Source organism: Elaeis guineensis, chromosome 4, assembly GCF_000442705.2.
Source record: "Elaeis guineensis isolate ETL-2024a chromosome 4, EG11, whole genome shotgun sequence".
Taxonomy (NCBI): domain Eukaryota; kingdom Viridiplantae; phylum Streptophyta; class Magnoliopsida; order Arecales; family Arecaceae; genus Elaeis; species Elaeis guineensis.
The window spans coordinates 39354007-39409418 of record NC_025996.2 but is presented as its reverse complement, the minus strand read 5'-3'; the positions used below and the strand labels follow the sequence as shown (position 1 = coordinate 39409418).

Here is a 55412-nt window from a genome sequence, read left to right as displayed (position 1 = left end):
CACTCTGATGACTGCAGAATATCCAATCCCTCCTTTAATTTGAAGGCAGTTACCATCCTTTCCAAGGTAGTAGCACCATGAACAATGGCCCCCACAACAAGTGCAGATACGGAAGCTGCAGCTTTTGCAGCCCTTCCAACAAATAGTTTTGCAGAGTTCTTCATTATCTCATTTGAATGACTTGCATATATGTCATGAGTTTCAGGAGATGTTTGAAACTGACTTCGATGAGTCTTTCCAGGAGCAAAAGCTCCAGAAATGACTGAAGAAGCTTCAGTAGCCAAAGATATATCAAATATACAGCTCAGACGTTCTCCAAGAGCTTCCTTAAGCAAGCAGAGGGAGGTTATGTGAATGCGCAAGATGTGTCGTACACAATTCAACGAATTTGTTGCAGATGAAAAACTGTGGTAACTACCACTTGTAAAATCTGGCAGTTTTGATATAGAAGGCCCACATTACCAACAATTGCAGAAACAGCAGAAGCCACTATAGAGGGATCTCCTTCTAGAGTTGCCCCACCATTTTGCCTAATACAGTCTAATAAGCCCAAAACAATATCTTGCGCTATTTGGTTACTGTCTTCCCAATTTTCTAACACTGGACCTTTAGGATTACTGACTGGAAAAGGTTTTCTTTCTTTTCCATAAAAACAGCGTACAACTTCCTCAACATGTCGTTGCACCATCTCTCTCAGGCTGGGGCTACCCCTGGGTAATCTCCCAGTCATCTTTTGGCGGAGGTACTCATCCATGTCTCCAACACCTGCAGGGACTCCAGAAGAAAACACTAGATCACCATCAAGTGATCGGCCAGCATCGAGTTCTGCAAGAAGCCTCTGATCACATGTAGCTCTAAAAGTTTTTTCCCATTTTGTCACACTAGCCACATCTCTGTATTTCTTCAGTAAATTTCGAGCATAGGCAAAAGATGCTGCTCTAAAAGACCTTCCATTGGATGTCACCATGGTAACAGTTCGTTGCATTAAAGTAGTTAGCACTTCAGGTAAAAGATCTGTCACTAGAAGTATATTTTCATACCTGTACCAAGCTAAATATTAGATCCAGAAAAAACTAGACAGCAATATATATTGTCATGATAAGCGAAGTTCAAGATCAACATATTTGACATTGGAATTTATATCCAAAATAATGATAGAATACTCTCAACATGCAAACCCATTGTCAAGTAATAGTCTTGAAAATCACATTATCATGAGAAAAAACAATATCCATGCTAAAGATCCCCCTCCGCCCACCCAACTGAGGGAGAGAGAATGGGAGGGAGAGAGAGGGAGGAGGGTGAGAGAGAGAGAGAGAGAGAGAGAGAGAGAGATCCAAGTCAGAACAAGAAATCTAATAGCAATCAGAACATGATGAAAATGCAGACTGATGACTCAAGAAATTATGGACATCTCATGGATTTGATGATAACTGGTGCATGCAGATATGAAGAAGAGAAAGGACATGCTAATAAATAGTGCTGTCAACACAATATTGCATAAGAACATGGCATGCATGCATGGAAGCAACAGTGTCTTGCATAAACACACCAACGAAAAGATAGAACCTAGGAGAAGACAGTCACAGATTTAGAAATCCAAGGTGTTGAAAATATCATGACAAAATTCTTGCAGTGATCATTCCCACAAGACATCTTAACTCATATATAGCCATCTTTTCTTCTCCACAATTATCACGGTATTCTTCTTACCCCGGTCTATTTTTTTCTAAGATTAGAATAAGCTGATCCCCACCTTCTGCCCCTATACCCACCCAACCACTACAGGGATGACTCCAACCAGAAATGAACACAACCCCTTGCCCAAGTGGCAAGGGTGATACCATCTCAAAACCCCCATCAACATCACTTAGCATCACAGCAAACCATGTCATCATCCCCTAGCTTCTCTCCATAAACCAATTCCTATTATTCCAGAGTGACAACATGGATTATGATATAGATTACTACTATAAATGTCCCAAGCTGCAAAAACATAATTTCCACAAAATGTTTTTGAGAAAAATGAATCTCCATGGTCATCCAAAATAATATTTTAAAGATGTGGTGTAAATACAGTTTCAAGGGTTGGGCTGTTCAATTACTCGCCCGAGGAATGTATGACCCAACTCACCTTTTTCTCCTATGATGAAAGAAGTCAAAAGTTTTGCCCCAATTTTTATTTCAGGGAATTCTTGAAGTCTTTTTGCATTTGTATTTCAACGTTTTTATCCTTTCTTCATGGACCCATTGTGACTCAGCTTCTAGTCTGATTTTATCCCGAAGAATTTATCTTATTTGCATCGAGTCCCCTATTTCGTGAATTCACACTTATTCCTCATGCCATCATGCAAACATGCTCTCGTTCTTGAACATCTGTGTTTTCATGGACATCATGTTACTAAAGTCACCCCTTTCCAACCCAGACTGATGTGTTTGCCGGAAATAATCAATTCATGTTTCTAACTTGCTCTTTGACAAAAAGAATGACCTTGTAATGGTGTTCAAGTAACTATACATCTTCCAATCTAGTCTGACCTTTCTCAAGTCTGAGCTATAAGAGACTATCAATTTAAATGGATAGTAAAAGGCATCCATAGGTTGTTAAAGTTTTCTTGGTTCTTCAGTAAGAACTCTTTTATCAAGATTTTCTCATATTATTGCTATGTAGCACATCCAAGCAGATGCTGGAACCAATCTAGAAATATGTGTAATCTAATTGTGATATGCTGATCTTAAATTCTTGCAGGGTTAGGTACCCAGAACTTATATCACTTCTGTTCTTGGTACATCATAAATTTGTTCTTATGTATCAGATACTAGTTTACTGTTGCATATTTGTATATAAACTAATTCTGATTTGTTCATCACAACTGGTACAGTTTTTTGTTGAACTGTGATTATCTTAGGATCTTTTTTTGTTTCTTTGCTGTAATATAACTTAAGAGTGATATAAAGTGTTGGCAGCACGTTTGACTGCAAAGGAACTTAGCACTCAGTCCTTTGTTTGACTGGCATTTTACCTTTCTTCCCTGTAAAGAGTCGGGCTTGTGTTTTGCATAGAGTTAGGGCTTGTTTTTGTACAGACTACAGAGTTGTCCTTGTTTTCTACAAAATTATGAACAGACCAGGAATTAAACAGAAGATGGCATCAAAATCAAGGACTGGATAAAATAATTCAATCAACAGGATTTCAACATAAAATGGTAATTAGTCAGAGGCCAGCCTCAAATTCAATTGCCCCATTGCTGAGTTGTCCTTTCACATGTCTCGATTTATTCTTGCATCATATGCTAACATAACAACAATGGAACGGCATGTCTACTTGTTCTACTTTCCTAATGATTGCTGAGATGATGGTCTCTTTTTATTTTTTCATACTACATACTAGAGACTTAATAGTATGTTTGTCTTCTTGTCAAGAAAAAAATGTTGCACTGACCCTTATCTGTGATCAGGACATGGAGTCTAAGTTCAATATATAAGTTCCAAGGGAACTTCCAAACAACTGCAGAAATGATTGCACACATTTGCACTTCTTCAGCAAGCAGAATAAGAAGCAACCAATCTTCTCTCGATCAGATAATGATATCAAAAGCAAGTTCTCATAGTTCTGTACAACAACTCCCCTTTCTTCATTTCACACATAGCATGAAAAAAAAACAGAAACGAAGGGCCTGTTTCACATCGCTTTCATTTATTATTTCCTATTTTAAAAATAAAATCCTAGAAACCAGTGCAAAAAACATATTACGCGCTACTGCTTTTATTTTCTATTTTCAAAAGCCATTTTTATTATGTCTAGAGAAAAATGAAAGTCATCTTCATTATGTTTAGAAAAAAATGAAAGAAAGAAATTGTTACTTTCACTATTTTCAAACATCTTTTACCACCACCAACACACCTCCACGGCTCCACCTTTGCCACAATTGTTGCCACCGCCATCATATCCACCATCACCGCCACCGCCCCTATTGTCTCCACCACCACCACCGCCGCCGCCACTGCCATCATTTCTACCATCAGCCCTGCCATCATTTCCACCACCGCCACAACCCCACCACCTCCACATTGTCGTCACCACCACGGCCTCTTCCATATCACCACCATCACCATCACCACATATGGTCAGTGCCCCCACCATCACTATCGTCACCACCACTACCACTACAGCCTCGTCTCCACCACCACTACCACTGCCTGGGTCACTAGTAACATGTTTGTGATTTTACAAAAATAATTGATTATACCAAACATGTTTATACTTTTAAAAATTACGAAATAAAATATTTATTTTCTGTTTTTCAAAATAAGGAAAATGGAAGTGATACCAAATGCCACCTAATGTAAAATATGAAAAGTGAGAGCAAAATATAAGACATCACTACAATTGTAATCCAAAAAAAAAAGCAACTAATGTAATGCTGATAATGAAGTGAAATGGAAATGCAGGAATTTTGTAATGACAGTTGTTGCCAACAGAATAAAAATCAATGGGTATAGAGCACATCAGCCAGGTATGGATGTCTAGAACTAAAGGCAAAAACTAAGCAGACTTTGATCACACAATCATTATGAACAAGAGCTGGAAAAAGATCAAACATATTCTCCATAAATTAAGACAAGTATCATTCACAAGATTTTTAGGCAATTGGAAAAAAAAAAAAGAATCCAATACCTTTGCAGGGATGATAAAAGAAATGCCTCCCCAACTTGGCTGACTTGGTTTTCTGTATTTTGGGGTAAAATAATACTTCTCCCAGCATGAACAGCAATGCTGGGTCCACCAAGAGTCTTTGGTAACAACCATAGCAGGAATTTTACTGCTGAAACTAGGTCAGAAGCTACATCCAATATACACAGAATGGACAATAGCTCATCTTCACCAATCCTCCATTGAACAGCATTTCTATCATCAGTCAGTACAGAAAAGATCCCAGTACAATTACTGACCTTGGAAGTAGGTTTTTCATTTTGTTCAACAAGCTGCCTGATTGTTTTTAACAACCAAATTGATATGGATCTCCTCTCAAGCCATCTAAGCTGCTTTATGGCCTTCACAATATTGCTGAGATGTGTTGTTTCATCCGGTCAACATCTTTAGGAACATCACCTTCACTGACAGATTTGTGGTGAGGACAGCTCTCTTTGTTATCACATACATGACTAGTAGATGTCCCCTGGCTGCTTTCAATCCTAGCAGCTGCCAGCTGTGCTAGACTTTGTGTTCTACGTGCAGTTTTTTGCCTACCCCTTGAGGGAAGTTTAGTTGATTTAAGAGGCAGCTCCACCTTGAACGACTCCTGGGATTTAAGTCCCTTCCTCACCCACCAAGTATCTTCATCATCTGATTGGTTCAAAGAAAATCCTTGACGAAGAGAGCTCCTTTCATCACCTAACTTTTGCCTCTTTGCATGCCTACATTCCTGACAGCCAGGTGTCGCTTCTGTCAAATCAACTTTTATGTCAAATGAACTCAAAGGTCTCTTGAAACTCCTCTGAGATTCACCAGGGTGCATTTCAACTCGCATCGAATAAGGAAAGTGCAAAAGAGTTGAAATCAAAATCTTCAGCTCAGCAGCTTCATCTTTTGTTTTGACACACTTACGATCTCTTACAGCAGCAGAATGATCCTTATGTTTTTGTAGAGCAAAACTCTGATACCTGTAACCTTTGGTGCCTCTGTCCTTGAACTTACCACTCACCCGTCCACAAAGCACAAGCTGACGCTCATTTGAGTAAACACAAACAATCTCATATAACAGTGGGGCTTCCACAATTTTTGCTTCTTCTAGAACATCAACCAAACAGGACCCTGGCAGCTGCTTCAGAATTTTTAGATGTTTCTTTGTCTTTCCAAATCCACAGCAGTCACATTCCTATCCATGATTCCACTAACAATGAGCTGCCTTACATAAGCCTGAGGATAGAAGATGCCATTACGAATGAGTTCCATCATGAAAACTTCAACACGCTTAAAACCCCCAGCATTCCCAACTTCATGCTGATCTAGCCAACACACAATAATGTCATGCAACGGACCAGGACTTTGAAAAATATCAATTTATGCTTTCTGCTGCCAGAGAACATCACATTATTCACATCTGGAAAGTTTTCCACCAATGTTCCACCTAATGAAGTGTCATGAACAGAAGTTGCTTTTCCGCTGCTACTGAATAACAATGTACAGCCACTCTTAGACTGGGATGAGCTATGCATGTCTTCAAGTTTAAGCTTCAAAAGCAAGAGTGCAATATACACTTGTGAAAAATCTTTTCTGCCCGTAAGTTTTTGACTCTGTGGGAGGACAGTACGGCAATCTCTATAATCACATGTCGCCCATTCACATAGAAAAAATACAGAGCAAATAAAAGGCAAGCCAACAGTTGCAATCCACTTCAAAGAAGACCGCAAACATGGACTGACTTCAGCAACCCATTGCTCTTCAATAGCCATATCAGACAAACCTTCAAAGAGAGAGTTATAGGCAAACTTCAGATCGCCAGTTATCAAAGCTCTATCCAAAGCTTGCACAACTTTAGCTCCACCGTGACCTTGAAAACTAGGGTTTACGAGTTTGGCAAGATTAGATGCACGTTTCTGAATAGAGGAAACAGTATAGCCACAGGACAAGTACTGAAGATAAGTATCTTGCATGTCAAAGCATACACTATCTACACCCTCAGGTACTTTTGGTGCAGTATTTCCACAATTTAAATCAGGTACCACACAGGATGGTAGAGGAAAGCAATCCAAAGCAACAAAAGTATCCGGCACAGAAATAATCATGTACCGCAGGATACAAACCAGTGAAGAAGTAAGCGATTGCTTTTTCAAATTATCTTCTGAACTAGAGTCACTGGAAGAAAGGCCATTGATGGACCGGACAGCTATTTCCACAAGCATGCGTACAAAGGTCTGTGACATCACAATGCTCTCTATTAAATCAAACACGACAGGCAAAAGCAACTCTAACGCTTCAGCTGAATCCTTCTCCTGAATGCATAGATTGAACAAGCATTAATGCCTGACAAAGATCTCGGGAGGTGTGGATCCAATAATTTGACATATAACAAGGTCTCTCTCTTTTTTCCTAGGAAAGACTATCATTTACCTGAAGTTGACTAAGGACCACTCGATGATAAGAGAAGGAAGCAGCAATCCTTCTGAATAATGCCATCGTAGAAGCTGCACCATATACAACCATTTAAAGTGCAGGGAAGGTTCCTCATCATCAGAAGTAGATGGGACAGTGTCACCTTTGTGTTGTGCTGATCCAGGTCCAGCAATAAGACCCTGTGATGATTGATCCCTACCGGACGAAGGTGGAAGAGAACCATCCTTACAGAAAAATTCATTCAAGAGCTGTTGCAAGTATCCAATAACATCCTTGGTCCATAAATCCGCACAAGATAATTGTGTCTTATCTGGAGCCCCAGAAGAAACACTGGTGAAGGCAGGCTGAACCTGCAAATATGCATACACAATTACCATGAACTGGATAAGCAACAATCAAGTAGAACAGAAATTCAGATAACAAACTAATGTTTTTAGATAGCTGCAAGTAGCTTCACACCTGATTAAGATAAGTCACTTTGATAAACCATGTTGCTCTTAAAAAAGGCACACTATGGCGAATAAGGACTTCAAAGAGAAATTTGCGTCTGTAACCATGAGGAACAAGTTCGGCCAAGGAATGCAATCGTTTATGATGTTGTGATAGAGCCTGCACAGAACGGTGAAAAGTCCGCGTGTTCAAAATACATGAAGAAAAATCCAAGAAAGAATTAACTTTATTATTAAAGGCTAGTGCAAAGCAGATAAAAAATTAAAAAGAAAGGAAACACAAAATAAAACGGCTCATAAGTCACAGCTAAGCATGATTAACTGTTAACATGCTGACTCAAAATACATCATGAACAAAAATCCAAGAACGAATTGAATTTATTGCTGAACACTGGTGCAAAAGCAGATAGAAACTAAAAAGAAAGGAAACAACATAATAAAATGGCTGATAAGTTTCAGCCAAACATGATTAACTGCTAACAAGATGGTGGCTCCCAAATAGTGAACCCAATTTGAATTCAAAATATTGATGATGAAGAACATCAGAAAGACAATAAGTTAGGATGAAAGAAAGGAAGAAGAAAAACCAGTAGAGTGCCATTTTCTATATAAAAAGAAATTTCGTTAAAATTTAATGGAATATGTTTGTGGCAAATAAGCACATAGAATATAATCTTTATGATCAAAATAGAACAGGTGAAAACATATTCCGTTTGGCTTGGATTAAAATCTAGAAATCCATAATGATTGATGAAGTTGACAGACAATGAAAGAGAGGCAAGCTCAAAAAAAAAATCAGCAAACTGTCATAGCTAAAAGAAAAAAATACAGCATCATATTCAAACTCATAAACCTCGATCCATTTCCTGCGTAAGTCTTCACTACAATGCCTTTGCTCTGGGAAAACACCAGGTTTTATCAGTAGAGATCCAGAAAGAGGCACTCCATAAACCTGGCCAGCCTGTCAAACATCAGAGACTCAAGGATTAGTTCACAAAATTATGCAGAATATTTATAAATAAGCAAGTAGCCAATAAATATTAGACTTTATATCAATCTGGTGCAAAACATGTAAACAATTACCTTTCTCTTTCGTGCGCGAGATTCATTGATAGCTCTGAGCTTTTTTCGTATTGCCTTAAGATACAACCAGCATGATAAATATTAGTTGAGCACTAACTTTTAACCTAGCAATGGTTGCTTCTGCCAAATGAAACTATCTTAAAAAATTAACTTGACCAAGAAAATGACCTGTCTAAACAGATTCTTTTTATTAAGATAGAGGAGCAAGTTAATTGATAATGGATTATACATGGTAAAACAGAGAATGACAAGTCTTGTAAGATATAGATAAGAATTAATCTTTGCACATAACTTTTAATGTAGCAATGGTTGCATCTGTCAAATGCAACTATTTTGAAAAATTAACTTAACCGAAAAAAATGACCTGTCTCAACAGATTCTTTTTATTAAGTCTTCTAAGCTATGGATAAGAATTAATCTGCCTATAAAATGACCTGTTTCAACAGGTTTTTTTTATTAAGACAACGAAGTAACTTTTTCCTTTTGCGTGCAAGCCCAAAATTCATGGAATTCCCCTCCATCATCATGGTAGCACTTTGTCTTATATATTATTGTATGTATTGTAGCTGCAGGTTAAGCATGCCAACAAGCCTTATGCTTTTCCTTGTTTTTAAGCAACAGCTAGAAGAGTGGGTCATCAACTTTTCTGAAGGAGTACCATCTCATTAATAGAACAAGTGGGTACGTCCACACCTGATATGGACCTATTTTGACAAACCATTTGGGCTTTGGTCCATAAACTAGATCTATTTCTCTAGTTGGGATGTATCAATATCTAAAAAAGAAGGACCCCGCCCCCACCCCCCTCCCCGTCCCCCCCCAACCTGAAAAAAAAAAAACTGAATGAATAAGGACAAAACTAAGGCCCTGTTTGGCATCATTTCCAGTTTTCAATTTTTATTTCAAACATAAAGAAATCTAGGCAAAAAAGGCTTGGTAATCCAGTTTCTATTTTCAGTTTTTTTTGAAAATTCTTTCCCAGTTTCTAGGAAACATGGAAAATAAAAAAATTTGTTTCAAAGATTTTGAAAACCAAAACCACCCATGCCCACCACCGCTGCCTCCATCAGGTCTTACTACCACTACATTGGTCCCCGCTGCTACCATCGCCAGTCATCGGCCATCAGCCACCACCATCAACTCCACCAAGGTCCTGTTTTGGTACTGAGTACCATACCAATACCAAACTGGTATGATATCATACCAAACCATACATACTGACATTCAACATGCAAATGTGCACTAGTTCAGTACCAATACAACATTTTTTGGTTTTCTTTTTGGTTTTTAAATTTTTTTTGTTTTCGAGGGTTAATTGAGGTTTATGGATGTTTAAAAGGAAAGATGAAGAAAAAAGGAAAGAAAGCAAGGAAGAAAAGAAAAGAAAGAAAGGGAAGAAGAAGAAGGAAAGGAAGGAAGAAAAGAAGAAGAAAAAGAAAAGAGAGACAGGAAAGAGAAGGAAAGACATATGCACATAAAGACACCATCACACATACATGGATCTCTAATCATAGACAACAGACATTTCAATGATAACTTTTCTAATTCTTTCTTTTGATTGAATCAATGAACTGTGTCATGACAAAAATGGGGTAGCTTACTGACCAATTAATGTCATTTGGTCAATGGATTTCCATGGAAAAGTAGCCTGAGAAATGATTGACCAAGAAGAATGATTAAAGACAATGATTTAGGGAAACAATGAATGCACTAATTAAATCCATCTTTAAAATTTTGTCATCTTCTTCATTACTATATAATGAATCATGCATAAGATTACCTAAATCAAATGAAACAACATTACTTAAAACTTGTTGTCCTTATCCATCATTATCTGTTATTTACAGTCTGCAAACTATTAACTGCATTTGGTTTTTAAGAAAACAAAAGCTGAAAACTATAAGTGATGCCAAATGCTACCTAAATTATCCAAGTAGAGGAGTCTAGCCCTAATGATTCAGACATGAAGAAAACCAAGAGTGGCTTAGACTAAACCCAACCCAAAACTCTTTAGCAACAAGAAGGAACTAAGAACACATCATGAGCCAGAAATCAATTTGCACCATGAAGCTCAAGCCACTAACGAAACCAAGCAAATCCACTGGACCCCTAAACATAGACCATGATTCCTTTTATAGGTCTATGGTAACAATATTTGCCAGTCTTCTTGGTAGTCTTGTTAGTATTTTGGGCTTTGAAGAATCTCAGAAGCCTTATAGGAGGATACTGTCTCTCATTTACTCATTATTCCACCAAACATAGTCTTCACCCCATATGCACCAAAAAATAGCCTATAGTACAATCTTTCAACCAAACAACCAACCACAGTGTTCTTGCAATACCAAAACATTAAAATAAATAATTATGATACAAATAAATGAAAGATTTTTTTTTTCCTCTTAATTTTTCTTAAGGGCAGGGGGTTCACAGCATCACTGAGACTACTTCTCCCAGCGCCTTGATTTTGATTGTACATATGCATTTATTCCATCTTTTTACTCTCAACAAAATAAAATCAAACAGAAAAAGAAAGATAGTTATTCTATTATTTTACAATTCAGAATAGATAAATACTACGTAATTTGAGCTTGAGGAACTAAATTCACTAAAATAATTGTTTATGCAGTGAAAGAATGAGCAACTTCAGAAAAATATGCATTCATCATTAATGTTTGATCCAAGATAAGATTACCTCTTTCCGTTTTATGATAAGATCAGGCGTTAAAAAATTTGGAATCTGAACCAATGCAATCTCTTTAGCTTCCTAACATCCAAAAAGAACACATTATAAATATGTCCAAACTCCAAAGGGTTCAAGCAAGACCACAAGAAAATGAAACGTGAAATAAACTACAACCTAAAAAAAATCAGTCAACCAAATCAAATTATATGATAAATAGCACATAGCATCTCAAGGCACGCATGCGAGAAAGGAGCATGATTAAGCAAATATGCAGATCAGGAATGCATATAACTTCATTAATACTTGAACCAGAACTAAATAAACATTTTGGGTATTTAATTTTCATGCTGTCAAATTTCTTTAAAAAAAGTCTCCAATAAAGTCATCACAGAAGGTTTGCAAGTTCTGCTTAACCACATTTAAATTTTATGGCTACACAATCAGCAATTCATATAACAATACCACAAGTTCTGCTTAACCACATTTAAATTTTTATGATCTCAGGGTGAAGACAGAAAGCAGTGAAAAAAAGGCATGTTCCCAAGTCGACCCCAGTACTTCACAAGTTGATCGCATGATGGGGTGAGTCAATCCCAGAGAGCTGTCGTAAGATACTGTGCTTCACAAGTCGACTCCTGACAGGAGTTAACCCCAAATAAAGACGAGTCGACCCCTCAACGCCTGACAACCCAACGACTAATTTTTCGAAACTTCTCAACAAGCAGAAAAGGGGATAACTACTTGTTTGAGCTCTCCAATGGTCAAATTGCCCCTTCCAATCATTTTTGAGCATATTTAAGCAAGGAAGTCAAGTGGGGAACTTATTCAAGTAAAAAGGGACCCAAAGAAAAGGACTTTTGAGGGTGCATTCAATTCCACTCCTTCAAAACATTCAATACATCCAAAAAATGAGGACAAAAACATTCATTAAGTGTATTATTAACTAAGAAATCCATCAAAGCAATTCAGCTACCCTCTCTCAAGCAATTAAGGAGGAAGTCAAAGCATTCAAAGAAGCTTCATCAGCGACTTCCATTGAGCTTCAACGAGTTTTGTTTTCAGCTTTAAATACTCGATGTATTCATTGCTTTGTGACAAGTTTCTTGGGGATAAAAACTTAGGGATAAAGGCTAATCCAAGCCCAGAATTAAATGTATATTTGACTAAATCTTAGGAGACTTAGTTGAGAAGGTTTTGGTTGCTGATCCCAGTAAAATCACCTGTGTTAAGGATTTGGTTTATGAGCTATGCAAAACCAATTGGATTTGATTGTAAGCTCGAACAAGACAATCGACTGTGATCAAGAGAATTATAGTTGCAATTCCCAAGCGGGTGGTCTTAGAGAATGGACATAGGTACTAAATTTGGCACCGAACCACTATAAACTTCTTATGTTTGTGATTGTGTAATTACTTACTTTTTTCTGTTGCTTTAAATATTCTTTTGCTTGCACATCACTAATGCTTACACTTTTGCAATTAGCAATTAGAGCACATACTTGACATTTAATTTTTTAAAGAACCCAATTCACCCGTCCCCCCACTTGGGTTGCTATCTCTAGGCAACAGGACGTATCAGCCTAGTAGTAAATTCCCAATGGGAGTCTTCTTCCCAATGGATTCCAAATAGAAATTGGAGACCTAAGGCCACTGTACTCAGAAGGAACCCAACGGCTCCTATATAAGAAGACGCCCCCTCCACGACCCACCACTGTCAAGCATCGCTTTTTTTCTCTTTCTCTCACTTGAGTTCCCCATGCCATGTTTCTATGCCTATCGGAATCATGGTCACAATACTCATTGGAACTCGCCTCTTCCCCTCTCTGATACTCACCCTTCCTACCGTTCTCGCATCAAGGTCACCACTATCAGCCTTGAATTCCAATAAGAAATCACCAAATTTTGCTAATAAATTCCTCTCTTGCTTCCTCTTCACCTTTTTTTTCCCGTTTTGCTTGCTTCCACCATCAACCATCGCCAGCATCACTACTATCACAACCCTTGCTGGAGGCCAGTCCTCTAACCAATGCTATCGCCACTATAGTTGGCCTTCCTCCATGATTTAAACACCATGCCACCCTCCCTTATTTTTATTCTTTCCCTTCTCTTCCACATGACAGCTATCATCGCTAACCTTTCACCTCCGCTCATAGTCGTCGTAAACCACAACCCCCTGACCATCGCCATCCAACCGTATGTCCTCCCTTCTTCCCTTGTTCTGAGGAGGCCATCTTCTCTCTTCTTTCTCTCTCTTTCCTCTCTCTATTTCTGTCTTCACTCCCTTTCTCTCTTCACTTTCTTTTCCTCTTCTCTATTATCCTCTTTCTCCTTCTACATTAACTATGGACCCCGATGGAGGGTCCCGCACTCCTTTTCTATGGACCAACCAGATCCTTTTAAACAGACTCTAAACCACCTTGGTACCAGGTAGTGCGCTAACCCCTCACCCCACAATTTGTTAAGCATCCCTAAAACCCATCATTAACGATCCCTCAATCTTTGCTCCAATCCACCAATTGAATCACTTAGATCCGACCAACCCAAAGCTATCAAATGTTGTCATCCAACCAACCATGTTCTTTTTCTATTATTTGAAACTTTACCACCATTAAGGTTGTTGAATATGAATTAATTGGGCTCTAAATGGCATTGAATGGGTTTGGTTGATTTGCTTAATTGAATTTTGAGGTTTCAAGGTGAAAAGAGGTAAGTAACCCCAACAATCCTTACTAGTTTTCGAACTAGTGGTTATTTTCAATGCTTAAGATTTTGTAAAAATTATAAATGATATTTGACATTAATGATTCTAAATCTCTTAAATGAAGAATTAAGCATATAATATTATGAAAATTGTATTTTGTCATAAAAAGAATAGTTCCATAAATGCTTTATTGTTAATAACTTGTTTATGAACCATGAACTCTATAATGCCATTCAATGCCTTTCAACCTATCTATATATGTATGTTTTAAAAAAAATATGCATTAAGAAAAATGATTTAAGAAAATTTATTTCCAGAAAATATAACTAAAGGCTCTTAGATAGCTTTATATGGCCCCCTGAATAGGTTATAATTGTTGGCATATGCCATATGGCCCTACCAATAGATTGTAATAGTTGGGATACGGCTCCACCAATAGGTTGTAATAGTTGGCATACAATCCCACCAGCAAGTTGTATTAGTTGGCATATGGCCCTGCCAATAGGTTATAATAGCTGGCATATTGTGATACTTAATCAATCACGGCACTATCACAAGCATAAAGTGACCTTAGCATTATATCTGAAAGTATTATTTTGTATTATGACATGGCTAAATGGCAAATATTTTATGACCCTAGTTATTTATTACACTTGGAATCAAGGTTTTAAATCTCGTGGGATGAGGGCATCCCAATTTTCATCCGAAACGGGATGCCCCACGTCCCACCCCGTCCCGATCGGACGTCCCAATACATGCTTAGGATGCCATTACATATATATATATATATATATATATATATATATATATATATTATTTTTTGAATTTATCTTAAAATTTTATTGATCTATTTATTGTTTAAATATTTTGAACTTCTAAGGCACAGATGAATATGATTTGTCCGATTTAAAAAAAATATATAGGATAGGAATCCTGACCTGACCTAAGCAGCATCTGACCATGCATAAATAGATGAGTGTCAAGCAAAGTCACGGGCGTCGATCAAAGCAGCTGTGTAGGACCTGTAGGTACGTTGCTCAGGTCAAGATAAATCATGGACTTGAAACATTTTGAGAGCTGTATCTTGTGAATGCAATCGAACGGACAAGATCGAATGGATCACATCGCGCAACCCACAAGAAGAATCTGTATCATGATTGCATGCATCAAGTGCAATTGGATCGAGTCAAATCCCACTGTGGATGGCATGCACCAGATGCAATTGGGCCGCATCAAATCCCATAGTGGATAACCCGCCATGCTACCCCTTGTATTTCACCAATTCCCAATTGCACGCTACCGACCGTGCATATGCTCTGGGATTTAACCTAGTTCACTTGGACCTGGTTTGTGCACCAAGTGCAATTGGACCGCGTCAAATCCCACAGTGGATAACACGCCACGCTACCCCTTGTATTTCACCAATTCCCGATTGCACGCTATCCACCATGCATATGCTCCGAGATTTGCCCTGGTTCACTTGGACCTAGTGCGTGAAACAATTTCTCGCCTGAAGATCCCGAACCCTCTTTCCTGCCCCTGCGGTCTCTCTCCTCCCTCCTGAGTCTCGATTGGCTTCGATGCTCCATGTGGAAAAAATCCAATGACCTCCCTCCTCTCTCCTCCCTTCTCCTTCACTAGTTGTTCTCCCACTGACGTACTCTGCTTCGGAAATTAGAATCGAAGGGCAAATGCCGTGCTCCCTCCGGTGCCGATGCCGATACACGAAAAAGGCCAGTACTCCCCTTTCCTTCATTCTCCCCCCTGGCAACGAATGAGCCGTTCAAACTACGAATCATCATCGACATTTGAAAAGAATTAGTTAAGGCACGACTGGGACGGCAATACCGACGCCTGATCCGGCTGGGATGAAGACAGAATGGTCAGGACGAAAGCTGGAAATACGTTTCGAAGTCCCGCACCCGTCCCTAATGCCGGAATCCCAAACAAACAGGATGGAATGGCCAAGACGGCCCCCATCCCGCCGAGACTTCAATCACTGCTTAGAATCATATTTATGAAATTGTATGGTTTATGCATATGTGAAAGCATAATTGGTTTTATGACTTGTTGTATTATATTGTTACTATGAAATAAGAAGTTATTATCTCTAAATGATTTACTAAGTCATGTAAAACTTACACTTGATCTGGTAAAGTAATGTGAGGTTCGCTTACTGAGATGTGTAGCTCTTTTTTTTATCCTTTTAGGCAAGTAAGGTCACTAGGAGCAAGGAGTGATCCAAGCTTGGGATTCGTGCTAGCAAGCTTGAAGGCTTTTGCAGCAAATTATTAGTTATTAGATGACCAATGATATTATGGACTTATAGTGGATGTTATGTGGATTTTGAGATTATGGGACTTTGAACATTTTAATTTTGGTTTAAAAGCCATGTACCAGCAACTTATTTCTTTACTTAATTGATGGGAGACTTTGGACCTTTTCTTTGTTATATTTTGTATAAGTTGGATTTTTGTACAAGTTGCTATAGTTGACTTCATGTTATCATGGGCGGTAACACCATAGCAGCATAGTCAAGTCATGTTCTGGATTTGGGGTGTGACAATCTTGAACTCACAATTTTATCTTAATGTCAAAATAGCAAAGAAAGGCAACCTTGCTAATCAAGTTCGAAGTAGACAGATGGTTCCGATTCCACAAATCTTCCCCTCCTAGACATCCAACAAGTTAGTATCAAAAAGAATGAGAAAGTCTCAATATTACACAAAGTTATATAAATAGGGAAGAGATGAAAGAAAACAAAACATTTCAGGTACTAAACTATGGTAAAGCTATGCTGGTGCCCCAAAAAATTAAAAAAAAAAACAGAAAAAACAATGATAAAGAGAACCCACCTCAATTCCTCCAACAGTCTCTTTGTATCCAAATTGCAGATATTCTCTTGTTAGTGTCTCTTCAGGACAGTTTGGGGTTTGGGGATAGAAGTCCGGCGGCCCAAGTCTATGCAAGAGTTTTAAGAATTATAAGAAAGAGTATAATGTTCACATACATAAAAACAGGTATAGCGCAGGCATATTGTGAAAAAGTTAATTCTTAAGATCACTTTGCATCAGCAAGCAGAGAGAATGGAACTAACATGGGCATATGATTATGTGAAAAATGTGAAAATGGTTTTTTCAGTTCACTTTGTAGCTACAAGGTGAGAGAGAAAATACATAACAGGGGATATTGTAAATATATGACACAGAGGAAAAGATACCTTTATCATGGAAAAAAAATTAATGAGTTCCAACATAGTTGATAATGAGGAGTGTCTCTCCCAGAAAAAAAATACAATCTAATGTGATTTTATTTTCAGGTGCAAAGTTTACCGGCAATTGAGTGGTTCTTTATCACACTTTAGGTTATACGGGGATAGTTGGGGATGTCGCCTGCAAAAACAAGTGTCCAAATTTTTAAGAAATGATTTACAACAACAATCTTTGGAGAAGAAAGGTCGAAATATATTGAAGAAAAGTAGAAATGGCTTTCTTCAATTATAAACACCACCGAAATGAACTTTCAGCTTCACTCAGCTATTCGCAAGATGTCCATGTATGAGTCAGAATATAATGTCATCAGGCATGCATTTACATAGAAGTTCAAGTAACTAAAAAAACATGTATTTTTAAGTTTACCAGCATAATCTTCTTCATGTAAAAATAGTCATCACCAGATGACTAACAGTTTCATGCTATTGGAGGTCCAGTCATATGTAAATAGAAAATACATACTAGGAAAACATTCCAGAGCAAGAAATGATTATGAAGAAAGCTAACTAATGATGTACATGTGGCTGAGCCACTGAGCTGTTTTACTTATATCAAAAGGACTCAACTATGCTTATGCAACAAGACTAAATTGCCAATAATTAGACTGCACCATATGCACTGTTTCACAAGCAAGAGAGCTTAATAGTGATTATCACCGTCATTGACTCCCTAGACTATTTATATGGCCAATAGCTAGACTCCAACAAATGCACTATTTCACAAGCAAGAGAACTTAATAGTGATTATCATTTTGCCACCATCATTAACTCCCTGGGACTATTTCTCACCATAATTTCCTTGCCATGATAGGATGTGCACAGACCTAGTAGACAAAGTCATGTTCAGCAAACATAGGCCTGTAATTAAACAGCAATCTCAGAGAAGTACTGAACCAAGTGTATTGTACACTGATTTTACCACAACTTAGGGTGTCAATTTTTTAATATGTTGCACAGAGTTCTAACATGTGTCTGCATAGTTTGACCTCCAAAGAGAGTTATCACGATTCAGATGTCACTCATAGCTTAATTCTTATTTGAAGTGTCAAATTAACCAAGAACCAATTTTTTACAATTTTGTTAAGTTAAACCTGACCCAGGCAAATTGTAAATATCACCTGCTTGAACCATTGAACCTCATTTTAACTATTTGAGTTCAGCTTTACAAACCTTTACATTAATTCTTCCAACAAAGGGCTGCCTTCCACATTAATGCAAGCACTTTGAAATCCTTCAGAGATTCTGTTCACTTCAGCTAAAGACTTTCATCTGTTATTCTCGATTCCTAAATGCATATCCAAGCACATCTCCTTCCCAATGCCTCATAAATATTAGTTAAAAATGCTGAACCAAAGGCACATTTCTTAAAAAATACACCAAGTAAAAGAGTGTTATCATAATACAAATTCATTAGAAGCAATACTGTGACAAAAACAAAGGTTTTGCCTATGACAGAAAACTACAAAACTAAAAGAGCAAGTCTAGTCATGAGCTTGCCATTCCTGGTTAAGCAACCTTATAATTTTCTATAATTATAAGCTGACACCTTTTGGACTCTAAATTTAAGTGTTCTCTTTATGTCATATAATTCAAATATCTTACAGGTTCAACAGCAACTACTGATGAGGACAATAGCCTAATTTATACAATTACAACTAGCCATGCTGATACTAGTACAAATAGTTGTCAAAATTTATGCCAATAAAGAGATTGAAAGAAAGAAAAGGATGAAGAGTTCTAAGCAGAAAAGCAAACTTTGGTCGGTTAAGGGAGTGCTTATAACAAGATATCCAAATGGCATGGAGATTGAGAGATGGAAGCAAATCAAAATAACTTCAAAACTAGTATTTATCCTTTTTTCTTCCATCTCCACTTATCTAGTGGTGGTGACTGCAATCACTTTACCACCACTCATTTGTGAAAACAAAGAAGAGGGGTAGGATTAAGAGGAAGTGAATAAATGAGGTGAACGACAAGAAAAGACAATGAAGTTTTTTTCTTTTTTTTTCTTTGCTGGCCTGGTGGTTAAAGATATTAATTTCAATAATTGTAATAGGTCCAGCTTTCTAATTTACTTTAGATGTTTGGTGCACTATCAAACATTTCTTGTCAAGGATGTCATGGCACGCATAGCTGTTCAACTTAATTTTCATCTAGAACATCACTTGTAAGGTTATATCAACACAATAAATCATGCAATTATTTAAAAATAGAACAACACCATCCTATGTGTACCTAGTGACTAACTTGCAATGCACTCGTAATGAAAGTATATCTAGAACCAAGCTATCATAGAATGGAAAGAAAGGCTTTGATTCTTGATACAAGAGGCATTCTTTGTCCGTACTTAGGATGTAGACTTCCAAACAAATTTCAGGTCCTCAAACCTACCAGGTTATTATCTCTACATATTCAACACTTTGATTTTTGATTGGTGTGGAGATAGTACTAACAGAACATCATCATGTTGGATGTTTCTATAAATTGGTTTTAAAAAGCCTAAAAAGGTTTCATGAATTTTTAGAATGTATAGAATCATATCCCTATTTGGGCTTATATGACTAGAAATCAGAAGTAGCATCCAAAAAACTAGAAGATCTACCTCTCAGCGTTGTGTTCAGTATGGACTATAATTTTGTATTAAAAAAATGGTATGCTAGGAAACTAGACTTGAGCAACCCCAACCCAAAGCTAGGTCTTCTGATTCCAGGTTCTAGTCCCAAATATAGATTTGATGCCCAAATTGTTCAATATTGAACTCTGAAAGCTCTGATTTAATTTTATCCAATAGAATGCAAGAACCTAAAAAATCCAGGATTTTACCTTGGACATAGCCAATCTGAAATTGCCCAGTCTTCATGAATCTAAATCTAATCCAACTCACAGCAGTACCACAATCAAGTTCTCTTCATTTATCCTTACCTCACCACTTTCCTCCATTATTCACCCCCGCCCCCCTAAAAAAAAAAAAAAAAAATCATCCGTTTTCTGTAAGTAATTTCACTATAATAGCTTTTCTGACAATGCTCTCTGAAAGCTCTTCCTTACGAATAGAACTTACACCAACCACACCACTAGGGATTTGGAAACACTCTATAAACACTTGAATGATGAAAGTTCAAAGCCCCATTTCACACATCCTACAAACTGTCATATTGGGGATGTTATTTGATATCAGTTCCAGGAAAGGACCACAGACTGAAAATGCAAAAGTAGAAAGCAAATATACCTGGATCCATTGTAAGAACACATTATATGACGTTAAATTTGAATATAAGTAGTCCTCGAAGGAAGAGGATTAAGTTTCTAGATGACATTTTCAAGGGTGCTCAACACATCCATTTACCTAAAACACATGGATGCCAATTATTTGCGAACACTATGGTAACACAACAGTTCACCCTTGCACTTCATTGTGGCATCAAATTTGGATCATTGTTCAATAAAATGTTATGCTCCAAACCCTAAAAAAATTAAAATAGTACCCATGCGCTCTTGTATTAACTAGTTGGCTTGTGCATACATTCGCACAAGCATAAGCAATAGGAAAAGTCAAAAAGAGATCAGCTTCATAATTGTTTTCTTTTCAAAACTACAACATTTTCCTATCCTAGAAGAAGCACTACCAAAAGTGTTATCATGGAAAGAGGCCGGCTTCAAAGTTGCTCTCCTTTCAAAGTAAAGTGCAACACTCTTCTACTCCAGGACCAGCATTACCAAAAGTATCATCAAAGAAAACTATTTACTCATGCCACCAACCAGAAAATATTCATTGAGAAGTATCTTGAAGCAGGGAAGAGTGATCATAAAACAATCAAACAGCAGCAAAAAAAAGTAAATTACTAAGAAAGCATGGAACAAGAATCACCTTGTATTCAAGGTAAAGTTCGATGTGGAATAGGATGACTCAGGCCTAGCATTTTCCCTAGAAGATGCCCCACTAATGACGTTGTTATTAACTCCACCACCACAGCTGGCAGCAGAAGATCTTTGCATTTCTTCCCACAATTACTGGCATACTGCCTCCAATATCAAAGCTGATCTGGATGGTATATATTACAGTCCACCACAAAACAGTTATGTCTGACCATGAGGCATTGGAATCAGGCCTTGGTATAAGATATCAAAGCAGGCGTTGGTCTTGTACACTCAAAGTATAGTAACACTTGAGGTCTTCTGTAACTGTCCATGAAGGTGTACGAGTTGAGTCAATGCCAATGAAGAATGTATAGATGATGCTCACAAGTTATTTCAATTAAATAATGAATTATTCCAATGCCAGAACCCATATTGACAGCCTTGCGAGGCAGCTCAAATCACCCTGACAAATGCCACCTCCCTAGTATCACTTGTGCAATGGCCAACCCAATTACCATTTCACAAATTGAACTAATGTCTTCCCCCCCCCCCCACCACCCCCAACAAAAAAAAAAAAAAAAAAGAATAACGGAAGACACAAAACAACAAACTATATTGCAAAAGTATATCTAGTCATCACCAATCCACCACAGGTTCACCACACTAGCAATACGTCTGACTACCAGTTGGATCCCCAACAGAATAGCTGCTACCACTTATAAAACCATCCCGTTTGATCCCAAAAAAAAAAAAAAAAAACAAAATGCAAGCTTTTCACAAATCATTGCATTATTACAACATAAGCTGACCAGCAAAATATGCAACGGTTTGTGGTAAAAAGATCATTCTACCAAAAACTTAAGTTATGGAGCATCAAAAATTGAAAAACAGAACATAACAGCAAGCAAACAGGCTAAAGCTCACGATCTAGCCATCTTTCTAGCAGAACGAAAGAAGAAGCCAAGCCAATCACTCGAAGCATGGTTCAAACTAAAACACTTCACAGTGCTAAATCAATTCCGACCCACTAAAACCTGCCTCCAAAAGAATCCTTCCAGGCAAAGAAACCACAGGAACAAACAACCCACCAAACCCAACCCACCAAAACCCTAGCTTTGCACAAAGAAACAACTCCAATTCCTCCAAACCCAGAACCAAAAACCGTATTCCAGCATTGAGATCCCGAATCCGCCCCGGAAACCCCCCAAGATCGAATCTTTCCAAAAGCCCTGAAACTGAAAAGGAACAGACAAACCGAGAAGCTCACCCGATTCGCTGGCGAGCTAGGGTTCCAAACCCTCCTTTTGAGGGTCAGAAAGCTAGAGCTTCGCGAGACGTGGAATCTCACGAACCCTAGAACAGGGGAAACAATTAAGAAAACGAACGAGGGCGTTTGACTCTCATTTGGCTCAGACGAGAGGAGGTATATATAATGGAATGCATCAAAGTGTGTGCGCGTGAGGCTAGTTTTGGTGTCATTGGAGGCTGGAGCTCCCCTACAGGAGGGAGAGAAAGGATCTATGGAATAAATAACGGGATTGAAAAATATTCGGGCTGTCTTTTTCCCAGATTAACCTCCTTCATTTAGGATTATGACAGCATGGGGGCAATGTCTGCGTGGGGAAAATTATGCGAAGGGCCGTTTGCGGTGAGTCAATTGAATGGTGCCCTATAGGTGGTCTGGTAGTTTAGGCTGGTTTGGGCAAGGGAAAATTGGTTTGTAATGGTCGTTGGGCTACTAGCAGCGCAAGTGACTTTTTTGTATAATTTTTTTTCTAAACCAAGTCATTTTTCCTCCTTAAAGTAGCCTCATTGAAATAAATATGGTTACTTAGAAATAAATTTGCTTGCAAGAAGACTATGATGTTATTCCATTGGACATAATATGACGGTTTAATGAGTAAATATCTTTTGTATTTATGACATGTAATTTAATAAGATTTTATAAAGTCGGAAGGTTCCTATTATAGTCTAGAATAAACTATATAATTTGTAAAAAGATATGGTGTAATAAGGGTAGAACAAAAATGAAAAGATGAATTATATGTCCTATTTTAAGAGTTGCTTTACCTACTACATCATCTAGCGGCACTGTTCTTTTGTTTTATATTCCAAGAACTATGATGCATAAAAGCCTAGTTGAGCATCAGTGTAGAGGTAAGATTGAATGTACTTCTCTGATATTTGCATAGGGCTCTAGTAATTTAACCAATTAGCTCCTTTCATATGTACTATTCATATTTAAATATCCAATTGTATAACACTCATGCTTGAAAAAGCTTCTAAAAAAGTACTAAAAAAACATATTTGGCTTTATTATGAAAAGACAACACATCACACAATTTGACAAGATAAATTACAATTTATAAACCCAGCTAGTTGATTTATCTTTATATACTCAATAAGAAAAAGATTGTACATGCTTATATCATGCCTTCCTTATATTGAAATACCTCCCTTGATTTTTAGACTGCTGACTTTAAATAATATCCTAACTTTAGCTAATACATGGTTGCAATCAAAAACAGCAAACGATAAATTGGTGTACAAATATATAAAGGTAGCACTACCTCCTAAAATGCACATATTATATCTATATCAAAGCAAATTTTTAGAATAGTACTCAAACAAACAACCCTAAAAATATATAAGACACCATTACACCAAGCTATCTTTTCTAAAATAATTTGATTTTTTTATGAACCTCAAAATTTTTATTGCTTTTCTACTTTCTTACTAAGCACAAATTTTTGTCTATATATATATTGCAATTGCTAGCTTGATGTCAAAATAGGGAGCAAAATCTAGCTGACTCTTTTATTTGCAAAAAAAAAAAAAAAAACTTTACCGATTCATACTTGACACCCTTCACATGTATATTATCGTTAAAGTCACCTAACTATGTGTTATATACATGTAAGAAAGCTTACATATATGCTAAAACACGTATTTAGCTTTTTCTAAAATGTAAAGCACGTCATAAGTGATCTAACTTGATTGCAATTTATAAAACATAATTATTTGATTAGTCTTTTAATGAAAAATATTTAACTGCCCATTATATACTTGATAATAGAAACATCATATATTCATATCATGTCAAGTGTGGACTAAGATAAAATAGTAGTATTCCATGATATCATGTCAAGTGTACTTATTTAGATTAAAAGTTCTAAATAGTTAATAGCTCCCATAAATTTTAGGATACTTGCTACTAAAAATAATGCTCCATTGTTTAGGAGTTCGTAATCAAAGCTAACAAGTAATCAATTGGTGCGAATGCACAAGGGTAGCCTAGCTGCCCATGTCATGCATAATCTAACAATGTTAAATAAAAGTTCTAAAATCTCATGTGAATAAAGAATATGAAAATATATTATATAGTAATGATTTTTTTAAATAAATATAATTTTGTAAATCTCAAATAGTAAATTTTTTTTTACTTTATATATTTCTTAAAAAAAAAACTCTTACATACAAATATACTGCCATACATACTAAAAGCAAACTTTTAAAATGCCACTCAGATAAGTGCTTTTCAAAAGATAGATATCGAGACCAATGATGAGATTCTTCTGGCTAGTCATGATAAAACTATTGATTATTGTAAATTACATGTAGTTTAGCAAGATTTCAATAAAGTAGTGGTAAAGCAATGTTGTATGTTATTGCCATGCATATCTCTTGATTTTGTATATTACATATAGGAGCCAAGAATAACTGAGTAGTTATAAGTTTAGTAAGCAAATTAAATGGAAAAAAGATAGATGACTTGTTCTCTAGGATTTCTTTTGCATACTATAGCCACATGAAATGCTTCCTTTTTAGAAAAAAAAAGAAAAAATAATAAGAGTCCTTCAAATTTGCATGTATGACACTTAGACCCCCCTTATTTTAGAAATCTCAATGTGGTTCCTTATTATTTCACTGCAATCCAACACGTATGGTTATCTCCATCAATTAGGTTTTAGTAAAAGGCTTACAAAACAATAATGCGAGTCACATAATTTGCTTAAATTTCTAAAATACCTTTGTCTGTATCTAATTGAACCACTAAAAGACTCATATGGTCATCGCGAGCTTAACAACCACACCAATAATGAGAACATCGACTGATGAAAAAAAAAAATTATGGAGTGCTTAAATATCCAAAAAGAAATCTTTTGCATGTAATACACATGAAAAAAAGACCGTCAAAATGCAAAAGGATAATATTGAAATACTAAAACATTATTCGAACAAGATTGAAGATCAATTCTTTAAGATTCATGCCATCATCAACTAGTGGGATGGATATATTATGGATGATCATCAAATTTATGGGTAGATATTTGGTAAAAGACAAGTGCTTAATAACTTAAATTTTAATTTTTTAATATCAAGACATATTTAAGAGAGTGGTCCGGTACACATCAATCCAAAAGAAAGCTTCATTAGTGTCAACACAAATGATATTTACATGCGATTACTTTCACTTCATCCAACATTAATATAATTAGCTTTTCAATGCACCTAAAAATCATCCAAAATGAAGGTTTGATTAGGATGCTGTGGATGATTTTATCAAAGATATGTCAATGCTGATTAAGAAATCAAGAAAACAAATAATAGAGACTACTGGGGGAAGAGAAAGAGAGAGAGGAAGAGGAGGGAGAGGGAGAATATGGGCTTCTCGAGTTTTTTTTCTTGAGAAATGTTTTATGCACCGCACGTGGTGATTGGCTCACATGCGAAGTCGAGTAAAATATTTTTTTTCTGCACCGCTGTCTGACCCGCGCATGAGTCAATCACCACGTGTGGTGCATAAAAAAATTTTTCTTTTTTTTTTAATCCCACAGAAATTAGGTCCATGAACAATCTCTTCCTTTTGTGGCGGCCTCTCTCTTGCCAATCCTACTTGATCATTCATGGTGATCCCAGGGAGCCTTGTAAATCTGACCAGCTCCATCCCTCTTAGCTTATTTCTCTAGTAGTGCTAGTTCTACTTTAGGCTTTACAAGTGTTGTTATGAAGCTCCTGTTGCCAGACACCTCTGAAAACAGACTTATATGCGAGTGTTTGTTGTAACAAGACTGTATTCTACTACTTAGAAAGTTTGTTTCATCAAGTAGAGGATTTGTAGAATTTTAGTGAAGGAGGTGGCTAGTGCCAGATGGATCTTGTGGCTAGAATTGTAGCTTTTTTGTTTCCTTCCAGATGAATCACATATTCACATGAATAGACCTCAAACAGGACATGAGGAAATGTGATGCATATATCTGAAAAGAGCTTATCATCATCCATACTCCAGTAACATTAGGAGTTGATAATCAAATTCCTCAAGTAGACAACAGTAGGACACTGCCAGCAGAATACCTAGTATAGAGCAGAGTTTCAAGATAGCTTTGTACTGGGAATCCCCACAACATTTAAATCTTGGTATGGTCACGTGATGATGGGCTAGAATATAGAACAAGCTGAGGTAGATTGCTGAATGATAGTTTCTTCTTGCCTTCATATCAAAGACCTGGATACAACATTCTTCTTACAACCAATGAAAGATCAATTACCATATCGCAATCCAAGCATTTCTCAAAAGGGTTGCAAGCTTCCAGGATGGAATTATTACTTTTTCAGAAGAGCAATAAGAATAACAAAGCAGAAAAATATAATCAACACTAGCAATAACCAGTTAACAGCTTTGGAGAACTAATAAACCAGTGTGCATATAGAACACAACAGCCGATATCTTCATTTCCGGGTTATTCTCAGTCGTACCAGTGATGAAACTGATTTACATATACTACAAGCTCCTCCAATTTCCACAATGGTTTAAAAAACGACCTAAAGTTAGCAGCAAATGCTACACTAGGATACTTTGGGGTGTCATATCTGTGACTGATACAGTGGGAAACACATGGGAAAAAAAAAAAGAAAAAAAAAACTATTGAGCCTACCAAATCCACAACAACAGTTCACTAGAAAGGAACAATTATTTCCACCCCTTCTTTTCTCCGGTCGCAAAGACAAAGGATGAAGAACTTTATTTGTGTCATGTTACCTGTGATTGCACTTGCTCGTTTATCTTCGACTGTGAATAATATAGGGCTCTTAGCAAATTCAAGGCTCAAACCAGAACTCATAAACAGCTTCTTCCATTAAATCATCTAAGAGGGTGTCTTCTATCTCAATACAAATGCCTTCAGTTTCAAACCGGAGGTCCATCCAGATTCGACCATCCAAGTCTTTTTGCACTATCTCAGCTAATGTGCTTGGAGACTGCATTTGCAGATGCCAGTCAATGCCTTTGCTCACTTCTTGGACAAAATGCCCACCTAATGGAACTGGCTGAACATTAGGCTTGATAAAATATGCCAATGGGGTGCATCTGAAAAATCTCTCCTGCATCTCCATGAGAACTTCATTTATGCAATCAAAGAGAAGCTTTGGATTGTTCTGCAATTGACCATATGAGGTTCCTACTTCATCAAACAAAGATTGGCCAAGGAACTGATCTTTCAGACTCCATTCTTTCAAAATGCCATCCATGCTTAAGCCTGAGACTTCCAATATGGTTTTTATGTATGCAAACCTTGCAATTTTGTCATCCAGATGAAAATTTCGATTGACTTCAGAATCAGATGATGTTAGAACTACTGAAGAACTATCATTTTCTTCAAAATGTAGCTCTTGAGGCTGTATTGGCAACTCAGCTGCAAAGAATATGTATAATTATGTGACTTCGGTGTCAAAAAGAGAAACCAAAACTAAATAAATAAAAACATCATTGCCAATCTACATGCATCAGATCATACTTTGCTCAACAGTTGTGCTTTCTGGGCTGATAATATCTTCTGAAAAGAATGGTTCAAGAACAGATACAGGACTTGGTCGGTCTTGCTTTTCGCTGATGCTTTCAAAAGATCTAGGCAAGATAAATATGGATGGGGTCGTTGGTTGTGGCTTCTCCAATGATGAATTCTAGAGAAATAGATGGGGATGCTGTTAATTTAGTCCATTTAGAACACAGAATCATAATAAAAGATACTGGTAATGACAATCTACACTCTATAAAAGCCTACCAACTCACCAGCTCTGGACCTTCTTCATTGAATATTTTACCAATAGCAATAGGTTCACTGCTATATGATTCTGAAAGTTGAACCATAAGGTTACACCCTTCCAAGAATTCAGCATCTGCTACTTCCATAATTTCTGCAGTTCATGTAAGAGGTTTCCCTGAATTTTATTATAACAAAAGCAATGCAAGAAAAATTGTATAATAATGGTTCTTAATGCCACTGATAACAAATGAAAGGAAGTACCTTTTGGATTTAAGTATTCCCGAGTGCAATTTTCCTTCTGCATTTGTGTACCAGTGAGTTCTGGCTTTGACTCAAGCACTTGTGTTTCATCAAATTGATTGCTAGTGTTGCATGCTGTAATTTCAGAATTCTGTCTTGATGGGCTTAAATGATTGGCAGCATCTTCTTGTTTGAACTGCCGTGATGGGGACAATAATGTTTGTTTAGGTGACAAGTCAAACTCCTTGTCACTTGCAGGGCTAAATCTAGGAGATAACACATATTCTGGCAGATTAAGGATCGTTCCCAAGGATTTTGAGCCACGACTGCTTGGCAAATTATTGATTTGATCTCCAGTATGTAGTATCTCGGCAAGGTGCTTCTTGGCCTCTTCATAGAACAAAGATCCAACCCTGGAGGGAGCGAGATCACTCTTGACATTAAGTTGACATTCTTTGGATCTGAATTTATTGTCTGTTTTCTTGGAAATGGCAGAGGATCGGGAACCGTCATCAATATTGCAGGGAGTTTTACTTGCCAAATTTGTGATCTGTTTACCTGTATCACCTGAAGCTTCGGATCGATTCGATATTTTGGGTAGATCGCCATTATTGGAGATCAAATGGTGTTCCTTTTTGTTTTCACCAATAACATGTCTCAACCTTCTTTTGATTTCTTTAAGAGAAAAATGAGATGTGACTCTTTGACCATGCTCTTTACAGTTCAAGCTATGATGTGGTTGTGTGGAAGAGCTTGGACTGATCATGATCGAGGGATTTTGAAATCTCGCTGGGCTGGGCTTCAGAACAACTATTGTGTTTAAATCCTGGGAACTCACATTTCCTTCCCGTGGCCCCATTCCTTTTGACTTATTCTTCCTTCTAAAGAAATGTTTGCTTTGTTTGTGAAATGCTTTATTATTGACAGATTCTTCACATTGCCCTAAACTGCCAGTCTCTTCTTCCAGCAATTCAATTCCTTCTAAATTTTGACCATGTTCCAGCTTAGATGGTTTTTTGATTTGAGTATTCTGAAGATCTTGAATATGTTTTAACAAAAGTGAATTTGGATCCTGAAGAAGTTTTAAAAATAATTCCTTGTCCAAATTCAATATCTCTAATGCATTGATGAACTCTTCAGATTGGGCTGCCCTATTGCCAGTGAGCTGTTTTGTTTCAACAAGCTTCTGATTTAAAATAGCCTCTGCTACTTTGCCCAGTGCATTTTGAAGAATAGATTTCTTCTGTTCACTTTGGGAATCTGGTTCATCATGATGATAATGCTTCCAAAGATCAATAGCTTCTAAGGAAGGACTTGAACTAATCATACTTTTACAATCTGCATGCATTTCTTGGCATCTATTGTTGTAACCATAGAATTCAATCAAAAATGCAGCCAAGTCGAAATTGAGGGAAGATCTTTCCATGGAATTCATATGACAATCCAAGCTTGTGGGAGCATTCGGATCATTGACATGAAGATGTGAGTTTTCTTTCTGATTCTTGCTTGTTTTTTTATGGTTCTTCTCAAGATGGACCTTGTGTCCCAAGTCAGATAGTATCCGTTCGACATCATCACTTGGAATCTTCTTTGGGGAATGTTTTCTTGACATTTCTTCCTCCATGAGTTTTTTGACACTAGGCATACCCGAATTGGCTGTTTCTTCTGTATTGTCATCAAAACCCTGAAAATTATGGATTCAGTATATCTATGTCTAGAAGAAGTGCCTGGATACTAGGATCCTTCATGATGTGACCAAACTTCTCCAAATTTCATTTTCCTATGCCATAATTGGTACCTTTTAGACCCTAGGAAAAGTCCTGTGGCTGATGTTGTACTGAGTAAGAGGTATGTTTGGAAAATATAATGTGCAACAATTGTTACTTTATATTACTTCAAGTCTCGTAAGAGCATTGACAGATAAAATATCATCAAATATCTCCATTCAACAATTGATGTCCATAATGATGTCAAATTAAGGGCGTGTTTGTCCCAGCGAATCCATTAGGGTAAGTGGAGAAAGACAGCATGGAGAAATTATTCCCTACACAGCATGCATCGCATGGCCTTGCACGCCACCAATCACAGCCACTCATTCTTGTGGGCCCCATTCATCAAGCGTGCACCTAGATTCACCACTACAGGAACGAGCAGCTGTGATTGGTGGCGAGCATGGTCATGTGGTGCATGCAGTGAGCGAACAATTTCTCCACAGCATGGAGGTGAGAAAGTGAGGAAGTGGGAGAAGGTAGAGAGATCATGCAGGGATCACAGCCAGAACCTGGCAGGATGACAAGAGGACCTCTCAAGGTCCTTTCCATCCCAGGGGGAATTGGGCTCCATGAGCCCACCATTCTCTCCTTCCCCCTCTTTCACTCTCACTCCCTAACACCCCTCCCTCTGGCCCATCCTGTCGGATGCAGCTGAATTTCCCCAATTACAGGCTCTAAACTTGGACCTGTTCATGCTTCAACCTATCATCTGCCCTTTCCGTATTGTCCTTGAAGAGAAACTTCATGCCCAATGTAGTAAATACAAATGATACAGCACGATAGATCCAAAATGTTTTTACATCCATATAATTGAGCCACCATCGAATATTCAATAAAATAATATCTTTTTTTGGAAGATTCAGAAAAGAACTATATAGATGCATGCATTGTTTTAAACCTACGAATTACCATATATACATACTACATAACTCTGTATCTAGCAGAACTCTATACGTGTGATTCTACTGGCTGATCCCAGTCCCCAGAGGAAGCAGTGTTTGGTGAATTTGTGACCTATAAAGGGACAAATCAAATTGCGATAATAATAACAAACTCTGTGTTTGCACACCCTTATAGTACATATGACTGGTTCAGGGGATAAGTCTTTAATGGATGGTTATATCCAAGGAACAAAACTAAATTGATTTCGGATAACACTATTAGGATAAGAAAACATAAGCCCTTAGATGTTCCAACGGTAATTGCAAAACTCTTCAGGTATTTGATGCACAGCTAACATTCAATAAAGAAATTACAACTAATCAGGAATGGATTTTCAGAAGAGAAATTCCAAATAATGGTTAGCCATGCCCAAAAAAATATTCCTGAAATCAAAGGTTTCCTCTAGGACTGTGTTTCCAGAAGAAAAGTGAGCAGGAAGCACAGTGCTCCTGTTTCGGTCACTCCCTTACCTTTTGGAGACTCCTCAAACAACATAAAAAAGGAGGATCTTGCAGTTCACACACTATTATAGTTATAGATGATCATATTGAAAGACAAAAACAAGCAATTTTTAGTTTTGATGATTTCTCCAAATAATCTGCAGTGAATTTTGTTAACTAATACCCAAAACCTGTGACTCTCTGAAAATGGCCAATGTGGTCAAATCTCAATGCAAAATGATATAGAAGCTAAGATTTTCTTTAAAAAGCAAAAGTCTGGAGGAACAGGAGATTTTAAAGGACTATTGTGTACAATATTAGATATGAAGAAAGAATTCTAATGATGAGAAAATAAACAAGATAATTTTAAGAAATAAAAAAAATGATGAATATATTTGGGCATGAATTTGCACTGGAATTTGATGTAAGATCAATGTTCATTGAGAAAAAAGGTATTCTTTTTAGCTACACATAGCAATTCCAATGCATCACAGGATACAGAATCTGCAATGTACTTGCATTCCATGATGAATGAATATAATATATACTCATAAAGAATATGACATTTTGTTAAGGTTCACAGTCACTATGTTAACTACTTTCGTGACAATGAAATGGTGAAAGATTCATCAGAGCCAAAAATGGTAACTTTCCTCAGGTATCTAGTGAGCAAGCAGAACTGAATCAAAGATTTTCCTCAAATTTACATTAATAGAAATGCAAAACAAGAAACCTGACTATCATGAAAACAACTGGTGGATTAGCTCTCATGTGAAATTACTGTTAAGATTAGACCATTATAAGAGTTTGGACCATCCAAGAAGTTATGTCAAATCAATATTCATGCAGCTTTTGACTAGTGAAGGATGATGGTAAAGAAAAAGAAGAAAATAAGCTGACATTTCTTTTGACAGAAATAGACTATCCAACATGGTTTGCTGTGCTAGTACTGAAGCCCGTACCAATTAGCCAGCGGCAATTTTTGGTACACCCCCATGCCATTTTGTGCTGGGCTTGAATTGACACAGTAGAGAGATGGTGGGGGAGAGGGAGAACTGGAGAGAGGAAAAATAAGGAGAGGGGGGAGGGGGCAGGGAGGAAAAGGAAGGGAAGAAGAGGGAAATTATCGGGAGGCTGGCGATGGCCGTAGAGGCACTTGGATGACCTGAGGAGTAGGGAAGAGGAAGAACTGAGAGAGGAGAGAGAGAGAGGGGGGAGGGGGAAGGAGGGGGAGGAAAGGATCAGGAGAGGGCAGGGAGGCTAGCAAATCTCCCTCCCCGCCCTTATGCAGATCAAAACAGTTGTCTTCGTGGTTAAGAGGTTTGTAAATAAACCTATGGACATGGATTTGGATCTTGACTATGAATTGATTTTCCCTAAAAATCAATCAAGTCATCAGTTCTCATGCGATTCAATCATATCTCCAGTCTTGTATGAAAACCTAACCAGCCAGAGGTCCAATTCGCAGGTTCTCCGATTGGACTGCCTGGTCAGGTCTAGTTTTTATAAATATCCTTTAAAGATTAATGTGGACCCCATATAGCAATTTACAAAATAACAAGATTTCTTATCTAATTATATTGGAAATTGATTTTAATGGGTATCTCATTTAGCATAGGAGGTATCGAACTACAGCAACTTCCAATCTAAGCCTTTTAATCAAAAACAGTCAATGACTAGCTAAAAAAAAATTAGGTGTACCTAAGCAAGAACCATAATTATTACAGAACCAAAAATAAAATCTACTTTAAAGTAGAATAACTAATATAATTTTCTTGATATCTATGTCACCAAATCACCAAGAGGACATATGTATGGCTTTTGCAACAACTATGAAATAAATAACAAACTTTTCTACGTTGAAACCATAGACCAGGAAGAAATCTATATATTTTCAATCAATTAACAAATTCACAAAACAAGTAATGTTGGAATTCTTAATAAAATGATGAAACTTACATCTTCAATTTCTTGTTTTTCCTTGGAATTGCTATGAGAATCAAGCACACTTTTTGAATATCTGGTGCCTGCCAAAAATATGAAAGGTAATTACAATGATGAAAATAAAAAAGAATTAAAAGAAGACTGAATAAGTTAATCAAAAGGCTTATTACAACAATTCCATAATGGGAAAAAAAACGAAGAGCATTATGAGTGGTTGGTAATAAGGCACATTAAGTATGCATGAAAACTACATATTCTTCATTTTATATCCACTTTTTTGGGCTAGGTTTTGCTGAATTTTATGGAAAAATAACCCTTGTCAATTAAATATAGATAATAAAATTTTTGATAATTGTATGTCATCAAAAATTGATATAAGTTTGAAGAAGAAGCATTTTCCTATTAATGAAACTTTCTTTTTTTTTTAAAAAAAGGTTAGTGTTCATATATGTTAAGCATTTGTGAGTAAGCAATAACCCGTATGTATAAATTGGTAGACAATTCTGGTAATAATATTGTTCTCACAAGCTTGGGTAGTCTGCACTAGAGTAGATGTCAGTCTTGTGGGTTTGTTGGTCACAACCATATAAAAGTGAAAATATTTCTACATGTAAATATCTAAAGTGTAGCATTGTAAAATTATCCAAGAAAAGATGTAGTTTTTAAGGAAAATGTGTTGAAATGATGGAAAATTATACAAGCCCTAAAGAAAGAAAAAGCATAAATTCACAATTTTCAAACAACTAGAGTAGATTCAAGATAGAATACTGCACTATATGTTCAACTTTATTGGCCTTTGCATAACTTAAATATGGAAACCAAACATTATATGAGCATGACCACCCAGTAAAAGATCTTACCAACATGTCCACCACTCCCATGTTTCCTATCTGCAAGTAACTTCTGACTTGAATGACCCCGGTGGAAATCAAACATGCTAATCAAACCCCACATACAACCTGCATTGTCCTTAGATCGTGCAGCTCGCTTGTAAGATCCCTTTGCCATCATGAACCAATGGCCCTTGGCTCCTGCTTATGTTGAGAGGTCACGCCAAAAAATATGGAAACACCAAACAAGATCGGAATATGAAAGAAACCACATAATGAGATTACAACATAGAAAAGATTTAGCCAAATATGGCCTAGAAGCCATATGAACTGGAATGTTCAACTGTTTGACCACCCAAACCAACCCATTGGATAAACAAAACAAGTCGGATTCTGCATAAGCATATGCTCATGTTGTTTCTTGGAAAGAATGCATCTCAAGTGATTTGAACACCAAGAGAAATGTTGGTCACAAGACTAACCAGCCACCATGCACCAGTATAAAATATAAACATACTTATAATTTTGTTGATGCGAGCCATATGGATTAGTGTTCCAACCAGTTTGGTTTTGAATCAATGCTTTTCAAGTTTGATTGCTCTTGGTTCAATCACATGCCAAGGTGTCATCAAATAGGTTCGAAGATCATATCTTTTTAAAATTATTCCTTTTTTATCTCTTTTAGGATTTCCCATTATGAATTTTAAAGAGGACATGTATCATGATAAACCGGTTTCAAAGACTTTCAAGGATATAAAAACAGTATCTTATGCTTGTTCTAGTGTCTTTAGATATGGTCTTCATGGAGTAACAAATTTACATCAACTATATTAGATCAGTCTGGTAAAATATTTTTTTCAGAAGTATCTATCTTATGTGGTGGAGTGTATATCTTTTTTTTCTTTCTTCTTTTTTACCTCCTTTTTCATTCACCATTTTTAGAAGTTTAAGTTCGTCATGGCATGCATACAATTCATTCTCAGAAATGCACATCAAAGTGTAACAGTTTATTTTATTTTAAAAAAATAGCATTATATAGTAAAGCAAAAATATAATTAAATGCTATAAAAGGATTATGGAGAAATCTTTAGTTGCAAGGTTTTTAAATACCATTTGCAATTAAACACAGAAAATGGAAGGTAATCTAGTGGGGATAGAAACAAAAACAAGGCCTCAAGTAAAGTGGTGGCACAGAACAGCTTTAGCATCCTTTATCTATTATACAAATAAAATGGAGACAAATATATAAAAATATGTGAAGTAACTAAAATGCGATGGATGAAATGAAGTGATTTGTGAATGTGGTGTGATACTCACAAGGTTAAAGGCTATAGACATGGAGATTACTTAAAGTATCAGAATTTTTGATAGTTGAGTGGTCTAGAGGTGCTAACAAGCTGAGTTCAGCCTAGTATCGGGCTGCTCAAGCTGTCTTGTTATATACTTGGATTGCTCATGCTTGGCTTGAGCTCCTGCCGAGCTTGACTTCATGTGTTTAAAGCCAGCTCATATAAGCTCTGAGCCCGAGCTTTTATTGACCTGAGCTGAGCTTCCCTAAAATTTTACAGGCAGGCTCATGTTCAGACTTGGCTCGTTTATGAGTTGAGCTTTCAAAATTTGAGCTCAGCTCATTTATCAACTGAGCTGAGCTGATCTTGAGCTGCTCATGAGCAGCTTGGAGCATTTGCAGCCCTAAAGTGGTCTGAGCACACAATATGAGCATCATAAAAATTTACAATACATTAACAGAAGCATCACAGCTTTATTATTCAAGGATAAGCAATGGATAACTGACTTAAAATGGGATTATCAAAAATCTGAAAGCTTGGTAAGGAGAGCAGCATGGAATTGACATAAGGGTTAAGTAAGAGCAGTTAGAGATATGAAAATCTAGTTGGTAAAAACTAAAAGGGTCGTGTTGTTAAGATGTAAACCTTGATAGGCATAGATAGAAAAGGATCCATATAGCCGAAGATTAGGGATAGGCTTGACCCTATGACTTTGAATTTGAGATGCAATGCAATGGATATAAACCTTTTTAGCCAGTTATTTTATCTGAAGAATGATCAAATCCTTCATCACTATTTGACACTATCATGAACAGGTGGTCCTTCACCTTGACAGTTACAGGCAGATAGGGAGCACAGTTTGGTTTCAGACTACAATCTATAGCCAATCCATCCTAATTTTGCACTGACTGCTGACAAATTTGATGAGTATGTGTGCGTGCGTGTGTGCATGTGTGTGTGTATGTGTGTGTGTATTTATATAAAGTGCAGATTTCTTTTTTCCTGTTTCTTGATCTATTTTGGTTGTGAATGACAGAATTGTCAAAAGAATAATACCAATTCTCTGAGAAAAGGAAAACCAAATATTATTTCCTGAAGCTGATCTTATAAAAATTCATTTACAAGATAGCAGGCTGTGCACAAATATATTAGCCTTAATGCATCTTTTTAATTGTCTTTATCTCTGTCATCAGGAATATATACTATGCAACATCAAATTTATCTCTCTGCAAGATTTCTAATGCTACCAATACACAAGAATGATTACAGCTACCAAGCACATATCCTTATCTGCCGAAATAAGCCATCAATATCATTTTCCAAAAGATAACAGAATAATATAATATAATATAAAAAACAAAGATGTGAGCAGGAACTTTTCATGTAATTCCCAGTAATGCCAAAGAAAAAAGAAAAGGAAAAAGAAAAAGAAAGAAAGGAATCTTCAATTCCGACAACTCTTAAATCCCATACTTCCATTAGTTACTCATATATACAGGTTCCATTTCAGCCATCAATATGTTTGTTTGGCAAGTTAAGGACCCTAGCAAAAGATTGACGTTGTTTTTTCTTTTTTAACCAGTTTTTAATATGTGCTAGATCTTGCAAGCATGAAAAAGAATATGATAGTAGATTCAGTTTTATGATCTAATTTCGGGTATTCATTCCATTACCCAAAAACCCAAAAATGAAGAATGCAGAATTGCATGACGAAACTAACACTACATTGATTAGAACAGAGGAACAGGAAAAAGGATTATGGAGCAAATGAAGAAAAGAAGTACCTTGGACTATGAATGCAATCAGAATGGCAAGGAAGAACTGTTCCAATGGCAAGTCTGGCAGAAGAAGGACAAGAAGGCCTCAACTTCCAATTTCAAGAGGTTTCTCCCATCCCAACAGCTAAAGTTATGGAATCTAAGCTGTTTTTGTTCTCTTCTGGGGAAAGGAATCAAAACTTTTCTTCCACCATAGACATAGCTCCACACCTTTCTCCCTTTATCCAATAAAAGCCACCGCGTCCCACGCAAGGCTTTAGGGAGCTGCACCCACCCTTCAAAGAAAAAGCAATGGCCTCAAACCAAACCTCCTCTACCCATGGCAACAGAGGCACGGAAACCAAATCCAAATTCCACTCTCCCTGAATCTTTGAAGAAAATTCCAAATTGAAACCTTCAAAGAAAAGCAAGAAAGCTGATCAAAGCAAGATCTTTACACTGAAGATTTAAAGGAGTCCTGTAAAGTGTAAATGACTTCCATACATGCAGTTTGATTCCAAACAGCAACAAAAGCTCCTTTTTTTCTTCTTCAATCAATTTCAAGCCATATATGCCATCAATCACCATTAAAAACACTGAATTCAGAGAACTGCCACTCTGTTTTCTCTGATTCCCATATTTGTTGACCAATTATTGACGTACAACTCAAAAAGAAGGGAAGAAATCGTTTTTTTAACTAATTACAAGCATCAAATTCATCAAAAACCTTCTAAAGTCATCAGCTTTCTAGCTTTTATCCATTAAGACAAGATATCCAAATACACTCCTCCTCCTTTTCCCTCCCTTGAACGCAACTGAATCCCAGCCCACAATCTCTTAGCACTCAAACTACCCATCAGGCTCCAAACTTTTCTCCATTTTTTCCTCCAATCGAGAGGCTAAGACCCCCAATGATCCGAGATATCTATCAAAGAGTCAAAATGGAGCCAACAAAAGCTCTTTTACCCACCCTTAACGACGCCTTTTTCCTAGTGACGGCACGCGGCCGCCATCAAGGAAGGATGGTAGAGGGGTATTTTGGAAAGAGAATGGGAAAAGGTAGGCAGGAAACCGTAGGAAGCCTCTGAGCTGCTGCTAATTGCTTCCCGGAAGGTGCTTCTTCGTTGGACAAAAGTTTGGAGGATTTCCACCATCGCTTCCTCTCCTCCCCCCCCCCCTCTCTCTCTTCTTTGTCTGAGAGCTCCAACGGCTCTCTTCTCTCTCCTCCCTCACCCTCTCCCTCTCTCTCTCTTCTCTGAGAGCACCAACGGCTTCGGTGGCCTAGCGTTTGGACTTTTTTGCGTGGGTATTCCCTTTCTTTTTTTTCTCTCTTGTTTCTCTTTCTTTTTTTTTTTTTTTGGTACAACTCTTGTTCCCCTTTTTCAACTTAAGTTCAGTGGAGAGAGAAAGATCAGACGTGGCGCATCTTTGGATTCTATTTTGTTCCTGAAATGCCCTTAATAAGACTAGGACGGTCGTTTTAGAGATTTATTTTTTCCAAAAAAAATATTAGTGTTGCACCTCTTGTTAGCTGTATTTTTTTTTTTTTTTTGTTGGGAAGGATGCAATATCTTTCACATTAGCATATTCATAGTTTGATACGCTACCAACCTCATGGTTTATAAATTACCTAACAAAAAAAAAAAGTTAAAAACTGTATAACTTATATTTAAATTTTACAAAATTATGCAATTGAATTTCCAAACTTGTACAAAATCTGATCGAAGCAGGTAAGCTAGCATAACAAAGGTTAAGAGCATTCGCATTTGATAGTTTTTTCTTTTTTTTTTTTCTTTTGAAAAATTATATGGGATTATATCCACTGATATTCATTAAAATACTAAAATTTGATGCCATGGAATAAAATTTTTCAAAAAAATAAATAATAAATTTAATGTCATCCCTCATGGGAAGGTTATTCCAAGAATACTTTTATACATACATACATACATACATACATACATATATATATATATATATATATATATATATATATATATATATATATATATATATATATATATATATATATATGTATGTATGTATGAATGTATGTATGTATGTATGTATGTATGTATATTAAATAAAATTGTGCAGTTGGATGCATGGTTGGTCAAGAAATGGAGGGATCATTTGGGGCGTAATATGTTGAAAAATCTAGATGGCTAGCTCCTCTCGGTCTGCGTCAATGACTCCAAATAAGAAAAATCTAGTGCTGTTTGCCTCAGAGTGAGGCTGCCAACCTGCTTGAAAACTGACTTCGAGATATGGTTTTCAGCACATGAAATGCACATGTAAAGGAAGTCCTCCATGATAGATAGTTGGGAGTCACAAAAGAAAAAAAAGAAAGCAAAAGAGAGCCATATTCAACTAGAGAGCATGTTAGGAGGCAATCTTCTTACTTTCTGATAATAAAGATTAGTCACATTGATGTGTTAAGTTTTATTTAAAATAAAAAAGATTTAAATCTTCTATCTCTAAATTAATTATTCAAAATTTATAATTTTTTCTAAAAAATTTAATGTTTCTTTCGAAGAGATACGACCTTCGGAAGAGAACATTGGTTTCCAAAAAAATATGATATTTTTGAAGCATTATATAACTTCAAAACTATAGTATCTCCTCGATAATCCAAATAAAGTCTATAAACAGATTTTATATCCAACTATTTGAAAAACAATAAAACTTTCAATCTTTTCTTGTGTTCTATCTCTCTTATTTCTTTCTGAGATAGACATCCGAACAAAATATTTTGGATCAGTTTCCTCAACGATTGTACTTATTAGAAGAGGATCGGACTAAATCGGATCGTGCTCGTTAGAGAAGGATCGAACTGAGCCGGATCATTGTATATCGGGGACGGGACCGTCAAAGATCCATATGTAAATGGCAAATGATTTTCTTAAAACAGTGTTTAACGCACCTTGATTTAGACAATGTCTTCTCAATCATTTTCTTATTTTAGTACTCTATTTCCTTTATAAAATCATGTTAGAATCATACGAACAGTAATAGCAATTTCTAGATGTTTTAATTGATTTTTTTCCAACAAGATGAACAAAGAACCATTTATAAGTTGTGGTTAAATATGACAAACAGATGCTGATGCAAACACGACGCCTGTTTAATTTTTTTCCCTTCTTAGGTAGTTCATTGAATTTTCTTTCATATTTAATGATGATTTATTATTGTTTCCCTTCTCCCTCTCTCTCTCACACACTCTCTCTCAGTGATACACACACCCACAAAAAAAAAAAAAAAAAAAGGATTTATGAATATTATCTATCAACTGCATACAACTCGAATCCCATACATACTCCACATATGAGGAAGAAGACAGAGAGGAGAGGTGCCTTTGGGCGTCTAGCACACTCTAGGCTCCTGTTTTTGACTGAAAACAGTGCACGGTATGCAATGAGAAAGCTGGAAATATAACTTAGGATTTTATGCGACATGGCCCCCGGGATTTCAGGCATGTGTCCGGATTTGCCTTTGATTCTGACCCCTTTTCTTTGTTTTGTTTTAATTTTTCACGTAGTTTCCTTCTGCAGCTTCTCGTCTGATCACCTTCTAGTTCCATGCAACAATAGATTAGCATAAATGATGGGAATGTTTTGACACCAAAAGATGGGGGCATTTCCCAAGCAGTCCATCTTGGTTCACCTATTTGGCATCCCTGAGACCATTATTTGGACCCTCTATGAGTTGTTGGACCTGGAACGCTGGCAATGATCAGATTGCCAATCCATGGTCCATTTTTTTCAGATCATGCATCTAAACACCGATGGATCCTCGCCCATGCTCCCAGTTGATGGGTACTACTGACAATTCAAACCAGCCTGAGTCTGTGGCCAGTCGGTCGATCGGAGAACCAGAGGCCAATACTATTCCTGTTCCTACAAGTAAAGAATGTTAAGGTGGTTGACACTTCACAATTAAGGTGCAATTCCGATACTGATAACCAAGTGACATCTCAACCTCCAATTATTTGTTGTTAGTGTGATGATGATCATACATCAATGCGTTGCGGTTGACAACTGCCGGCCTACCACGTTTGATAGCATTAGTTGATCGTTTATGGGCGAATCAAGAGTGGCAATGAGGCATCAGAAGGGTTCTTTTCATTGCTGTTGTCTTGTCTGCAGGAATTTAATTTATAGATGTAGAACTTGAAACCATATTTCTTCTCTCAATGACATTGAAGGCTGTCAATAGGTGGTCCTCCTTGACACTGCTTTTGTTGGGGTGTTCCCCACCATATCACTGTAAAGGTGGCCTTAATTAACATTACCTATCAATGAATCCAACTGAAGCATCAATTCTGGACTAATTAAACATATTCTATCCTATCTCGGTACATGTGATACATGGTAGCATGAAGTGGTGAAAGTGTGGATATTATAAACTCCACAATTACTGGCCTTCAATCTTGATGCTTTTGTCACCAAAAAGAAGGCCTGATCTTTTCTCTCCCAGCTCTAATTCTTTAATGGAGGGATAGATAGGAAATTGCCATGTCTCGCCATTAGTTGTGAGGAGATGGACCTGTCTTATTATAATTTTTACAATGCATGTTGCTACTTCTATGGTGTTTCTTAGTTCTTTTGTCTTTTGCAATCATTGGAGGTTGATTGGTAGACTTTTTTATCTGAGAAACATGGATTTGGTAGACTTTGGACTAAGAACACATCAACAAACCAGGGTTTCACTGGTACCACTATTCATAAATACACTGCATCTCCATGGACATTTGTGAAGTCAGAAAAGAATATGAAACATAAATTTAAAGAAGTCACTGCTATCTTAAAATGCTCAATGTTACACTATTACCTGCCATAGAAGTTCAAAAGGTTTTTATGAACATTTATTATAATAGTAACATTGTAGTACGTTCTTCTGACAATATCAATAAATAAAATTTATGTTACATACCTTGAAGACACTAATGATGTCGAGAAACTTCAGTCAGTCATTATAGTCTAAACTATGCCATTACAATCAAACATATGAATGGTCCTTCGAGTTTGTAAGTGTAATAACTCAGATATTAAAAAAAAAAAAAAAGAGAAAACAGGGGATATCGGGAGGAAGAAGACTCTCAACAGTGAAAAAGAGAGGGGAATCCGAGTAAAAAATGAATTCCTCCTCTATAAAACCCCCTCTCCCCCTTCTAAACAACCCATAGTGATCACCGGTTCTCTCTCTCCTTTCTCTTTGTTTTCTCCAATTGAAGTCAAGGTCTCCCGTACTTATGCTCGCCGGAAATTGGAGCTGACGACATTGCCGGAGCTCGAGGTAAGCCCCTCCCCTTTTCTCTCTCCCTCTTCCCTTTCTTCCCTAGCCCAAAGCCCCGCCGCCGGCCACCGTCTTCGCCGGAAAATCCATGAACAATAAATCCCCTGTTTTCCGATCTCTTTTTGATTTTTGCCGGCCGAACCTTGCCGCCGGCCGTCCATTGCTCACCGCCGCCTCCACCTGTTGCCGGATCTCCGGCCAAGCCGCCGGAGCCCGAGCCACCGAGGGGGGGACCTCACGGTCTTCCCCTGTTTCAGCCAAGGGTGGCCGCGGGAAGAAAAGAAGAAGGAAGAAGAAGAAGAAGAAAAGAAAAGAAAAGAAGAAGAAGAAAAGAAAAAGAGAAAAATGAAAATAAAAATAAAATAAAATAAAAAGAAGAATAAGAGAGAAAAATTTTCTCTCTCTCCTCTCTCTATCTTCTCTCTCTACATTTTCTCTCTCTAGATTCTCTCTTATTTTCTCTCTCTAGATCTTTCTCTCTTTTTGTGGATTTTATCTCTCTAGAATCTTTCTGCTCTCTCTCTGATTACATCACAGACCCTAGGATAAATTTGAAATAAAAATATGATGATTTGAGATTGCTCCGAAATTCGTGCGGTAGATCTGATCCCAGTCCGATTCTATTTGAAATTTGTAACACTTGATTCATATTGAGTCACCCTAATAGGACCTTTGATGATCTCGATCATGATTGTCTCATCGGAAGAATACGAAGATTCTCTCTCCACTTTCTCTCTCTACTTTCTCTCTCTAGAATTTTCTCTCTCTTCATGGATTTTCTCTCTCTAAAAGTCTTATGGATCAGTGGAGGATCCAGATACTTAGATAAATTCTAATTTTGATTAATCCTAAGAGAGGTCCTCGATTTGTGTTATTAAGATCGATTATCGGTAATTTTCTCTATATATGATTTTTATATTTGATCAGGGTTATGAAGAGATGATTGTCTGCATATAATATCGAGTGGAATATTTTGTTAAAAAAATTCATAAGTTAAAAAAAAAGAACATTGATTTCTGTACTTAGATCAGTCACCGGTAAAGATAAGAATCTCTGTACATGATCATCATTATATATGTTATTTTATCGTTGGTTTTATCTCCTTGATTTTGCAACGTTGGATTTGAGATCGATGAATTTGTTATATCTGAGACACTGTTATTTATTTATGTGATTTTGAGCATGAGTATGTTATATCAATACATATGTATCAGCGATTGATGGCATGATTATGTGTATGACATATTTATTACACTGCAAAAGATGAATTGATTAATGAAGTTAAATATCATAATTTTATGAAAATAAAAAGAAAGAGAAATATGGTTTGGACTGGCCTTGTCATATGGAATAGCTTGCAGGAGCTTATGCCTGGGACAGCCCCACAGGCTTATGTGTGGAAGAATATGATCCGAGAAAGATCATGAAGAATCTGATCCGAGAAAGATCATGAATGATTTGATCCGAGAAAGATCATGGCCACTTTGATCCGAGAAAGATCATGAATATTTTGATCCGAGGAAGATCACAGAAATCGATCCGAATAAAAGATCGTCGCATGATCCTGGTAGTCCAAAGCCAAAGCCAAAGCCAAAGCTAAAGCTAAAGCCAAAAAGAAAGGATTAAAGATGATGTGATAATAGAAGAAAATAGAAAGATAAGACATGAAACAATCGTTGAATAAAATTGTTTCACTTATTTAACATATGATGATGCATCTCTTTTGATAAAACAGATAATCTATAAATGTTTGCAGTATTCTGGACAGTGAACATCGACTTTTACGTGTTATTGCCTATCATTATTTCAGATTATATTATTATATTGGTGTGATATGGAATTCTTACTGGGCTGTAAAGCTCACACCCCTTCATTTTCTTTTTCTTCTCAGAGTTACAAGATGTCCATGGTTGGCTATGGTATGGATTTTTGAGTGAGCGGATGCATAGATAGAGTACCGTTGATACCTGATCAGAGGATTGAAGGAATGTTAATTGTAATTATGCAAGATTTTATGAATTATTATTGAAATTAATTGTTATGGATGTTAAGGTTGTAGTGATTTAATTTGGCTTGCATATTCTTTAGGGCTTGCTCTAAGGAGTGTGCGGCCATCACGTATCCGACCCGGGTGTTGGGTTCGGGCGTGACAGTAAGGATATTTGATGTGAACCCACAGCAGTTGTTGGAACCTGGCAAAGATCAACAATGTCAATAAACCAAACCAACCATCACTAAGAATGATCTTTTGCTCCTCATGGTTGAAGATTATATTGAAGGGAGAAACAAGTAATTTTTCCAAGCAGAACTTTTAATCACCATTGCCGGACAACTCAAGATGCTCATTCTTTGAATCATTTTTGAGAAATCTCATTCTTTTGACCTTGGTATGGTGTGATTTGAGTCAAGAACCTGTTTGTGAACCGAACCCGGTCCGGCGCATGTCATGTCTGTCCAATGCAATTATTCACCCTCCTCCATCCATTCTGTCATAACCACCCTCAATCACCACACACCCTACATTTCTAACCTATCCACTTCTATGCTTCCAGAGGACATCATCATCATTTCCCCACCAAACTTACGTGACCAAACATCATGGAAGGAATTGGAGTTATTATTCCATGAATCCATCTCCTATGGATCTATGCTTTCCCACAAAGTAAAGGCACTGCTGCAGGGAGTGAGCGTGGATCCTTTTGTGGGCTCTGCACTACCAAAAGTTTAGGATTTGGCTACGTACAAAGGGTGACAGAGAAGGACCATCTGAAGTTTGTGGCATGTGTCACATCTAATGGTGGACCCTTCCACTTTGATTCCATCAAAAAGACAGTGTAGTGTGAGCTGTGACAATCTGACAAGGGTGCTACCACTGTCTGCTCCTGCAAAGTAGTGACTACTCATTAATCCCCAAGTATCTGATTTGTTCTTTCAGTATGTGGAAGCAAGAGTTCCTGTTATCAATCCTTTAGAATGTGCAATAAGAAAATGTAGCATCTTACCAAATGCATGCCTTTTAAAGACAAAGGTTTTGTTGTATGTAGTAGTACTTTCATATAAGATAAAAGATTAGTGTCTTCCATGCATTTTGAGCAAAACACTGAAATGCTCTGAATGAATTTCTACAGATCTACTTTGTCTATCTTGATTAACTCCAAAACACCTTTAGGCCCTACTCTATGCAATTGAAGAAGAAACAATTTGTGATTCTTTTTGACGATTTTGCCAGTAACTTTATTGATAATGGGAACAAATACACTTCTATTTTGTAACATGCACTTGCTCCTTTATTTTTTTGGTTTCCCCTTCCTCAAGAACTATCCATGGAGAGGTTGGCATTTTTGCATTTAAAAGATGAGAGTACAGTTACATAATATATACCATACAAGTGAATATTTAGCTTAATTCATTTCCACATATTTCTCAAGATCAGATGTATTTGATGGTAGTATTTGCAACATTCAATGGAATAAGTGTGGCAAGCAATGCTTAATGGGTGGATGACTCGATCTCTTCTCGCAAATTAGGACATAACAAAATACATTTTTTTCTTGAAAAATTCAGTAGTTAATTTTAGATTCCTAATTTACTAGTTGCTAGTAGTTCCTAATGCAATATTCAACCACAAGAAATGCTTTGGCCACCCTTGCTATGTTCAGTTACTCAAAGGTATTGTCTTATATGAAAGGCGAAATGGCTTGGCTTTCTTTGTGTCTGTAGTAAGAGAGATACGTGGTAGCAGGGATGGTGACAGCACAAATTGAAACTTCTCTGGAAACTGTAGGTGAAACAAAACAAAAACAAAAAATCTTCTCTAGCAATTAACTCTTGAAGGTCCTTTCACTAATTAAAAGGTAAAATGGCGAAAAAATTTGTCGATCTTCTAGCATCTTGGAGCATGATGACAGAAAATGAATATTTTTTTTAAAATACACACACACACACACACACACACATATATATATATATAAGATCCCTACCAAATCAAGTTATAGGATTGGTTGCCTCCTCACTTGTTTCTCATCAGGCTTAGCTTATAGATTCCACCAAAATCATACCATACCAATGACCATAGAGCAACCAAAGCTCGAGAGCTTGACTATAAAATGAGACAAAGTCGTTGCTATCTGAAGTTAGGATTGAGACATGTTACCTAGTGGTTAGGATGTAAGCGTTTTAACCTCCCTCATTTGTCTTCCTTCCATGCATCTATTCTCGAGAGATTTATAAAATAGTGGATGCCTTATCTTTTCTGTTTCCTTTTTGTACAAAGAGATAATGAGGCCTAACTTCCATGTCCCTGTAAGCCTTATCTAATGTGTGGAAACCATTGCCTTTTGGACCATTTAGGTGATATGGTCGGTTGGGCACTACTAGCTTTTTGACAAAGATTGTATTGGATGCTCCCCCACGCACAAACTTTTGTCTCAGTTAGATTCCACTTTTAAGCCTCCCATAGTTGAATGCCAGCAAAAAAGCAAGGCCTTGGCCAGGCTAATCACATGAGAAAAAGGCAAAAAAACAATCTATCAGTAAGAGAGAAATGACAAGTATTATCAGAAAAAAAAGAGAAATGACAAGGTGTAGACAAGTGACATCTGAACACTTCCCATATGCACCTCTCATGGAATCAATAATATGATGAATGCAGTTACATGGAAAATATGGTTAGGTACTATAAGGATCCAGGACCTCACCTAAAAAGACTCACCAAGAGGCTGTTGTTTGGTCTCCTTAGTCCTATCTAAGCATCGAAGACCTACCTAGTATATAATTGATTTGAGACTAAATGTAGGGATAACGATCATGTCAGATAATATATGGATTGGATTAGATGAAGTCAGGTTAGAAAATCCCAAACTTGAACCTGCATTATTTATGAACAGATCATGATTTGAAACTTGAACCTATGATATTAAGAAATAGGTAACCTAATCCGACCTACTTAATATGTTATGTTTAATAATAGGTAACCCACTTAACTTGTTAACCTATATCATCTGTTAACTATATAACATATATAACCTATTAATTTGTTGACATGTTAACCAGTTTAATAAACAAATAACTTGCTTAACTCGACCTGATCAAAAGGCTAGAACCTGACTTGAATCCAATTATTAAACAGTTTAAACAGGTCGACCTATTTACAATCTGAATCTGTATAGCCCAAATCCAAACTTACTTATTGAAAGTTGAACATGAGTCGAGTAACGGGTTAGGTTATATTTTGCCAATTTTAACTAAATGCATGCTTACACATATCTTCACATATTCTTCTTGTTTAAGTATTGGCATCTTCACTTGGCTAAAGATTCAAAGCTAGTTAGATTCAATCACAAACACCATGATTAACCCGTGATTAGTTCTAATGAGCCCATACTATAGTGCTTTCTAGTTAACATAAGTATAGATTGGATCCACTCTGACATCATTTAAAATGATCTAGAATCTCATAAAAAAAGATTAGCTAAAAAAGTGTTATTTGTGTCTTTTGGTCTGTATAAACATCCAAATTCAATCCAGTGCATAATTACTGTAGATATACATAGCTAGCAAAGAGAACCAATTGGAAAATATACATACCTACACTGCCATTTGATCAAGAACCTCAGATCCATTGGTTATCTGCTGCGCTCATCTAACATAGCTTGCCTTTATTTTAAAATAAAGAGGCAACCGCAGACTCTCCACTTTTGGTGGGGACGAGGGTGTGCGTCATCTTAAATGGCATCCAAGTGGGTCCTCTTAAATGTCATCCAAGTGGGTCCTCATGCCAACTCAATAGTTGTAAAAAAAAAAAAATGAAGTTTGAATGCTTAATCATGGAGATAAAGAGAAGTTTAATGGCATATATTACACAGATGTCAGCACTAATCATTTTTGTGTGTGGGGATGACATCTGGCCATCTAATAAGACACAAGCAAAGGAGATCTCATCGATAACTAAACAAGCAGATGATATTTGCTCATTGCATTGCTCTAATCATCCAATGATAGGATGTCAATATAAAATTTGTGATTACATATTTTTTGACCTTTCTTATAGGCGGTTACCTTTTTAAAATTTAGACGAATCCAAGGTCACTTTTAAGCACGTTGAGGTTGTAAGAATGCTACTAAGAACATAGCCTTGCAATAATTAGTGGGCTAAAGAAGTAAGAGCCAGAAAATGAAAATAAACTAGTGCAATACACTATTATTGTGAGAATTAGTACATATATATATTTAGTTTTATATTGTTTGTGTATTGAAAAGATTTGAATATTTATATAAGATTAAAAAAATTTAAATACTACATTCTGATTAATTTTTTTAGGTGATATTTTAAATCTTTAAAATTTCTATATGACTAGCAAAACTATAGTAAAAATTCTTTTGAGACTAACCACTGACTAATTGTGATGTTTATGATCGAATTTGAACTTTAGCCTGACAAAAATGCCGAAGATTAAATAGAAGGATTCAAATAATATATTTTATTTAGTCTTTTTAGATGAGATCTTGGATCGTTATGGATATATATGTAACAATTATATACACCATAGATTCAACACTGATGGTGGACACTATTATATATTGAAAATTTAAGCTACGGATACAAATTCTTATAAGAAATATAAATAATCAAAAATAAATAAATAAACAAAAATAAATTGAGTAAGAAAAACTTAACTATAGAGGCATATGGACTATGTAGATTTCATACTCCCTGAAATTAATGATTTGGCATGAAGAGATTAACACGTCTACCCTTCAGGATTCAATTGTACCAATACCTTTTGTAAGAATGCACTTTCAACAATAAAGATTTTATTGAATTGATTCTGGCGCCCGTTGCCTCAGAAATAAAGATGTAGTGTTATTTTACAGAAAAAAAGAGGAAAAAAAACAAAGGGCTTTTCTGTAAAGAGGAAAAGAGACGAACAAAAAAGTCATTGTCAGAAAAGAAACGGTGATATATATATATATATATATATATATTTGAATCAGCAGGAAAGTCACGTATTCACAAGGGCTCTTTCACGCCGAGTCAACCAATCAAAGATGGTGACCATTCACTCTAACGATAGCAACCCTTTAGATATCTAATGGTAAAAATTCCAACACGCATAGGCACATAATGTCTAGTTCCAAATGTATAAAAATAAAGAACTTAACATCATGCACTACATAGTATATACTCTTCAGAAGGAGAAAACATTAAAGAAACTTAGGAACTAATGATCAGCACAAGAACTAAAAATTACACAAGAAACAAAGTTTCCATGGACCAGATTCTGGGGAAGAATTTAAATTATTATCTTTGCAAATCGGACACTAGCCTAGTGGTTGAAGCCGTGATCAAGACGGAACCAGGTTCCGCTTCCACTGGTAATGGTGCTCTCCAACTTAGCTACATAAGTTTATTAGGGGGTGCCCCCATGTTGCTCTCCAAGGAATCAGCAATAAAAGAAATATTAATTATTCCATGCCAACTTCTATTAGTCAGTTCCCTCAATATTCTGGTCGCCTAAGGAATGAACCTGTCTTTAAAATCTACCATCAAAAAACAGTGGCCTATCCTATACTGTTGCTTTACTAGGGATGAGTGCTGGCAAAACTAGATGCAAACAGATGAAAGTGCATGAAGAGAAGAATTCAAGATGGCATTTTTTTGGAAACAATTAGATGAACTGTGAATAGAAACAAAGTCAAGTACTCCCTTGCCACATTGGAAAAGAACTGGGGTCCTAGCTTCACAATTTGCACCAAGTTGAAGCTAGAAAAGCTTAATAACTGACCTTAGCAAAACCATATAAGGCATTTTATGTTGCATGACAGTGCTAAAGCATCAAAAGCTTAAAGTTGGTAATCCTATTGAGAAAATTTGATAAACAAGACTCCCTTGGGTCCATTTGTCTTGTTTGTCTTGGCTAGACCAGTCATCACCAAGCTTAATGATGCTCTTTCAGTCTTTCTTTAGATGCCACTTGTCACACTCTGGCTCATCATCAGCATGAGTAAAGCACATGACAAGTGGCTGCATATCCAATATGGTTTGGCCCCATAAATCATGCAATGCCTGCTAAAATTTTTTAATTTCAAAAAATAGGTCCTTCATGCAATAATTCCCAATTGGCATCCAGCAATTCATAAAGCATGCAATTTTGGCAAGCCTTCCATGTTTTACGAGGTCAAACCCTATCAGATGTATGACTATTTGTTGCATGCCCAGTCCATGCTAGTGGATCGAAGTATGATAAATTGACTAGCATTAGAGCATACCCATCTATAGCCCATGTGACTAAGAGATATTAGTACAAGCCTTTTTGACTGAAAAAGGACTGATCTTAGTATTTATGATTAGATTTAATTAAATTTAAAATCTTAATTTGATAAAGATAATATAGTGTAAATAGAGAGTTCATGCGAGGGTCTATACTAGCATGGATTTAATTCACGTACTTTGTATATTAGGAGAATCTTAGATATCTATATATAATACTTTTCGGTTAAATTTTTCGAATGAAACCGTAAGCAGTTACATTTCTCCTTCGCCCAAAATTTTAATGAAAATATAGGATGAGCTACTATTCTACCTCGCTGCACACAATGCCCAATTAGTAGGAAATAAAAGACAGGAATCACCACCAATATTCATCTGGTATAAATCAAATAGTGTGACATATATGGGACTGCAATTACTTGATTAATTTTAGAAAACATTAAGGAAAATAGACTTGGTGCATCAGAAAGTTAAACACCTATAATAATCGAATAGAATACTATTTCTTTTACAACAGATTGTATAGGCCATTTGCAATTGCATTCATGGGTCTTATTGCGGTCAATCTTCGACTGCATCTGATTTCGATGAAAAGTGACCTGCAAAACAAGTTTACTGACTAGATTTTTGTTCAGCGAAGATCCTCCGATGCTTAAGTCAGTGGAGAGTGGTGAACAGGATATTGAGAATAGAATTTAACAGAATTTTGGCTCAAAAGTTCTCCTTACCATTGCTTGTTCCCTTACCTCCCCTTTATAGGTGATTCGGATGTAATCATTAAGCATGTGGAGTCTTATTTTTTATGGCAGTAAAAGATAGTTAATTCCTATTATCGGATCATAATCATGGAGTTAGTGGGTAGTTTATGCCCACTAACAGTCGAAAAACTGCCCACTAACAATTGAGGTATGCAGTCATTGCCTAAGATTGTGGTATTGTGATTGTAGATTAAGCAATCGACAGTTATGATGTTGATTCGGCCATGATGATGTGGGTTCAGCCATGATGATACTAGTTCGGTCATGATGATGTCGGTTTGGCCATGATGGTACTGATTCGGCCATGATGGTGTTGATTCGACCATGATGATACTGCATCGGATTCGACCATGATGGTGCTGATTCGACCATGATGGTGCTGATTCGACCATGATGGTGCTGGTTCGGTCATGATGATATTGGTTCGGCCATGATGACTTTGCTTCGGTCATGACCTGTAGACTTAGAAAAAAAATAGATTGACTGGTGAAGGTGTTAGAACCTCACCTCATGAGAGCTGAAGTGTGGAAGTTTCTTCCCTTCCGAGCCCCCTCCTTTTGGGAATGCTGTCATACTCTATTGTCGATGCGGAATTGAAAGTCGATCTTGAATCGGAAGGAGCAGATTCGATTATCCCAGCAGTTGCCCCCTACTCCCAAGTCCAAAGTGATCCTTTTGGGAATGCTGTCATACTCTATTGTCGATGCGGAATTGAAAGTCGATCTTGAATCGGAAGGAGCAGATTCGATTATCCCAGCAGTTGCCCCCTACTCCCAAGTCCAAAGTGACTTGACATGTTGGACGATGGGAGTCGGTATATCTTCTGTCATGATTTTGAGCTCCGATTCTGCGGTCTTTTTAGTTGATAATAAAAGAATTGTTTTAAGTGTTGAGTCTCTTTGAATATGATCATCATTCGTCATAGATAACTGTTACTATTTTGGTTGAATAGTAATCTGTAATTTATCAACTGATGTCGTAGAGTTTGCCTTTTAGTCGGGTGTTAACCAACTTAATACTTGGGCATAGTCGAGTCGATACATTTTTCGACCGATTGGAGTCAAGTCAGTATATCTTTCGATCGATCGAAATAGAGTCGGCATATTCTTTCGATCGATCGAAGTTGAGTCGGTATATTCTTCCGACTGATCGAAGTTGAGTCGGTATATAGAGTCGTCCGATCAGAATTGGTATGTAGATTCGACCGTTCGGAGTCGATATTTTGATCCTCATGGGACTCATTTTGATCCAGAGATTGGTATTTTTTTACTTTGGCCCTTCGAGGCTTGAGCCGGAGCTCGTATTTGTCATCGAGTCATCTTGAGTTAGAGCTTGTATTTGTCGTTGAATCATCTATTGATTCATCATTTTTCTTTCGGGAAATGGATCCCTTAGTCAATCGGATAAAAGCTGACTAACTAATCTATGGATATTTTTTCTAAGTTGGTTAGTCGGGTGTCAGCTAACTAACATTTTGTCAGATATCAGCTGATGACTTTCTCATATGATCGAGTGCAAGTCAGTCATGTTATCCAGTGTGTCACCAAATAGTTGAATTTATCGGCACATCATTGTAGAAGAAAAGTCCTTTAATAGATTTGACTTTATTACAGTCGTAATCGTCGAACCGCCATTGTGACTCATCAAGATGATGAAAATATTCAGGTGTGGAATCTTCCTCAGAAGAACTGGAGAGAGAACATGATCGTTTCTCCTTTTTGGATGCATGTCGAGGAGAAGGGGACCACTGTTCTTCGGAGTCTACACATTGCGAATGCCGAATATGTCGAGAGCTAGCATATCATGAATGTTGAGGGGGCTAGGAGTCGACACGCTGTGAGGGCCGAGAGTATTGTTGATGCAGAGTGGGGCACGATGGTTGTGCCTTGGAGGTACAGCCTATGGTGCCAGCTCTTTCAGTTGCAGTTGTCGTTCTTCTATAGTATGTTGAAGACTACAAACAGCTTCGGTGAGTATCTTCACCTCAGCCTTGAGTTTTATGTTGGTCTAATTTTGACTTCAGATCAGGTGTTCAGAGACTATTGTCTTGCAAGAAAAATATAGATGGAGGGCTTAAGAGCACTTTTGAATGATGTTGGACTACCACTGATTGTTAGAGGCCATATACCGCAGCTGTGAGATTCTGCACCTGTTGGATCAAAGTGGTAAGTCGCTGCTGATCCGCCACCATCATTTGCTGGGATCAGGGTGGTAAGCTATTGCTGATCTGCCACGACCACTTGCTATGGAGCATGGGGCTCCACGTTCTGGCTCAGACGGCCTCTTCTCATGGGAAGACTGGGAAGAGCGCCTGCCATTATTGATGGATATATTCTGGGCTTTTCCTCTTGCCACTGCTCTTTCAGGATTTGTTTGGCCCCCTTATCTGGCACGCCAATCTGTTGCGGCCAATCCTCGAGTGCACCTGACTCTGATGAAGAGCAACCTGTAAAGCAAGTCCGCTGATCGAATTTTTGTCTGACGGGTACCTTCCGATGCCTAAGTCAGCAGAGAGTGGTGAACAGGATATTGAGAGTATAATTTTGCAGAGTTTTAGTTCAGAAGTTCTCCTTACCATTACCTGTTCCTTTACCTCCTCTTTATAGGTAATTCAGGTGTAACTGTTGAGCACATGGTGTCTCACTTTTTATGACAGTAAAGGATAGTTAATCTTTATTATCAAGCCATAATCATAGAGTTAGTGGGCAGTTTATGCCCACTAATGATCAAGGTATGCAGTCATTACCCACGATTATTGTATTGTGATTGTAAATTAGGCAGTCGATAGTAGGCAGTTATGATGCTGATTCAGCCATGATGATGCTTGTTCGGTCATGATGATGTTGGTTTGGCTATGTGTTGATTTTTTATAGGTACTAGTATATGTGGATTTTAAAAAATTTTTTAAATTCAAAATATAGAGAAAAAATTAGATTAAAATATTTTTAATCTAAACATGTATTTATTATATAAAAGCACCTATGGATTTAGTTTATATACTGAAATTAACATAAACTAATTTTAGAAATAACAAATAAAAGTCTGTAATCAATTCACATATCTGAATAACTTTTTCTTTGCTTCAAACCTGTAATTGAGGTTGAATCCGATTCAATCCTTAGATTTGGGCCTGGACATATTCTAAATCAGTAGCACAAACATCCTGCCTCTATGGATATCCATAGGATTGACTTGCATAGATCCTTTTGACTCCTGCTTGCTTGAATCAAAAGCCTGAATAGGCTTGAACTAAGCTTGGAGAGGCTTTTAATTTTGAACTTTTTTAATCTTTTTTTTTATTCTTGAAAAAATTAAGAACTTTTTTTGATTTCTCAACTAATTAAAAAGAACAATAATCAAGAAATGGTTATAACTAACTCTTAACAAATTTGAGAGAAAAGCAATAAAAACCAAAGCAAATGACGCCAACAATTAACACCACTCCCTTCTGTGCCGCCCACCCTCTTTTTGGCTCCAAGGAGGATACCTAGAGAGAGGAGAGGTGTGGGCTAGAGAAAGAAAGAGAAGGAGAGGCATGGGCCCAGTGAAAGATGGTGGCAAGGTGGGAGGAGGACAGGTTATGTGAGAACTAAAGGGTTAGGATCCTTTATATAGACAACTTAAGGATGTTCTAATCAAATTATGATCCCTCATTATAATCATATTGAAATT

General features: G+C 36.9%; 2 protein-coding genes across 2 annotated transcripts in view; both read right to left on the bottom strand.

Moving 5' to 3' along the window:
* LOC105042902 (mediator of RNA polymerase II transcription subunit 12) overlaps positions 1-22670 on the bottom strand; it is a 33130-nt gene extending 10460 nt beyond the window's left edge. Inside the window, 14 exon segments of the mRNA XM_010920264.4 lie at positions 4679-5081; positions 5084-5845; positions 5848-6063; positions 6066-6996; positions 7115-7131; positions 7134-7467; positions 7577-7726; positions 8420-8527; positions 8650-8703; positions 11342-11413; positions 16888-16993; positions 17365-17424; positions 21172-21485; positions 22429-22670. Coding sequence (XP_010918566.2) covers positions 4679-5081; positions 5084-5845; positions 5848-6063; positions 6066-6996; positions 7115-7131; positions 7134-7467; positions 7577-7726; positions 8420-8527; positions 8650-8703; positions 11342-11413; positions 16888-16993; positions 17365-17424; positions 21172-21299 — 3341 coding nt within the window. The 5' untranslated portion in view covers positions 21300-21485; positions 22429-22670.
* A 4199-nt stretch (positions 22671-26869) lies between these two features.
* Positions 26870-38761, bottom strand: LOC105042903 (uncharacterized). Its single transcript, XM_019850107.3, has 8 exons — positions 37923-38761; positions 37446-37833; positions 34403-34573; positions 33558-33625; positions 28466-30128; positions 28231-28355; positions 27956-28121; positions 26870-27853 (listed from the first exon to the last, which is right to left on the bottom strand). Exons 3-8 carry the CDS (start codon positions 34551-34553, stop codon positions 27261-27263), a joined length of 2766 nt encoding a protein of 921 aa, XP_019705666.1. The 5' UTR covers positions 34554-34573; positions 37446-37833; positions 37923-38761; the 3' UTR covers positions 26870-27260.
* Between the last annotated feature and the right edge of the window lie 16651 nt (positions 38762-55412).

Bases quoted from the DNA above. Each gene is read 5' to 3' on its own strand.
- LOC105042903 (XM_019850107.3), bottom strand. From the start codon at position 34,553: ATGATGGCAAAGGGATCTTACAAGCGAGCTGCACGATCTAAGGACAAT. The intron at 30,129-33,557 runs GTAAGTTTCATC...CATAATTTTCAG, and splicing joins AAAAACAAGAAATTGAAGAT to GGTTTTGATGACAATACAGA. The intron at 28,122-28,230 runs GTGAGTTGGTAG...CTATTTCTCTAG, and splicing joins ATGAAGAAGGTCCAGAGCTG to AATTCATCATTGGAGAAGCC.